This window comes from Ranitomeya imitator, chromosome 1 (genome assembly GCF_032444005.1).
Source record: "Ranitomeya imitator isolate aRanImi1 chromosome 1, aRanImi1.pri, whole genome shotgun sequence".
In the NCBI taxonomy this organism is placed as follows: domain Eukaryota; kingdom Metazoa; phylum Chordata; class Amphibia; order Anura; family Dendrobatidae; genus Ranitomeya; species Ranitomeya imitator.
In genome coordinates, this window is record NC_091282.1 from 181,659,109 (window position 1) to 181,731,197 (window position 72,089).

Here is a 72,089-nt window from a genome sequence, read left to right on the forward strand (position 1 = left end):
ATGTTGTGGTCTGAGTCAAAGGACCAGCATAGTAGTCTGGCTGTGGCTGTGCGTCAGTGCACTCCATGTCAGATTCAATTTGTAATGGGCATGGACTGTTAACTGCTTCACTTTCTAAGCCAGGGACGGTATGTGTAAAGAGCTCCATGGAGTAACCCGTTGTGTCGCCTGCTGCATTCTTCTCTGTTGTTGTTTTTGCTGAAGAGGACAAGGAAGTGACTTGTCCCTGACCGTGAACATCCACTAACGACGCGCTGCTTTTACTTTTACCAGTTTCACGAGATGAGGCAAAAGAGCTAGAGGCTGAGTCAGCAAGATAAGCCAAAACTTGCTCTTGCTGCTCCGGCTTTAAAAGCGGTTTTCCTAATCCCAGAAAAGGGAGCGTTCGAGGCCTTGTGTAGCCGGACGACGAACCTGGCTCCACAGCTCCAGACTTAGGTGCAATATTTTTTCCCCCACGACCACCTGATGCTCCACCACTACCACTACCCTCATTACCAGCTGACAATGAACGCCCCCGGCCACGACCTCTTCCACTAGACTTCCTCATTGTTTTAAAAACGTAACCAAACTAACGTTATTTGTTGCAGTCACACAACTTACACGGTGAGCTATAACTTCAGTATGATTTAGCTACCCCTTTACAGGTTGGTGAGACCACAGCGAAAATCAGGCCCAATGTTACACACTCTTTTTTTGGTGGCTGCAAATTAGAGAGATGCCCCACACGCAGGACTGTCACTGAAGCACAAATGTTAATATTAATGTCACACTATTATTTTTTTTTTATTTTTATTTTTTTCAGGAACACTTTAGAAACCCCCCAAAAAAAAAAAAATAGATTTTTGCAGGGAGAATTTAGAAAACAAATGTAACAAACTATATGCTTTCTATGGGCCACTGAGTGAGAGATGACGCACACAGGAATCAGGAGTGGCACACAAGCCCAGAGGCCAATATTTTTCTACCAATGATTGATGGAGTTATTTTCTCTGGTAGATTTTGGAACCCAAATCAAGGAAAAAAAATGTAGGCTTTCTATGGACCACAATTGGAGAGAGAGAGAGAGAGAGATGGCACACCCAGGAGTCAAGACTGGCACACAAGCAGAAAGGCCAATATTAATCTCCCACTGTTTTTTTTTTTTTTTTTTTTTTTTTTTTTTTTTTCAGGGAGACTTTAGAAAAAAAAATAATAAAAAAAATATGATTTTATCAGGAAGAATTTAGAAACCAAATAAAATAAAATGATTTTTTCAGGGAGAATTTATAAAACAAATAAAAACAAAAATAGGCGTTCTATGGCCCACTGACTGAGAGATGACGCACACAGGAGTCAGGAGTGGCACACAAACCCAGAGGCCAATATTTTTCTACCAATGATTGATGTAGTTATTTTCTCTGGTAGATTTTAGAACCCAAATCAAGGAAAAAAAATATAGGCTTTCTATGGACCACAATTGGAGAGAGAGAGAGAGAGAGAGAGAGAGAGAGAGAGAGAGAGAGAGAGATGGCACACCCAGGAGTCAAGACTGGCACACAAGCAGAAAGGCCAATATTAATCTCCCACTGTTTTTTTTGGTTGTTTTTTTTTTTTTTTTTTTCAGGGAGACTTTAGAAAAAAAAATAATAAAAAAAATATGATTTTATCAGGAAGAATTTAGAAACCAAATAAAATAAAATGATTTTTTCAGGGAGAATTTATAAAACAAATAAAACCAAAAATAGGCGTTCTATGGCCCACTGACTGAGAGATGACGCACCCAGGAGTCAAGACTGGCACACAAGCAGAAAGGCCAATATTAATCTCCCACTGTTTTTTTTGGTTGTTTTTTTTTTTTTTTTTTCAGGGAGACTTTAGAAATAAAAATAATAAAAAAAATATGATTTTATCAGGAAGAATTTAGAAACCAAATAAAATAAAATGATTTTTTCAGGGAGAATTTATAAAACAAATAAAACCAAAAATAGGCGTTCTATGGCCCACTGACTGAGAGATGACGCACCCAGGAGTCAAGACTGGCACACAAGCAGAAAGGCCAATATTAATCTCCCACTGTTTTTTTTTTTTTTTTTCAGGGAGACTTTAGAAAAAAAAATAATAAAAAAAATATGATTTTATCAGGAAGAATTTAGAAACCAAATAAAATAAAATGATTTTTTCAGGGAGAATTTAGAAAACAAATAAAACCAAAAATAGGCGTTCTATGGCCCACTGACTGAGAGATGACGCACACAGGAGTCAGGAGTGGCACACAAACCCAGAGGCCAATATTTTTCTACCAATGATTGATGTAGTTATTTTCTCTGGTAGATTTTAGAACCCAAATCAAGGAAAAAAAATATAGGCTTTCTATGGACCACAATTGGAGAGAGAGAGAGAGAGAGAGAGAGAGAGATGGCACACCCAGGAGTCAAGACTGGCACACAAGCAGAAAGGCCAATATTAATCTCCCACTGTTTTTTTGGTTGTTTTTTTTTTTTTTTTTTCAGGGAGACTTTAGAAATAAAAATAATAAAAAAAATATGATTTTATCAGGAAGAATTTAGAAACCAAATAAAATAAAATGATTTTTTCAGGGAGAATTTAGAAAACAAATAAAACCAAAAATATGCGTTCTATGGCCCACTGACTGAGAGAGAGAGAGAGATGGAACGCTTAGTACTGGCACACAAGCCCAAAGGGCAATATTAATCTCCCTTTTTTTTTCCAGGGAGAATTTCTGAAACCCAAAAAAAAAATAAAATAGGCTTTCTATGGCCCACTATTTGTGAGAGAGATGGGACGCTCAGGACTGGCACAGATGGCACGCTCAGGACTGGCACAGAAGCCCAGAGGCCAATATTAATCTCCCTTTTTTTCTGGGAGAATTTATAAAACCAAAAAAATATTTAAATAGGCTTTCTATGGCCCACTATTTGTGAGAGAGATGGCACGCTCAGGACTGGCACAGATGGCACGCTCACAACTGGCACACAAGCCCAGAGGCCAATATTAATCTCCCTTTTTTCAGGGAGAATTTCTAAAACCCAAAAAAAAAATAAAATAGGCTTTCTATGGCCCACTATTTGTGAGAGAGATGGGACGCTCAGGACTGGCACAGATGGCACGCTCAGGACTGGCACAGAAGCCCAGAGGCCAATATTAATCTCCCTTTTTTTCTGGGAGAATTTATAAAACCAAAAAAATATTTAAATAGGCTTTCTATGGCCCACTATTTGTGAGAGAGATGGCACGCTCAGGACTGGCACAGATGGCACGCTCACAACTGGCACACAAGCCCAGAGGCCAATATTAATCTCCCTTTTTTCAGGGAAAATTGATAAAACAAAAAAAAAAATTAAATAGGCTTTCTATGGCCCACTATTTGTGAGAGAGATGGCACGCTCAGGGCTGGCTGGCACAGATGGCACGCTCAGGACTGGCACACAAGCCCAGAGGCCAATATTAATCTCCCTTTTTTTCTGGGAGAATTTATAAAACCAAAAAAATATTTAAATAGGCTTTCTATGGCCCACTATTTGTGAGAGAGATGGCACGCTCAGGACTGGCACAGATGGCACGCTCACAACTGGCACACAAGCCCAGAGGCCAATATTAATCTCCCTTTTTTCAGGGAAAATTTATAAAACAAAAAAAAAAATTAAATAGGCTTTCTATGGCCCACTATTTGTGAGAGAGATGGCACGCTCAGGGCTGGCACAGATGGCACGCTCAGGACTGGCACACAAGCCCAGAGGCCAATATTAATCTCCCTTTTTTTCAGGGAGAATTTATAAAACCAAAAAAAAAAATAAATAGGCTTTCTATGGCCCACTATTTGTGAGAGAGATGGCACACTCAGGACTGGCACACAAGCCCAAAGGCCAATATTAATCTCCCACTGTATTTTTATCAGGGAGAATTTATACACCCCACAAAAAAAAATACAGAAAAATGAAAAGGCTTTCTATGGCCCACTATGTGAGAGAGATGGCACACACAGGGATGGCACTCTAGCAGAAATGCCAAATTGCCAATCTTAATCTCCCACCAAAAAAAAAAAAAAAAAAAAAACAGGGAATGTCCTACAATTACTATCTCCCTGCCTGCAGTAATCTCAGCCAGGTATGGCAGGCAGCTACTATCTCCCTGCCTGCAGTAATCTCAGCCAGGTATGGCAGGCAGCAATAAGGAGTGGACTGATGCACAAATGAAATAAAAAGTGTGGACAAACAAAAAAGATAGCTGTGCAGAAAGGAAGGAACAAGAGGATTTGTGCTTTGAAAAAAGCAGTTGGTTTGCACAGCGGCGTACACACAGCAATGCAGCTATCAGGGAGCCTTCTAGGGCAGCCCAATGAGCTACAGCGCTGAGGGGAAAAAAAAACAAAAACAAACTTCCACTGTCCCTGCACACCGAGGGTGGTGTTGGACAGTGCAAATCGCTGCAGCACAAGCGGTTTTGTGGTTAATGGACCCTGCCTAACGCTATCCCTGCTTCTGACAAAGCGGCAGCAACCTCTCCCTAAGCTCAGATCAGCAGCAGTAAGATGGCGGTCGGCGGGAACGCCTCTTTATAGCCCCTGTGACGTCGCAGACAGCAAGCCAATCACTGCAATGCCCTTCTCTAAGATGGTGGGGACCAGGACCTATGTCATCACGCTGCCCACACTCTGCGTTTACCTTCATTGGCTGAGAAATGGCGCTTTTCGCGTCATTGAAACGCGACTTTGGCGCGAAAGTCGCGTACCGCATGGCCGACCCCGCACAGGGGTCGGATCGGGTTTCATGAAACCCCGACTTAGCCAAAAGTCGGCGACTTTTGAAAATGTTCGACCCGTTTCGCTCAACCCTACTAACGACTTAACCTCGTCACCTGAGGAAGGAAACTCAGAAGCCGCAGCCCCACTCACATCTACCAGAGGAAGCTCATAGACAGAATCAGCCGAAGTACCACTCATGACCACAGGAGGGAGCTTGACCACAGAATTCACAACAGTACCCCCCCCTTGAGGAGGGGTCACCGAACCCTCACCAGAGCCCCCAGGCCGACCAGGATGAGCCAAATGAAAGGCACGAACCAGATCGGCAGCATGAACATCAGATGCAAAAACCCAGGAATTATCTTCCTGACCATAACCCTTCCACTTAACCAGGTACTGGAGTTTCTGTCTCGAAATACGAGAATCCAAAATCTTCTCCACTATATACTCCAACTCCCCCTCAACCAAAACCGGGGCAGGAGGATCAACGGATGGAACCACAGGTGCCACGTATCTCCGCAACAATGACCTATGGAATACGTCATGGATGGAAAAAGAAGCTGGAAGGGTCAAACGAAAAGACACAGGATTAAGAACCTCAGAAATCCTATACAGACCAATGAAACGGGGCTTAAACTTAGGAGAGGAAACTTTCATAGGAATATAACGAGATGACAATCAAACCAAATCCCCAACACGAAGTCGGGGACCCACATAGCGCCTGCGGTTAGCGAAACGTTGAGCCTTCTCCTGAGACAACATCAAATTGTCCACCACATGAGTCCAAATCTGCTGCAACCTATCCACCACAGCATCCACACCAGGACAGTCAGAAGACTCAACCTGCCCCGAAGAGAAACGAGGATGGAAACCAGAATTGCAGAAAAACGGCGAAACCAAAGTAGCCGAGCTGGCCCGATTATTAAGGGCGAACTCAGCCAAAGGCAAAAAGGACACCCAATCATCCTGATCAGCAGAAACAAAACATCTCAGATATGTTTCCAAGGTCTGATTGGTTCATTCAGTCTGGCCATTTGTCTGAGGATGGAAAGCCAAGAAAAAAGACAAATCAATGCCCATCCTAGCACAAAAGGCTCACCAAAACCTCGAAACAAACTGGGAACCTCTGTCAGAAACGATGTTCTCCGGAATGCCATGTAAACGAACCACATGCTGGAAGAACAATGGCACCAAATCAGAGGAGGAAGGCAATTTAGACAAGGGTACCAAATGGACCATCTTAGAGAAGCGATCACAAACCACCCAAATGACCGACATTTTCTGAGAGACGGGGAGATCCGAAATAAAATCCATAGAGATATGTGTCCAGGGCCTCTTCGGGACTGGCAAGGGCAAAAGCAACCCACTGGCACGAGAACAGCAGGGCTTAGCCCGAGCACAAATTCCACAGGACTGCACAAACGAACGCACATCCTGTGACAGAGACGGCCACCAAAAGGATCTAGCCACCAAATCTCTGGTGCCAAAGATTCCAGGATGACCAGCCAACACCGAACAATGAACCTCAGAGATAACTCTACTCGTCCATTTATCAGGAACAAACAGTTTCTCTGCTGGGCAACGGTCAGGTCTATTAGCCTGAAATTTTTGCAGCACCCGCCGCAAATCAGGGGAGATGGCAGACAAAATTACCCCCTCTTTGAGAATACCCGCCGGCTCAGTCAAACCCGGAGAGTCGGGCACAAAACTCCTAGACAGGGCATCCGCCTTCACATTTTTAGAGCCCGGAAGGTACGAAACCACAAAGTCAAAACGGGAGAAAAACAGCGACCAACGAGCCTGTCTAGGATTCAACCGTTTGGCAGACTCGAGATAAGTCAAGTTCTTGTGATCAGTCAAGACCACCACGCGATGCTTAGCTCCTTCAAGCCAATGACGCCACTCCTCGAATGCCCACTTCATGGCCAGCAACTCTCGATTGCCAACATCATAATTACGCTCAGCAGGCGAAAACTTCCTGGAAAAGAAGGCGCATGGTTTCATCACCGAGCCATCAGAACTTCTTTGCGACAAAACAGCCCCTGCTCCAATCTCAGAAGCATCAACCTTGACCTGGAACGGGAGCGAAACATCTGGTTGGCACAACACAGGGGCAGAAGAAAAATGACGCTTTAACTCTTGAAAAGCTTCCACAGCAGCAGAAGACCAATTGACCACATCAGCACCCTTCTTGGTTAAATCAGTCAACGGTTTAGCAATACTAGAAAAATTATTGATGAAGCGACGATAAAAATTAGCAAAGTCCAGGAACTTTTGCAGACTCTTCAGAGATGTCGGCTGAGTCCAATCATAAATGGCCTGAACTTTAACAGGGTCCATCTCGATAGTAGAAGGGGAAAAAATGAAACCCAAAAATGAAACCTTCTGAACACCGAAGAGACACTTTGACCCCTTCACAAACAAAGAATTCGCACACAGGACCTGGAACACCATTCTGACCTGCTTCACGTGAGACTCCCAATCATCCGAGAAGACCAAAATATCATCCAAGTATACAATCAGGAATTTATCCAGGTACTCTCGGAAGATGTCATGCATAAAGGACTGAAACACTGATGGAGCATTAGAAAGCCCGAATGGCATAACCAGGTACTCAAAATGGCCCTCAGGCGTATTAAATGCTGTTTTCCATTCATCGCCCTATTTAATACGCACAAGATTATACGCACCACGAAGATCTATCTTGGTGAACCAACTAGCCCCCTTAATCCGAGCAAACAAATCAGACAGCAGCGGCAAGGGGTACTGAAATTTGACTGTGATTTTATTTAGAAGGCGGTAATCAATACAAGGTCTCAACGAACCATCCTTCTTGGCCACAAAAAAGAACCCTGCCCCCAATGGCGACGACGAGGGGAGAATATGACCCTTCTCCAAGGATTCCTTTACGTAACTCCGAATAGCGGCGTGCTCAGGTACAGACAAATTAAACAGTCGACCTTTAGAAAACTTACTACCAGGAATCAAATCGATAGCACAATCGCAATCCCTATGCGGAGGTAGGGCACTGGACTTGGGCTCATCAAATACATCCCGGTAATCTGACAAGAACTCTGGGACCTCAGAAGGGGTGGATGATGAAATAGACAGAAATGGAACATTACCATGTACCCCCTGACAACCCCAGCTGGACACAGACATTGATTTCCAATCCAATACTGGGTTATGGACTTGTAGCCACGGCAACCCCAACACGACCACATCATGCAGATTCTGCAACACCAAAAAGCGAATATCCTCCTGATGCGCAGGAGCCATGCACATGGTCAGTTGGGTCCAATATTGAGGCTTATTCTTGGCCAAAGGCGTAGCATCAATTCCTCTCAATGGAATAGGATGCTACAAGGGCTCCAAGAAAAACCCACAGCGCCTAGCAAACTCCAAGTCCATCAAATTCAGGGCAGCGCCTGAATCCACAAATGCCATGACTGAAAAGGATGACAAAGAGCAGATCAAAGTAACGGACAAAAGAAATTTCGACTATACCGTACCAATTGTGGCAGACCTAGCGAAACGCTTAATACGCTTAGGACAATCAGAGATAGCATGAGTGGAATCACCACAGTAAAAACACAGCCCATTCCGTCGTCTGTGTTCTTGCCGTTCAGCTCTGGTCAAAGTCCTATTACATTGCATAGGCTCAGGTTTATGCTCAGGTAATACCGCCAAATGGTGCACAGTTTTACGCTCACGCAAGCGTCGATCGATCTGAATGGCCAAAGACATAGACTCATTCAGACCAGCAGGCATAGGAAATCCCACCATGACATCCTTAAGGGCTTCAGAGAGACCCTTTCTGAAAATTGCTGCCAGAGCACATTCATTCCATTGAGTGAGCACAGACCACTTCCTAAATTTCTGACAATATATCTCTACCTCATCCTGACCCTGACACAGAGCCAGCAAGATTTTCTCTGCCTGATCCACTGAATTAGGTTCATCATAAAGCAACCCGAGCGCCAGAAAAAACGCATCAATATCACATAATGCAGGATCTCCTGGCGCAAGGGAAAATGCCCAGTCTTGAGGGTCACCACGTAATAAAGAAATAATGATCTTTACTTGTTGAACTGGGTCACCAGAGGAGCGGGGTTTCAAAGCCAGAAATAGTTTACAATTATTTTTGAAATTCAGAAACTTAGCTCTATCTCCAGAAAATAACTCAGGAATAGGAATTTTAGGTTCTAACATAGGATTCTGAACCACTAAATCTTGAATGTTCTGTACACTTATAGCGAGATTATCCATCAAAGAGGACAGACCTTGAATGTCCATGTCTACACCTGTGCTCTGAACCACCCTGATGTAAAGGGGAAAAAAAAGACAAAACACAGTGCAAAGAAAAAAAAATGGTCTCTATTGAGAAGCATTAGTACTTTGGGCCTCCAGTACTGTTATGAACAGGTGATTCAGAACCACAATGGACCTAGTGGTTAAGAGCACACAAAGTGACCTGATAGTTACCAACATAGGACGAGCTCTGAGACGTGGGAACTCTGCTGACCGCAATCCCTAATCCTATCATACCACACTAGAGGTAGCCGTGGATTGCTCCTAACGCTCCCTATGCAACTCGGCACAGCCTGAGAAACTAGCTAGCCCTGAAGATAGAAAAATAAGCCTACCTTGCCTCAGAGAAATTCCCCAAAGGAAAAGGAACCCCCCCATATATAATGAATGTGAGATAAGATGAAAATACAAACACAGAGATGAAATAGATTTTAGCAAAGTGAGGCCCGACTTACTGAATAGACCGAGGATAGGAAAGATAGCTTTGCGGTCAGCACAAAAACCTACAAACAACCACGCAGAGGGGGCAAAAAGACCCTCTGCACCGACTAACTGTACGGAGGTGCTCCCTCTGCGTCTCAGAGCTTCCAGCAAGCAAGAAAAACCAATATAGCAAGCTGGACAGAAAATATAGCAAACAAAAGTAACACAAGCAAAACTTAGCTTATGCAGGGCAGACAGGCCACAAGAACGATCCAGGAGAGAGCTAGACCAATACTGGAACATTGACTGGAGGCCAGGAACAAAGAACTAGGTGGAGTTAAATAGAGCAGCACCTAACGACTTAACCTCGTCACCTGAGGAAGGAAACTCAGAAGCCGCAGCCCCACTCACATCTACCAGAGGAAGCTCATAGACAGAATCAGCCGAAGTACCACTCATGACCACAGGAGGGAGCTTGACCACAGAATTCACAACACTACACCGCCTGTGAATCTCAATTTTCACTGCATCTAATCCAGTTATTAGTTTTGGGCCTAGTACCACAGTTTGGCCACTCAGTTCTGCTTGGTTTTCATCCATCGGTTGTTGTGCCAACAACTACAGATACAGAGTTGCCAATTAGTTAAGCACTAAAATGAGTGGCAAAAGGCCTGCTGCTGGTGGAAAGGGGAATAGGCATGTTGGAAAGGGAAAACAAGGTTTTGTCCATGGGGTAGGTGGTAAAGCAACAGTAACATCTGCAGAAGAAAGACCATCTTTCAGCCAAAGTAAGATGTCTACTTCTTTTCGTGGACAATCTGATATGATCTCTTTCTTACGACCATCGCTACAAGCATCGTCAAAAATTCCAGATGAGGCACACAAACAGCAGGTGCTTGAACGGATATCAAGTGCTCATTCAAGTGAGCTCTCCTCCATGTCAACTTCAACATCACAACTACTCCAGTCCTCAGAGTTGTCACCCCAATCGCACTTGCTTCCTCACAGCACCCAAGTCTCCAGCTGCCTGTTTGAGCATGGAGTAACACACATGGCTGAGTCTGTAGAGCTGTTTACGCATACTATAGCCTGGGAATCAGAGGTCTGCTCCAGAGCTTCTGTGAATCCAGACGAAGAAATGATCTGCACTGATGCCCAGAATCTTTGTGAGTCGGATCCAGGCCCAGATGAAGAAGGCTCTGAGCATAATGTGGCCATCATATACCGACCTCCAGGCCCGGCCACTGCCTTTATTGACCAATTCTCCACCTGGCTTCTTCACTTTCTCTCTGCTGACATTCCCACCATCATCATGGGTGACTTCAACATCCCCATCGATACTCTTCAGTCAACAGCCTCCAAACTTCTGTCCCTTACCTCATCCTTTGGACTTACTCAGTGGTCCTCCGCAGCCACCCACATAGATGAACATACATTAGACCTGGTATTCACCCATCTCTGCTCTCTATCTAACTTCACCACCTCCCCTCTCCCTCTATCCGACCACCATCTGCTCGTCTTCTCATCCCTGTCCTCTCCACCGGTCATCCATGTCCAGCAAAATGCGCACCCCCACAGAAACCATGCACACCTAGACACCCACACACTCTCTGACTCTATCCTACCACTAGCATCCATATCCTCACTCCACGACACTGACAGTGCCACTGCTTTCTACAATGCCACTCTCGCATCAGCTATTGACACAGTTGCCCCTCTCGTCCATGGCAGAGTGCGACGTATCAATAGACAACCTTGGCACAATAACACCACTAAAAAGCTCCGGCAAGTGTCCAGGGTTGCGGAGCGGCTTTGGAAGAAAACACACCTGCAAGACGACTTCACTGCATTCAAACAGGCAACACTCACTTTTAAATCTGCTCTCACCTCTGCTAAACAGGTCTACTTCACAACCCTCACATCTTCCCTATCCTACAACCCCAAACAGTTATTCAAAACCTTTAACTCCCTCCTCCGCCCCCCACTGCCCCCTCCAACCTCCCTCATCTCTGCTGAGGATTTTGCCACAAACTTTAAAAATAAGATCGACCAGGCAAGGCAAGTCTTCATTGTTCAACCAACACAACTCCTTTGTATACCAGACCAATGCCCAAACCCCATAACCTCCCTATCCAACATCACTGAAGGGGTGCTTAATTGTCTCCTCTCCAAATCGCACCTCACCACCTGTGCGCTCGACCCCATCCCATCCCACTTCCTACCCAACCTCACCACCACACTTATCCCATCCCTAACCCACCTCTTCAACCTATCACTATCTTCTGGCACCTTCCCTTCTGCTTTCAAACATGCCACAATCACGCCTATCCTCAAAAAGCCAACCCTCGATCCAACTGCTATGTCCAGCTATCGCCCAATATCACTGCTCCCATTTGCTTCCAAACTCCTGGAGCAGCTCGTCCACTCTGAACTTTCCTTCCAACTCTCATCTAACTTGCTCTTTGACAATCTACAATCTGGTTTCCGCCCCCATCACTCAACTGAGACAGCCCTGACCAAAATCACTAATGACCTACTTACCGCGAAAGCTAATGGACAATACTCTGTACTCCTCCTTCTAGACCTGTCCTCTGCTTTCAACACGGTTGACCACTGCTTCTTACTACACATCCTCTCCTCCTTTGGCATCAAAGACCTCGCCCTATCCTGGATCTCCTCGTACCTTTCCAACCGCACATTCAGCATCTCCCACTCCCACACTACCTCCTCATCCCACCCTCTCTCTGTTGGAGTCCCCCAAGGCTCTATTCCAGGACCCCTACTCTTCTCAATCTATACACTTGGCCTGGGATAACTCATAAAGTCCCATGGATTCCTGTACCACCTCTATGCTGATGACACTCAGATCTACCTCTCTGGCCCAGACGTCACCGCTCTGCTGTCCAGAATCCCAGAGTGCCTATCAGCCATATCCTCCTTCTTCTCCTCTCGCTTCCTCAAACTCAATGTGGACAAATCTGAACTCATCATTAGGGTTGAGCGACTTTTAGTTTTTCAGGGTCGAGTCGGGTTTCACGAAACCCGACTTTCTCAAAAGTTGGGTCGAGTGAAATCGGCCAATCCTATTGAAAAGTCGGGGTCGGGGATCGGCCGAAACTCGAAACCCAATGTAAGTCTATGGGGTTTTTTTTTTTACATTTCCTTCAGGAAGTCACAGTATTTAAGGGTTAAATCGCTGAAAAAATTGGCATGGGCTCCCACGCAATTTTCTCCTCCAGAGTAGTAAAGCCAGTGACTGAGGGCAGATATTAATAGCCTGGAGAGGGTCCACGGTTATTGGCCCCCCCCCCGGCTAAAAACACCTGCCCCCAGCCACCCCAGAAAAGGCACATCTGTAAGATGCGCCTATTCTGGCACTTGGCCCCTCTCTTCCCATTCCCGTGTAGCGGTGGGATATGGGGTAATGAAGGGTTAATGTCCCCTTGCTATTGTAAGGTGACATTATGCCAGATTAATAATGGAGAGGCGTCAGTTATGACACCTATCCATTATTAATCCAAGTCCATGAGGTCAGCAGAGGAGATGGAGGAGGATGCTAGTGACGAGTCTGACAATGAGGTAACGGTGCACCTTCCTGGACAGAGACGGAGTACTGGGAGCACATCTGCATCCTCAACTCCAACTGTGCCTCAGACCAGAAGTCGTGGTGGCTCTTCAGGTCACACGGGCTCTAAGCCTTGCATAGCCTGGGCATTTTTTGACATCGCAAAGGATGACCCAACTCATGTTGTCTGTAAGATTTGTCAACAAAATCTCAGTAGAGGTCAAAAAATCACTAGCTTGAGTACTTCTTGCATGAACCGTCACATGGATATGAAGCATAAGTTGCAGTGGGAAGCTCACTGTGCTACAATGCGGCCAAGTGGGTCGGGTCAACCACAGTCTGCCCCATCAAGTGCATCCGTGTACTCTTCATCCTCTGTGACTGTGGGGACAGCAGTCGCACATGATTTTCGATGTAGACCTTCCACCTCTTTACCCGCAGCAGCCTGTGTGATTGGCAGGTCATCAGGACATTTGCAAGTGGAAACACCTGCTGGTGCTGAGCGCTATCTGACATAGACACCACATTTTGATCAATGCAACATAACATCTCCGCCTGCACCTTCCTCACAGACCAGCAGTTTGCCAGGGACACCCTACTCAACTCCATCTAAGCAAGGCAGCCAGCCCTCAGTCCCTCAGATGTGGACAAGTAAAAGACCATTTCCTCCTAGCCATGACAAAGCTAAGAGGTTGAATTTCTCCATCAACAAGCTGTTGGCTACAGAAATGCGGCCTTTCCGCCTGGTGGACACAGAGGATTTTTGAGACCTTATGTCCGTCGCAGTGCGCCAGTACCAGATGCCCAGTCGACACTACTTCTCAAAGAAAGCTGTGCCTGCGCTACTCCAGCATGTCGCACACAACATCACTGCTTCCTTGAGAAACTCTGTGTGTGACAGGGTGCATTTCACCATAGACACTTGGACGAGCAGACATGGACAGGGGCATTACATGTCGGTGACTGGGCACTGGGTAACTACGGCGACATCAGGAGAAGGGGCTGCTGTCCAAGTCTTGCCGTCCCTACGAGTTGCTCGTTGATCCTCTGTATCTAGAAGTTCCTCCACTGCTTCTGCCTCCTCATCCTCCTCTCGGTCCTCCACCTGCACCCAAACCCTGTCTGGTAATGCCACCCACGTTGTAACTGCGCAGAATGAATCTTGCACACCTCCTCACTATGCTGTCACCAGGGCTCAACGGCATCAGGCAGTGTTTAGATTGAAATGTCTGGGAAATGTGAGTTACACAGCTGAGGAGTTGTGGTCAACTCAGGAGACCGAGTTCCATCAATGGTTGCCTCCACTCAACCTGCAACCAGGGAAGGCTGTGTGCGACAATGCTGCCAACCTGGGTGCGGCCCTTTGCCGGGGCAATGTCACACACGTGCCTTGTATGGCTCACATTTGGAACCTGGTTGTCCAGCAATTTTTATCCCACTATCCCGGACTAGATGGGCTTCTGCAGAGGGCACGGTCGCTGTGTGCTCACTTCCGCTGTTCGCATCCCGCAGCTCGACTACCTGCATCTCTACAGAAGTCGTTGGGCCTGCCAGTTCACCGGCTGAAATGCGATGTGCCCACACGGTGGAATTCAACTCTGCACATGTTGCAGTGACTGTGGCAGCAACGACAAGCCCTAGTGCAATACGTTATGACGTATAGCCTGGGCCAACAAGATCAAGTGGTCGGGCAAATCACGCTGCAGGAGTGGTCTCAGATCAGGGATCTATGCACCCTTCTACACAGTTTTGAAATAGCAATGAAGATGTTTAGTGCTGACGATGCCATTATCAGCATGACCATTCCGGTGATTTACATGCTGGAGCACACCTTACACAGTGTTCGGAGACAGGTGGTGGAACAAAAGAAGGAGGAGGAGGAATAGGAGGAGTCATATGAGGAAGGGATCATATCTCCAACGTCAAGAAGGTTGGCAGCACCACGGCGGCTGGCATTGGAGGCTGGGGGAGAGGGATTACCGAGGGCGCATGGTAGCAGCCAAACTGTTGAGGAATGTGCAGGAGGCGAGGAAGAAGTGGAAGACGAACTGGCGCTGGGCATGGAAGACTCATCAGATGAGGGAGACCCTGATCAAATTTCTGTTGTGCGAGGTTGGGGGGAGAGGGCAGACAATGGTAGCATGATTATCACCTCACCACCACCAAGACAACAAGGACTTGGTCCTCCTGAAAGCGCAAGACATATGAGTGCCTTCTTGCTGCACTACCTGCAACATGACCCTCGGATTGTCAGAATCCGAAGTAATGCCGACTACTGGGTTGCCACACTCTTAGATCCCCGGTACAAAAGCAAATTTGGCGAAATAATTCCTGCCACAAAAGGGATTCATGCATGCAGGAGTATCAGCAGAGACTGTTACAGAATCTAACATCTGCTTTTCCACAAAACACCAGTGGTGCACGTTGTGAATCTCGGAGTTCTAGTTTGCCAACCGTGGGACTATCGAGTCATCACTCAAATCGTAACAGTAACATCGTATCTGGTGGTAACAGCAATTATTTCCAATCGTTTCAAGATTTTTTTTTAGACCATCCTTTGCAAGGCCACAGGAGACAAGAAGTCTGACGCTCAGCCAATGCCTAGAGAGGATGGTACAAGAGTATCTCCAAGTTAACATTGATGCCATGACTGTGGAACTGGACCCTTGCTCATTTTGGGCTTCCAATCTTGAAAAATGGCCTCAGCTCGCCCCTCACGCCTTGGAGATCTTGTCGTGCCCCGCAGCCAGCGTTCTCTCTGAACGTGTGTTCAGTGGTGCTGGTGGTGTGCTGACAAATAAGCACACGCGGGTGTCAACTAACAATGTAGACAGACTAACATTCATCAAGATGAACAAATCCTGGATCCGCGAGGACTTTTCTACCCCTGTGTCATCTTGGGGAGACTAAAAGCTTGATGAGTTTTGAAAATCACCTCACCAACTGTTTTAAAAAACTCTGGCGAAATTGATGCCACTTAAGTGGTGTCTGTGGCCGAATTTTTAAAAAAATGGAGACTCTTTTATTTAGTCCCCTTGCTGAGTTTTACATGACATTGCCATCGTCAATTCCAGGTGGGTGGGGTTGTCTGCAGAGTTGTTTACTCATACTATGGCCGGGGATTCAGAGGTCTGCTCCAAAGTTTCAGTGTCTGCTAGTCAGCAGAGTAGCCCAGCCACCCACCGCCTGTTTACCTAAGTACTATTTTTAACGGCATCTGGCCCAGGAAATCCTTTTGGGCCTAGTAGAATTTGGTACAACTCAGCAGCATACCCCACCCATGAAGCAAGCTACACCGCCTGTTTACCTAACTACTATTTTGTAACGGCATCTAGCCTAGGAAATCCTTTTGGGCCTAGTAGAATTTGGTGCTACTCAGCAGCGTACTTTACCCATGAAGCAAGCTACACCACCTGTTTACCTAACTACTATTTTGTAACGGCATCTAGCCCAGGAAATCCTTTTGGGCCTAGTAGAATTTAGTGCTACTTAGCACAGTACCCAACCCATGAAGCAAGCTACACCACCTGTTGATCTAATTTCTAATTTTTAACTGCATCTAGCCCAGGAAATTGTTTTGTACCTAATAGCATTTTGTGCTACTCAGCACAGTACCCAACCCATGAAGCAAGCTACACCGCCTGTTTACCTAAGTACTAATTTTTAATGGCATCTTGCCCAGGAAATCCTTTTGGGCCTAGTAGAATTTAGTGTTACTCAGCAACGTACCCCACCCATGAAGCAAGCTACACCGCCTGTTTACCTAAGTACTATTTTTTAACGGCATTTGGCCCAGGAAATCCTTTTGGGCCTAGTAGAAATTTCTGCTACTCAGCAGAGTACCCCACCCATGAAGCAAGCTACACCTCCTTCTTTCTTTCTCAATCTAACCCCTCGGCTCTGGGGTGTCCACTCTCCCTCCAGCTCTCTCCTTCTCACAGGTGGACTACCGCGAGTTTTCACAATGTGGTGAATCTTTTGGGCCCAGGCATAAGAAGTCGTCGAGTTAATGGATAATGTGTGCCGCCTTACAAACGTCCATGACAACACATTCGAGGAAGCAACTAAACGCCTCAAATAGTGAGCAGGATATGGAGCACCCCATGGGCAAACAGCGATCTATGTAGTATGCTCCTTCACAGAAGCAGCCCAATGGGAGGACACTATTCGGAGGCACAGGTAGTAACCGGAACGCCCCCTCAATGTCTGTTTTGGCAATTAGGGTGCCCCTTACCAACTTCTTGACCTGATTGCCTCGTCAAAGGAGGTACAGTACATAGTACTGTACTTGGTTCCGCGTTGATGTTGTCGTTTTCTGACCTGCCCCTTGGATATGACAAATGGTGGATTAGTCTGAATGTATTGGGTTCATTTTTTGACACAACTCCCAACGGGGGTACCACTTCGTCTTCTAAGGAAAGTGTTCTGAATGGACCCGCCGCCATTCTACCTAAAGAGATTTCTTTTTTATTTTTTTTTGTCAAGACATCTGGGTGTTGGTAGAGTGAGTTTAGATTTTTGCTCCAGCCTTTCTTGATTTTAGAAGGGCATGACATGCCTATATATGTGTCTCCTCCTCCTTTTACTCCTCCACCTCTTTTCTTTTCGCATGACTATATGTAGTTGTGACTTTTCCATGTGTTTGTTGTGTCTTCTGAGCAGTTTGTCAGCTTTTGGACACCTTTTGAGGTGTTTTCTATGTGTTTTCCATGTGTTTGTTTGTGTTTGCCTGCCATTGGTTTCAATGGGGTTCAACGGTGTTCGTCGAACGTTCGACGAAAATTTCGTCTAACACGTCCCTGTTCGACGAACCGAACCGAACCCGAACACTAGGGAGGTGACTCAACACTACTGCTGAGTCCTATACGCTGTTAAACTTCACAGGGATGGAAGCATGTGGATTGCGCTCACTCTGCAACTAAACTGTGTCAATCGCACACAACAATGAAGCAGATGCTGAGCCAAAGGAAGAGCACATATGACTCTAGGTGCAAAGCCCTAGTGCTTTCCCTGAACGGTGTAGCCTGATGGTTGGACTTGCTCTGAGACTCAACTGTGGTAACTATAAACATAAGGATGAATGACCTTGGGAAGATCAAAACATCCAACACACGGAGACACCATCACGTGTTTCTCAACGCAGTGATCCAGAACACTGCTACCATCCCTTATGGGAAATATGCAATTGCACATAGAAAAGCCACGTAGACACCATCACGTGTTTCTCAACACAATCAATAAATAGCCAGGTCTTTCACTGGGAAGGAACAACCACGGGAAGGGCAGCATCCAAAAAGGAAAACCACCTATGCCAAAATATGGTATCCATCCACAGACAGCTGTTTAGGGGTATTTGTCCCTCATCAGTGTGGAGTAGGAAACTGGCTATTAGGAGCAGTGCCTAGTAAAAGGACTATAAACATAAGGATGAATGACCTCGGGGAGAACAAAACATCCAACACCGCGGAGACACCATCATGTGTTTCTCAACGCAGTGATCCAGAACACTGCTCCCATAGGTGGTTTTCCTTTTTGAATGCTGCCCTTCCCGTGGTTGTTCCTTCCCAGTGAAAGACCTGGCTATTTATTGCTCACATTGAGAAACACGAGATGGTGTCTCCGCGACTTTTCTACATGCATTTGCATATTTCCCATAAGGGATGGGAGCAGTGTTCTGGATCACTGCGTTGAGAAACACGTGATGGTGTTTTAAAGTGATGCATACGTATTATTGGCTGAGTACTATTGTTACTGAATTGACTATTTTATAGCTCCTTGAATTTGATTAGCAGCACTTTACATTTGGATATTACCTTTTTGTGATAGACTATTTCAGAAGCTGCACTTATTTAACCATATTTAGTACTCTGGTATGTCTTTTTAGTGGTATTGCTATCGAATGAGATAGTGTTTTTTGATTGTGGGTTTGTTATCTTATATCTGCCCATCCACTTTAATTTATGCTGCTCCTGGGTTTTATACCTGTCTAGTCATCTATTCCATTTTGTCTATTTTTGACTTTCTATTGGCTATTTTGTAAATGTCTACCTGTATTTCTTGAATAAATTATTACTGGGATTTTATTTAGGACTTTTTGTGCTCTTTCTTTCGTATTATATGCTAAGCCAAGGGGCAGCTACCCAGTCCAAACCCTACCTACCAAAGTAAGAACTCTCAGAGTATATGGCGACATGAGCAAACAGAGTGGTAGCGTATCCATTCACATACACCACACATAAGTGATATTAGTGTGCCCACATGCGCACATGGGGGTCTTTTATTTACAAGGCTCCACGCCAAACACTCATGCCCAATTGGCCGAGACGTCGCCCGAGGGCCAATCCAGAACTGCCACCTCGTTGGTGCAGCAACCGTCCAACCACCAATGAGCAGATGCTACATCACAGACATGCTCAGTAGGGTGATCTCTGGACTTAGACTCCCGAGCCTCAGGTTGCGTGTGCCTATCGCTGGTTACCATAAGATTGACTTTGCAGCCAGTAGTAACCAAATGAATACCATGAGCATGAGCAAGACACTGGGGCCACCGTCTATGCTGAGCAGCACCCGCCTTGGCCAGAACTGAATGGGAGACCGCACAAGCAGATAATGCTTGGGATCTATCCCGTGTAGCGGGAAAATCCCGACGCTTAACACAGTTCTAGGATGTACTAAGAGAAGCATAGAGTCTAGATCTTGTGAAGAAACTATCCCCCTCTACTTCTCCTTGGTCAGGCATCATCTGAAATACTGTGTCCAGTTCTGGGCACCAGATTTTAGAATAGAGATTGAAAAACAGGAGCAAGTTCATAGAAGAGCTACCAGGATGGCAGGAGGACTGCACAGTATGCCATATGATGAACAGTTAAAGGATCTGTAAATGTTTAGCTTGCCAAAAAAAAGGCTAAGAGGAGACTTAACACCTGTCTACAAATATCCGACAAGCTCTCACATTGTAGAAGGATCATCACTATTCTCATTTGCACAAGGAAACAAGAGAAGCAATAGAATGAAACTGAAAGGCAGAATATACAGATTAAATGTTAGAAAAAACTTTTTGACAGTGAGGGTGATCATTGAGTGGAACAGGCTGCCACGAGAGGTGGCAAGTTCTCCTTTAATGAAAGTCTTCAAATAGAGGCTGAACAGACATCTGTCTGAGATGGTTAATGACTCCTGCATTGAACAGGGGGTTGGACACGATGACCCTGGAGGTACCTTCAAACTCTAACATTTTATGATTCTATCAATATCGCAACATTAGAATTTGTGTCAGCCAAAGCCTAGCCTTGGATATTGCTGAGGTAGAGTGAAGTAAGACCTGGAACAAAGTCATAGGGAAGTTGTGGTGGATTGGGAGATTAGCTGCGGCAATGAGGTGAGTATGCCATTTTATTTTTTAATCCCTATATTCATCATGTTCTAGTGTTTGGAGTGACCCCAGTGCATGATAAGGTACATTTGATTCAAAACAAATAGAATTGATTCAAATCATCTGGACAAATTTGAATTAACTGCCAAAATCACTGAACTGTAGTTCCTTGTCAAAGCTATGGCAGGTTACGATTTATATAACTTTTGAAGCTAGCAATTTTATAGATACTGTAATCCCTCTTTTATTTTGTTACTTATTATTATCAATAGAATAAAGATGTTCAGCGATTTTTTCGGTGCAGCTACCCTATGAAACTCAAGCACGACACACTGAACATTCTTATTATAAAACTAATTATATTGCTCTTTAGAATGGACCAGCAATTTTATTTACAGTTTTGAGAAATATGGTTGTTTTATTGCTATGGTCTAATTACTTGCCCTTTTCATTGTTCCTGCATCACTCTCATGATTTATTACAAACACCTCTATTTATCTGTTTTCTCCTGTTATGTGCGGAGCGTGATGTAATTCCTTTTATCTATTTGGGGAGATTATTGAATATACCACAGAATGCTTTGCCCAGAAGTACCCATTACAAAAATAACTTCTGACAATCACTTTTAGTAAAGCATAAGTCATGAATACTAAAAGGTCCATGTCGTTTGAAATGTCTTCTAAAGCAAATGTCTTTGTGCATGGATGAACTGTGACTTATTTATTAAAATCTTCATTATCATCAGAAGCTAAGACTTAGGTAAAGACATTTATGTTATTTTGAATGTGTCATGTATCTCTAAAACTAGATCACTCAAATGCAATAAATGACATTCAATGTGTAGTAGCTTGGCTGCATAGCAGAAGGCAAAATGGGTCACATGCAGTCAGAGAAAGTGACACGGGAGTTCTGTTCCAATATGGCATCTTTTTTTCCTTATTGATATTGTATAAAATGAATGCAAAGCCTTTGCATTCAGAAACCAAACCAAGCACAAATTAACCCTTGCCGTCTAAGGAAAGGATACAAAAGTATCCAAAACACCAATCAAAAGAGGTAAGCATGAAAATAAATACCTTTTATTCAAAATAGATATATATTACAAGAAAATGTGAATCAGGGGTTAAACATGGTGCACGTAAGAGGGATCAAAAAAGGAGGAAACATGCTCAAGTAAGAATTGATAGTAGAGAGGAATAATATCAGGCTGTGGGTAATGAAGTAACAGAGTAAGGCTACGTTCACACTAGCGTTGTGCGCCGCTGCGTTGGCGACGCAACGCACAACGCACGCACAAACGCAGCAAAACGCACGCAAAAACGCTGCGTTTTGCGACGCATGCGTCGGTTTTTGCCGAAATTTGGACGGAAGAAAAATGCAACTTGTTGCGTTTTCTTGGTCCGACGCTAGCGGCAAAAAAGACGCATGCGTCGCACAACGCAACAAAAAAAAACGCATGCGTCCCCCATGTTAAATATAGGGGCGTATGACGCATGCGTCGCCGCTGCGTTGCCCGACGCAAACTAGCATAACGCTAGTGTGAACGTTACCTAAGTGAGCCCTAAGTACCAGGGATGACAAAATGCATAAAAAAACAGCTCAGAAACAGGGAGGACTTTTTCTCTTGTAGCTTTTAATGTTTTGTAGCCAATGTGAACATGCGTTTAACTTCTACATGTGTACCAACTCAAGTTAAGCTCAATTTTTGTGTTTTTTTCTTTGTATTGTTGCATTCTGTGCAAGCCGGGGTGTGGCCTCCCTGTTTCTGAGCTAGAGATTGTATATAAGTCTTCCCCAGTCTGGTGTTCCCTGGTTGGGGCCAGTCCTTTTGTCTGCCCTTATTCACACTGAGGTGAACATTGACACATGGTAAGTAGGGTTGAGCGAAACGGGTCGGTCATTTTCATAAGTCGCCGACTTTTGGCAAAGTCGGGTTTCATGAAACCCGACCCGATCCCTGTGTGGGGTCGGCCATGCGGTATGCGACTTTTGCGCCAAAGTCGCGTTTCAATGATGCGAAAAGTGCCATTTCTCAGCCAATGAAGGTGGACGCAGAGTGTGGGCAGCGTGATGACATAGGTCTCAGTCCCCACCATCTTAGAGAAGGGCATTACAGTGATTGGCTTGCTTTCTTCGGCGTCACAGGGGCTATAAAGGGGTGTTCCCGCAGACCATCATCTTACTGCTGCTGATCTGAGCATAGGGAGAGGTTGCTGCTGCTTCGTCAGAAGCAGGGATAGCGTTAGGCAGGGTACATTAACCCCCAAACCGCTTGTGCTGTAGCGATTTCCACTGTCCAACACCACCTTTTGTTTGCAGGGACAGTGGAGGCTACATTTTTTTTTTCCTCAGCGCTGTAGCTCATTGGGCTGCCCTAGAAGGCTCCCTGATAGCGGCATTGCTGTTTGTACACCGCAGTGCAAACCAACTACTTTTTTCAAAGCACAAATCCTGTTGCTCCTTCCTTTCTGCACAGCTATCTAGTTTGTTTGTCCACACTTTTGACTTTTTTGTGCAGCAGTCCACTCCTTGTTATTGCTGCCTGCCATACTTTGCTGAGATTACTGCAGGGAGATAGTAATTGTAGGACAGTCCCTTTTTTTCCGTTATATCTCTTCAAGCCACTTTCTGCCACAGAAAATATACTCTAATACAGTGGCCCAGATTTATTCACTAGTCTCCCTGAAGATAAAAAAAAAAGGGTGCAGATTAAAATTGGCAGATCTGCATCAGTGGCAGTCCTGTGTGTGGCATCTGTGTCTCATTTTCTGGCACAGAAAACATACAGTCTAACAGTGGGCCTGATTTCTTGCCAATTCTCCCATAAATAAAAAAAAATAGTGGGAGATTAAGATAGGCATTTCTGCTTCAGTGCCAGTGCTGTGTGTGGCATCTGTCTCTAATTTTGTGCCACATTAAACCTAGTGTGTAATACTGGGCCAGATTTCTTTTAAATTCTCCCTGGAAAAAAAAATAGTGGGAGATTAAGATTGGCATTTCTGCTTCAGTGCCAGTCCTGTGTGTGCCACCTGTCTCAAATTGTGTGCTACATTAAACCTAGTGTGTAATACTGGGCCAGATTTCTTTTCAATTCTCCCTGAAAAAAAAATAGTGGGAGATTAACATTGGCATTTCTGCTTCAGTGCTTGTCCTGTGTGTGCCACTTGTCTCAAATTGTGTGCCACATTAAACCTAGTGTGTAATACTGGGCCAGATTTCTTTTAAATTCTCCCTGAAAAAAAATTGTGGGAGATTAAGATTGGCATTTCTGCTTCAGTGCCACTCCTGTATGTGCCACCTGTCTCAAATTTTGTGCCACATTAAACCTAGTGTATAAAACTGGGCCAGCTTTTTTTTAAATTCTCCCTGAAAAAAAAATAGTGGGAGATTAAGATTGGCAATTCTGCCTCATTGCCAGTGCTGTGTGTGCCACCTGTCTCAAATTTTGTGCCACATTAAACCTTGTGTGTAATACTGGGCCAGATTTCTTTTAAATTCTCCCTGAAAAAAAAAATTGTGGGAAATTAAGATTGGCATTTCTGCTTCAGTGCCACTCCTGTGTGTGCCTCCTGTCTCAAATTGTGTGCCACATTAAACCTAGTGTGTAATACTGGGCCAGATTTCTTTTCAATTCTCCCTAAAAAAATAGTGGGAGATTAAGATTGGCATTTCTGCTTCAGTGCCAGTCCTGTGTGTGCCACCTGTCTCAAATTTTGTGCCACATTAAGCCTAGTGTGTAATACTGGGCCAGATTTCTTTTAAATTCTCCCTGAAAAAAAATAGTGGGAGATTAAGATTGGCATTTCTGCTTCAGTGCCAGTCCTGTGTGTGCCACCTGTCTCAAATTGTGTGCCACATTAAACCTAGTGTGTAATACTGGGCCAGATTTCTTTTAAATTCACCCTGAAAAAAAAACAAACAGTGGGAGATTAAGATTGACATTTCTGCTTCAGTGCCAGTCCTGTGTGTGCCACCTGTCTCTAATTTTGTCCCACATTAAACCTAGTGTGTAATACTGGGCCAGTTTTTTTTTAAATTATCCCAGAAAAAATAAAATAGTGGGAGATTAACCCCTTAATGACAGCCAATACGTCTTTTAACTGACCTTACATATAAGAGAATATCCTCCCCATACAGGTGACAATCCCGCAGCTGTCAGCTGTACACTATAGCTGACAACTTTCTGCATCAGCCACGATCAGTGTTTGAACCGTCCAAATCTGTTTAACCTCTTAGATGCTGCTGTAAATAGTGACTACATCATTATATATGGCTAACAGAGTGTGGGGGTTTCCTCTTTATCCCAATTGGTGCCCTCAGATCATGATTTTGTGGTCCTGATGTTTGCCATGGCAATTCATGACCAAATAGCGGCCTTAGAGTCTGACGGCTGTTGTAACCTGTTCAGAATTTAACGGCATTTAGGTGGTAAAAACACACATTTTCATTTCTGTCTTACCACTTTGCATTAATTCCTGTAAAGCACCTGAAGGGTTAATAAACTACCTGACAACAGTTTTCCATATGTCAGGGGGTGCTGTTTTTAAAATGGTATCACTTTGGAGGGTTTCCCAATATATGAGACCCCTAAAGTCAATTCTAACATGGATAAGTCCATAAAAAAAATACATTTAGTAAATTTCCTTGAAAAAATGAAAAATTGCCGCTACATTCTTAAACCTCCTAAAATGCTAACAAAATAAAATAACATTTTGCAAATGATGCTGATGTAAAGCCGACGTGTGGGAAATGTTATTTATTAATGGTTTGCTGTGGTATGACTATCTGGATTAAAGGGATAATCATTCAAATTTTGAAAATTGTTAATTTTTTAACATTTTTCTCAAATTTGTGATATTTTTTATAAATAAACACAAAACATATTGACCTAAATTTACCATTATCATAAAGTATAATGAAAAAACAGTCTCAAAATCACTGGGCTTTGTTGAAGCGTTGCAGAGTTATTACCACATAAAGTGACACTGGTCAGATTTCAAAAATTTGGCTCCGTCACTAAGGGGTTAAGATTGGCAATTCTGCCTCATTGCCAGTGCTGTGTGTGGCATCTGTCTCTAATTTTGTGCCACAGAACATATACTGTATAAGACTGGGCCACATTTCTTCAATATTCTCTCAGGAAAAATAAAAACAGGGAGATTTTTATTGGTAGTGTCTGCATCAGCGTCAGTCCTGTTAGTGGCATATCTGTCTGCCACTTAAGCTGTGTACTGTTATACAGTGGGCCTGATTTTCCCTGCAGTCTCACCCACCTATAAAGGGATATATAAATCCAACAGAAGTTTGAGTTCACCTTGTAACTGGTTTTACAGTAACAAATACCATTAGTTTGGTTACGTTTTTCAAACAATGAGGAAGTCTGGTGGAAGAGGTCGTGGCCGTGGGCGGTCATTGCCAGCTGGTAATGATGTAGTGGTGGTGGAGCATCAGGTGGTTGTGGGAAAAGCAATATAGCACCTAAGTCTCGAGTTGTTGAGCCTGGTTCGTCGTCTGGCTACACAAGGCCTCGAACGCTCCCTTTTCTGGGAGTAGGAAAACCGCTTTTAAAGCCGGAGCAGCAAGAACAAGTTTTGGCTTTCCTTGCTGACTCAGCCTCTAGCTCTTTCGCCTCCTCTTCTGAAACTGCTAAATGTAAAAGCAGCACGTCGTTAGTGGATGTTCACGGTCAGGGACAAGTCGCTTCCTTGTCTTCTTCACCAAGAACAACAGAGAAGGATGCGTCAGGCGACACAATGAGTTACTCCATGGAGCTCTTTACACATACCGTTCCTGGGTTAGAAAGTGAAACAGTTTACAGGCCATGCCCATTACAAGTTGAATCGGACATGGAGTGCACAGATGCACAGCCACAGCCAGATTACTATGCTGTTCCTTTGACTCAGAGCAGAACATTGCCCTCGCAGTGTACTGATCCAGAATCAGACCCTGATGAGACTATGGTGCCCCGTCACGAACGCTATACCACAGGCTTACACGGTGACACAGACGAAGTTGCACACGAGATAGAAGAGGAGGTCATAGATGACCCAGTTGTTGACCCCGATTGGCAGTCTGTTGTGAATTCTGTTGTCGGGCTCCCTCCTGTGGTCATGAATGGTACTTCGGCTGGTTCTGTCCATGGACTTCCTCTGGTGGGTGTTTCTGAGTTTCCTTCCACAGGTGACGAGGTTAATTCGTTAGCTGGCTGCTCTATTTAACTCCACTTAGATCTTTGCTCCATGCCACCTGTCAATGTTCCAGTATTGGTCTAGTTCACTCCTGGATCGTTCTTGTGACCTGTCTTCCCAGCAGAAGCTAAGTTCTAGCTTTGTATTTCTTTGGTTTGCTATTTTTCTGTCCAGCTTGCTATTTTTATTGTTGTCTTGCTTGCTGGAAGCTCTGGGACGCAGAGGGAGCGCCTCCGCACCATGAGTCGGTGCGGAGGGTCTTTTTTGCGCTCTCTGCGTGGTCTTTTTGTAGGTTTTTGTGCTGACCGCAAAGTAACCTTTCCTATCCTCGGTCTGTTCAGTAAGTCGGGCCTCACTTTGCTAAATCTATTTCATCTCTGTGTTTGTATTTTCATCTTTACTCACAGTCATTATATGTGGGGGGCTGCCTTTTCCTTTGGGGAATTTCTCTGAGGCAAGGTAGGCTTTATTTTTCTATCTTCAGGGCTAGCTAGTTCCTTAGGCTGTGCCGAGTTGCATAGGGAGCGTTAGGCGCAATCCACAGCTATTTCTAGTGTGTTTGATAGGATTAGGGATTGCGGTCAGCAGAGTTCCCACGTCCCAGAGCTCGTCCTTTATTATCAGTAACTATCAGGTCATTCCGTGTGCTCTTAACCACCAGGTCCATTATTGTCCTGACCACCAGGTTATAACAGTACAGGTGGCCCAAAGTACTAATGCATCTCAATAGAGGGATAAGAGAAGTTCTGAGACCATTTTTTTCTTTGCAGTGTGTTTTGTCTCTCTTTTCCCCTTTACCTCTGGGTGGTTCAGGACACTGGTGTAAACATGGACATTCAAGGTCTGTCCTCTTGGATGGATAATCTCACTACAAGGATACAAAACATTCAAGATTTTGTGGTTCAGAATCCGATGTCAGAGCCTAGGATTCCAATTCCTGATTTGTTTTTTGGTGATAGATCTAAGTTCTTGAATTTCAAAAATAATTGTAAATTGTTTCTTGCCTTGAAACCTCGCTCCTCAGGTGACCCTGTTCAACAAGTAAAGATCATTTTTTCTTTGTTACGTGGTGACCCTCAAGACTGGGCATTTTCCCTTGCGCCAGGAGATCCGGCATTGCGTGATGTTGATGCGTTTTTCCTGGCGCTTGGATTGCTTTATGACGAACCTAATTCAGTGAATCAGGCAGAGAAAATCTTGCTGGCTCTGTGTCAGGGTCAGGATGAAGCGGAGATATATTGTCAGAAGTTTAGAAAGTGGTCTGTGCTCACTCAGTGGAATGAATGTGCCCTGGCAGCAATCTTCAGAAAGGGTCTCTCTGAAGCCCTTAAGGATGTCATGGTGGGTTTGCCATGCCTGCTGGTCTGAATGAGTCTATGTCCTTGGCCATTCAGATCGATCGACGCTTGCGTGAGCGTAAAGCTGTGCACCATTTGGCGGTACTATCTGAGCATGGGCCTGAGCCTATGCAATGTGATAGGACTTTGACCAGAGCTGAATGGCAAGAACACAGACGTCTGAATGGGCTATGTTTTTACTGTGGTGATTCCACTCATGCTATCTCCGATTGTCCTAAGCGCACTAAGCGGTTCGCTAGGTCTGCCACCATTGGTACTGTACAGTCTAAATTTCTATTGTCTGTTACTCTGATTTGCTCTTTGTCATCCTATTCTGTTATGGCATTTGTGGATTCAGGCGCTGCCCTGAATTTGATGGACTTGGAGTATGCTAGGCGCTGTGGTTTTTTCTTGGAGCCCTTGCAGTATCCTATTCCATTGAGAGGAATTGATGCTACGCCTTTGGCCAAGAATAAGCATCAGTACTGGACACAATTGACCATGTGCATGGCTCCTGCACATCAGGAGGATATCCGCTTTCTGGTGTTGCATAATCTGCATGATGTGGTCGTTTTGGGGTTGCCATGGCTACAGGTTCATAATCCAGTATTGGACTGGAAATCTATGTCTGTGTCCAGCTGGGGTTGCCAGGGGGTACATGGTGATGTTCCATTTTTGTCTATTTCGTCTTCCACTCCTTCTGAAGTTCCAGAGTTTTTGTTGGATTATCGGGATGTATTTGATGAGCCCAAAGCCATTGCCCTACTGTTAGGGCTGGCGGAACGCACCGAGTAAATATAGAGATGTTATTTGGTGCGTTCGCAGCCCGGGGTCCACCGTGCAGGAATAGAACCTGCTGCTGGCAAACAGCGGCACGATATGGCGGTAGAAGCGAACTCTGTTGCTTCACAGAGTCGCTATAAGGAAAGGACTGTGTCCTGTTAAACTCCACAGGAATACACAGTAACTGCTGAGCAGATAGCAGCTTGTGGTCACGCAGTCCACGAGGCAAACATACAATCTCCTCACCGGTGGAGCCGGTATTCTAGTGGCTTATTTCAGCCGGGGCCCTGTAACCAAACACACAATCTCCTCACCGGAGGTGCCGGTATTCTAGTGGCTTATTTCAGCCGGGTCCCTGAATACACACAAGCGTGACCACAGTGGCGCAAAACTCATGTCATGCATTGATACTAGCGCATGGCCGTGCGGCCATGCGAGCCTTATATAGCTGCAGCAAGAAAAAGACCTCCCTAGAAGGACCAATGAGAGACTGCCATAACTGAGCATGTGACCCTAGATCTCCACTGAGAGATCTTACCCTGGGCATGCTCAGTGTGTGAAAAGCAGGAGTTAGTCCTAGCAGCAATAGGACCTACCTACCATGTGACCCTCGATCTCCACTGAGAGATCTTACTCAGGGCATGCTCAGAATGAGAAAAGCAGGACTTAGTCGCAGAAGCGTCTGCTCGCCGCTGCCCAGCACTGACTTCAATGGCAGAAGCAGGAAAGGCAGCAGTAACTCTTTGTACAGAGTGGGACTGAGCAAGACGCTTGGACTGATGTCTCCGCTGAGCAGGCAGAACTGCGGCAGGAGAGGAATGGGAGACCGCAGCGGAGATGGCCCGAGATTCCCCCTGTGCAGAGGCGGGAACTCGACCCCTAACATTACCCCCTTTCCTAGGGCCCCCCCCTCCTTGGACCTCGCTACGCTCAAAGGCAGCAATGAGCTGCGGAGCCTGAATGTGCTCAGCAGGCTCCCAGGACCTGTCCTCAGGACCATAACCCTTCCAGTCCACCAAATAAAACTTTTTACCACGTACCACCTTGCACCCCAAAATAGCATTCACCTCGTAATCGTCCGTAGACGAACCCAATGTCCCAGCAGATAACTCGGAAAACCGGGACATGTATACGGGTTTCAAGAGGGACACATGAAAGGTGTCGGTGATACCCAGGCGTGGCGGAAGGGCTAAATGATAGACCACAGGATTAACCTGTTCGAGGACCTTAAAAGGACCCAAGTAGCGAGGTGCAAACTTAGTGGACTCCACTCGCAGCCTGATGTTACAGGCGGAGATCCTCACCAAGTCGCCAGGGGCAAAGGTCGGAGCGGGGCGCTGATGTGCATCGGCGGAGGACCTCATTCTCTCCTTGGAGGCCCGAATGGCATCCTGAGTGCGGTCCCAAATATCCCGTGCTTCCACAGCCCAGTCTGCCACCCTGGAGTCGGCGGAAGACACGGGCATAGGCACAGGTACCCGCGGATGCTGACCATAGTTAAGGAGAAATGGGGTTTGTCCAGTGGAGTCGTCCACGGCGTTGTTCAGCGCAAACTCTGCCCATGATAGCAAGGATGCCCAGTCATCCTGCCTGGCTGAGACAAAATGTCGCAGATATGTGACCAAGGTCTGGTTGGCCCTCTCTACCAACCCGTTCGTCTCGGGATGATATGCGGAAGAGAGATTTAACTCAATGCTGAGAAGACGACAAAGCTCTCTCCAGAACCGAGACGCAAACTGGGGACCCTGGTCACTGACAATTTTGTCCGGCATACCGTGTAGGCGGAAGATGTGTTTTATGAACAACGCTGCCAAGGCCCATGCAGAAGGTAACCGTGGAAGCGGGACCAAATGCACCATTTTAGAAAAATGATCGGTGACAACCCAAATGATGGTACAGCCACGAGACTTGGGCAAACCCACCACAAAGTCCATCCCGACCATCTCCCAGGGCCTGTCTGCCACCGGCAAGGGATAGAGTAACCCTGCTGGCCGTTGTCGAGGAGATTTATTTTTGGCACAGGAGACACATGCCTGAATGTAATCTCTGACATCACGAACCATATGTGGCCACCAGTACGACCTCGCCAGCAGCTCAGATGTCCTTTTTGTCCCAAAGTGTCCACCCACCCTGGACGAATGAGCCCAAGAGAGAACCTCCGGTCGCAAATTAATGGGTACAAAAGTCTTGCCCGGAGGCACAGACTCTAGCGAAACCGGAGCTACGGTTCTCAGGCTCTCAGAAGGGACAATAAGCCGAGGCTCCCCTTCCTCCTCCTCAGATGACACAACAGAGCGAGAGAGGGCGTCAGCACGAATGTTCTTCTCCCCAGTGAGATAATGGAGGGTGAAGTGGAACCGGGAGAAGAACAAGGACCATCTGGCCTGGCGAGAATTTAGCCGCTGGGCTGTTTGCAAATATAACAAATTTTTGTCGTCCGTGAAGACTTGAAAGGGAAAGCGAGCCCCTCCAAGAGATGTCTCCACTCCGAGAAAGCCAACTTCATCGCTAGCAACTCCCTGTCCCCGATGGAATAATTCCTCTCCGCTGGTGTAAAGGTCTTGGAGTAGAGGAAGCAAGGATGCTTCCAACCTTGAGCATCCTTTTGGAAGAGGACTGCTCCTGCACCAACGGATGAGGCATCCACCTCCATTATAAACGCCTTATCCACATTGGGACGATGTAGGATGGGAGCGCTAGCAAAATGAGACTTAATAGAAGAGAAGGCCTTGGAGACCTCTTCAGACCACAATTTGGGATTTGCTCCCTTCTTGGTGAGGGCTACCAAGGGAGCTACCAAAGTTGAGAAGTGTGGAATGAACTGGCGGTAATAATTAATGAACCCCATAAAGCGCTGCACCACTTTAAGAGAATGGGGTTCTTGCCAGTCCATCACAGCCTGTAGTTTGGCAGGATCCATAGCCAATCCCTGGGCGGAAATGATATAGCCCAGGAAAGGTAAAGACTCCTGCTCAAACATACACTTCTCCAACTTTGCATAGAGGGAATTTGACCGTAAGAGGTCGAAGACTCTGCCAACATCTCTCCGGTGGGAGTCAATATCTGGAGAGAAGATGAGAATATCATCCAGATAGACTACGACCGAGGTGGAGAGCATATCCCGGAAGATGTCATTGACAAAGTCTTGGAAGACGGCTGGGGCATTACAGAGCCCGAAGGGCATCACCAGATACTCATAGTGCCCATCCCTGGTATTAAACGCCGTCTTCCATTCATCCCCCTCACGGATGCGAATCAGGTTATAAGCACCCCGCAAATCTAATTTGGTAAATACCCTTGCTCCCCGTAGCCTATCAAAGAGCTCAGAAATCAGGGGCAATGGGTACTTATTCTTAACGGTGATGGCGTTAAGACCCCTGTAATCTATGCAAGGACGTAATTCTCCATTCTTCTTCTGCACGAAGAAGAACCCTGCCCCTGCAGGTGACACTGGCTTCCTAATGAACCCTCTTGCCAAATTTTCCTGGATGTATTGGGACATAGCCTCTGTCTCCGGGAGGGAGAGGGGATAGACCCGTCCCCGAGGAGGTTCTGCTCCAGGCAAGAGATCAATAGGACAGTCATAGGGGCGGTGAGGTGGAAGTGTCCCCGCAGCCTTTTTGGAGAAGACGTCTGCATAGGACCAATAGCATTTGGGAAGGGAAGAAAGATCTGCAGGTATCTCGGTGGTAGAAACCTGAACGCACTCTCTCAAACATCTGCCCTTACATGAATCACTCCAACCCAATATCCTCCCAGAGGACCACTCAATATGTGGGGAGTGGAAACGGAGCCAGGGTATTCCCAGCAGAATCTCATCCATTCCCTCGGGAAGGACAAGAAGGGAAATTATCTCCTGGTGGGATGGGGACATAGCTAACGTGAAAGGGACAGTCTGGTGTGTTATCTGAGATGGAAGTGTTGACCCATTCACTACTCTAACAGTCACCGGTTTGGCGAGCATCACCAGAGGTATTGCATGGCGCAGAGCAAAAGCTGAGGAGATGAAATTCCCCTCAGCTCCAGAATCCACACAAAGCTCGACTGTTAGAGAGTAAGAGCCTAATATGATTGTCCCTTTGAAGGACAGCTTGGAGGAAAATGCCGCTGTGTCTAGTGAACCTCCTCCAAGGGTTACTAGACGCGATCGTTTACTCGACCGCCGTGGACATTTATTGGCATAATGTCCTTCTTGTTGGCAATTTCTGCAAACCACGGGTACTCGAGCGGTCCGAGACTTAGGTCCCGCTCGAGAAACCTCCATGGCCTCATGGGAGTCGGACGCCTGAACGGAAGATTCCAGAGGTCTGGCGAAGGTGGGAGCCAGCCGAAACCTCTGCCTACACTGGGCCCGCTCCAACTTCCGCTCGTTAAAACGGAGGTCGATGCGGGTAGATATAGAAATAAGCTCCTCCAGTGTGGCGGGAATCTCCCTGGTGGCCAAGGCGTCCTTCACATGGTCTGCCAGTCCTCTCCAGAACACTGGAATAAGGACTTTATCCGGCCATTCCAGCTCAGAGACCAGAGTCCGGAATTGGACGGCGAACTGGCTGACCATGGACGAACCCTGTGTTGTTGCCAACAATTGGAGCGCGGTATCGTGGGTGACACGAGGTCCCAAAAAGACCTGTTTAAGAGCGTCCAGGAAGAGAGGAGCACTCTGCGCCACACGATCATTGCGCTCCCATAGCGGCGTTGCCCACTCCAACGCCCTGCCCGACAAAAGGGATAAAATAAATCCCACTTTCGCCCGTTCCGTAGGAAAACGTGCAGCCAGAAGCTCAAGATGTATGGAGCACTGACTCACGAATCCCCGACATAGCTTACTGTCACCAGCAAACTTGTCTGGAAGCGGGAGACGGGATAAAGTCGGAGCAGGGGTGGCAGAGGACAAACTGGCTGCAGCTACACTTGCAGCCTGAACAGCGACTGCGGTAACATCCACAGCTGAGGTTGTGCGCTCGAGAGCTGTCAACCTACCCTCCAGCTGCTGGATGTACCGCTGTAAACGCTGATCGTCCGCCATTTACCAGCCAGACCCTGGCGCTAGTATACTGTTAGGGCTGGCGGAACACACCGAGTAAATATAGAGATGTTATTTGGTGCGTTCGCAGCCCGGGGTCCACCGTGCAGGAATAGAACCTGCTGCTGGCAAACAGCGGCACGATATGGCGGTAGAAGCGAACTCTGTTGCTTCACAGAGTCGCTATAAGGAAAGGACTGTGTCCTGTTAAACTCCACAGGAATACACAGTAACTGCTGAGCAGATAGCAGCTTGTAGTCACGCAGTCCAGGAGGCAAACATACAATCTCCTCACCGGTGGAGCCGGTATTCTAGTGGCTTATTTCAGTCGGGGCCCTGTAACCAAACACACAATCTCCTCACCGGAGGTGCCGGTATTCTAGTGGCTTATTTCAGCCGGGTCCCTGAATACACACAAGCGTGACCACAGTGTCGCAAAGCTCATGTCATGCATTGATACTAGCGCATGGCCGTGCGGCCATGCGAGCCTTATATAGCTGCAGCAAGAAAAAGACCTCCCTAGAAGGACCAATGAGAGACTGCCATAACTGAGCATGTGACCCTAGATCTCCACTGAGAGATTTTACCCTGGGCATGCTCAGTGTGTGAAAAGCAGGAGTTAGTCCTAGCAGCAATAGGACCTTCCTACCATGTGACCCTCGATCTCCACTGAGAGATCTTACTCAGGGCAGGCTCAGAATGAGAAAAGCAGGACTTAGTCGCAGAAGCGTCTGCTCGCCGCTGCCCAGCACTGACTTCAATGGCAGAAGCAGGAAAGGCAGCAGTAACTCTTTGTACAGAGTGGGACTGAGCAAGACGCTTGGACTGACGTCTCCGCTGAGCAGGCAGAACTGCAGCAGGAGAGGAATGGGAGACCGCAGCGGAGATGGCCCGAGATTCCCCCTGTGCAGAGGCGGGAACTCGACCCCTAACACCTACCTCCTCATAGGGATTGCGATTGTGCAATTAATTTGATTCCTGGTAGTAAGTTTCCTAAGGGCCGATTGTTCAATTTATCTGTGCCAGAACACGCCGCTATGCAGAGTTATATAAAGGAATCCTTGGAGAAAGGCCATATTCGCCCGTCGTCATCACCGTTAGGAGCAGGGTTCTTTTTTGTGGCCAAGAAGGATGGTTCTTTGAGACCTTGTATTGATTACCGCCTTCTTAATAAAATTACAGTCAAATTTCAGTATCCTTTACCGTTGCTGTCTGATTTGTTTGCTCATATTAAAGGGGCTAGTTGGTTCACCAAGATAGATCTTCGAGGGGCGTATAATCTTGTGCGTATTAAACAAGGCGATGAATGGAAAACAGCATTTAATACGCCCGAGGGCCATTTTGAGTACCTCGTTATGCCATTCGGGCTTTCCAATGCTCCATTAGTATTTCAGTCCTTTATGCATGACATCTTCCGAGAGTACCTGGATAAATTCCTGATTGTGTATTTGGATGATATTTTGGTCTTTTCAGATGATTGGGAGTCTCATGTGAAGCAGGTCAGAATGGTGTTCCAGGTCCTTCGTGCGAATTCCTTGTTTGTGAAGGGCTCAAAGTGTCTCTTTGGAGTTCAGAAGGTTTCATTTTTGGGGTTCATTTTTTTCCCTTCTACTATCGAGATGGACCCTGTTAAAGTCCAGGCCATTTACACCTGATTGCCCTTAACTGGGGATATATTCACATGCAGGAGTCTGCTATAGACTCAGTCTGCTGCATTTCATCTTTTAACTTCCATCTTTTAAATTACATCTTTTTAATTATGATTTTAAATTAGACTGAATTCTAGAATGCATTTGGCTACTTATCACAACTACAATATTATCATCATCTCCACCATCTAATCGAGCTGTTCTCCTCTTCCCACAGGTATGCAGTAACTTTTCCCCAGCTCTCCCTGGCTTCTGAATGTCTCTATATATTGCATTGATTATCCATGATACGCAGTAACTTTTCCCCAGCTCTCCCTGGCTTCTGAATGTCTCTATATATTGCATTGAATTTCCATGGAATGCAGTAACTTTTCCCCCGCTCTCCCTGGCTTCTGAATGTCCCTGTATATTGCACTGACTTTTCTATGCTTCCCCTGGATCTGAGTGTCTTGGCGCAGCACATATAATCCTTTTAGTATGCTTTCTTACCTATCAGCTTGTTTTCCATGACCTGTTTTCATGTATCTCATTGTGTGATCCTGGCATCTCTTTGAGTGGTCAGTCTTACCCCTCCCTCACTTTATGACCTTTGCTTAACTCTCTACATCTGGTCTCCCATACCCAGCCACCTCCTCATTCACACCTGATTGCCCTTAACTGGGGATATATTCACATGCAGGAGTCTGCTATAGACTCAGTCTGCTGCATTTCATCTTTTAACTTCCATCTTTTAAATTACATCTTTTTAATTATGATTTTGAATTAGACTGAATTGGACTGGAATTGACTGGAAGGTAACACAATACCAACCACTACAATGTTTCGGTTTCTTTTCTCTTTCACCCCCATACTACTTTCCTTCTTACAATCTCCTGCAATCCCTCCACCTAGTAAGGAACTAGTCATTTCTCCCTCCATCCTCGCCAGCCATCTCACCTTCTCCTCAGAACTGTTCCTCCACATACAATCCTTTTTCTCTAGACACACACGGCCACATCATGTCCTATCCTGCTCCCACCTTCTAATATTCTGTCTGCTACTCCTCATCGCTGGTGACATATCCCCAAATCCCGGCCCTCCCCAATTCATCCCCACACTCGTTTCTAACCCCCTGCCACGATCCTCCCCACGTTTTCCCAACCACGACAACCTCATACCCATTCAACCAGCCCCCACTCCCCCGCTCCCCCTACTTGGAGCTCTATGGAACGCACGCTCCATCTGCAACAAACTGACATTTATCCACGGCCTCTTCATCACCAACAAACTCTCCTTCCTCGGCCTCACTGAAACCTGGCTCACCCCATCTGACTCTGCCTCTCCAGCTGCGCTCTCCTATGGCGGATTCCACCTCTCTCACACCCCTCGCCCCAGCAACAAACGTGGTGGAGGAGTTGGATTGCTCCTGTCCGACACCTGCTCCTTTACTCCAATCCCGCTACCACCCTCCGCTAATCTTCCTTCGTTTGAGGTGCACTCTGTTCGCATCTACTCCCCCTCCAACCTCCAGCTGGCTGTCATCTACCGCCCCCCAGAACTAGCCATCTCCACCTTTCTCGACCACTTCACCACCTGGTTACTTAATTTCCTCTCTGTCGACATCCCCACTATCATCATGGGTGACTTCAATATCCCCATTGACACTTCCACCTCAGCTGCCTCTAAACTTCTATCACTGACTGCCTCCTTCGGCCTCACTCAATGGTCCTCTGAGGCCACTCACAAAGATGGCCACACGCTGGACCTCATTTTCACCCGCCTCTGCTCCCTTACTAATCTCATTAACACACCCCTCCCCCTGTCTGACCACAACCTACTGACATTCTCTTCCCTCTCCTCTCCGAATGTGCAACCCCCACTCCACAAACTCCCTCGCAGAAATCTCAAACATCTCAACTTACAATCACTCTCGGGGTTCCTTCTCCCTCTCACAGACATAGCCTCCCTTCATGACACAGATGCTGCTGCCACTTTTTATAACACCACAATAACAGCAACACTCGATTCGGCCGCCCCGCTCATGCATAGTAAAATTCGTACAATTAACAGGCAGCCCTGGCTGACCAGCCTGACCAAAGAATTAAGACGGGCTTCCAGGATTGCTCAGCGGAGATGGAAGCGATCCGCATCTGCCGACCACTTCACTGCATACAAGCTCGCCAGCTTCAAGTCTGTGCTCACTGCCGCAAAACAAACTTACTTCTCATCTCTCATATCCTCCCTGTCTCACAACCCTAAACAGCTTTTCAACACTTTCAATTCTCTACTCCGTCCCCCAGCACCTCCTCCCTCCCCCCTCATTTCTGCTGAAGACTTCGCCTCTTTCTTTAAACAGAAGATCGATACGATCAGAGAAAGCTTTGGCCCACAGCGCCCACTGCCCCTCTTAGCTGCTCAACCCTGCTCCTCCGAAACCAGCTTCTCCACCATGACAGAAGATCAGCTCTCCACCCTCCTGTCAAGATCACACCTCACCACCTGCACGCTTGACCCGCTCCCATCCCACCTCATCCCTAACCTTTCCATGGTCTTCATCCCAACCCTAACGCACCTCTTCAACCTCTCACTCACAACAGGTGTCTTCCCCTCATCCTTCAAGCATGCCAAGATCACACCCATCCTCAAAAAGCCCTCCCTCGACCCATCCTCTGTGTCTAGCTATCGCCCGATATATCTTCTCCCTTATGCCTCCAAATTGCTGGAGCAACACGTCCATCTTGAACTGTCCTCCCACCTCTCCTCCTGCTCCCTCTTTGATCGGTTACAATCAGGCTTCCGTCCCCATCACTCAACTGAAACTGCCCTAACTAAAGTCACCAATGACCTACTAACTGCCAGGAGCAAGCGACATTACTCTGTCCTCCTTCTCCTGGACCTGTCTTCTGCCTTTGACACTGTGGACCACTCCCTTTTGCTACAAATTCTCTCATCTCTTGGCATCACAGACTTGGCCCTTTCCTGGATCTCGTCATATCTGACAGACCGAACATTCAGTGTCTCCCTCCCTCACACCACCTCCTCACTTCGCCCCTTGTCAGTCGGTGTTCCTCAAGGCTCTGTTCTAGGACCCTACTCTTCTCCATCTACACTTTCGGCTTGGGACAGCTCATAGAATCCCACGGTATGTAGTACCATCTCTACGCTGATGACACACAGATCTACCTATCCGGACCTGACCTCACCTCCTTACTTACCAAAATCCCGCACTGTCTGTCTGCTATTTCAGCCTTCTTTTCTGCTCACTTTCTACAACTGAACATGGACAAAACAGAATTCATCATCTTTCCCCCATCTCACTCTACCCTTCCACCAGACCTATCCATCAATGTCAATGGCTGCTCACTTTCCCCAGTCCCACACGCCCGGTGCCTCGGGGTGATCCTCGACTCTGCCCTCTCTTTCAAGCCACATATCCAAGCCCTTGCCTCCTCCTGCCGTCTCAAACTCAAAAATATTTCCCGGATCCGTGCTTTCCTTGACCGCGACACCGCAAAAACGCTAGTGCATGCCCTTATCATCTCCCGCCTCGACTATTGCAACCTCCTACTCTCTGGACTCCCCTCTAGCACTCTGGCACCGCTCCAATCCATCCTACAGTCTCCCGGAACCTACCTACACGCAACCTCCGATCCTCTCAAGACCTCCTTCTCTACTCCCCTCTCATCTCTTCTTCCCACAACCGCATCCAAGACTTCTCCCGTGCTTGCCCCATACTCTGGAACTCTCTACCCCAATACATCAGACTCTCGCCTACCATAGAAACCTTCAAAAAGAACCTGAAGACCCACCTCTTCCGACAAGCCTACAGCCTGCAGTGATCCTGAAGTTACTGAACCGCCACGCAACCTGCCCTACCCTCTCCTAGTGTCTCATCACCCATCCCCTGCAGACTGTGAGCCCTCGCGGGCAGGGTCCTCCCTCCTTATGTATCCGTGTGCCTGTTATCTGCTCATGTTTAATGTACTTGTCTATATTTGCCTCGTATTCACATGTAAAGCGCCATGGAATAAATGGCGCTATAAAAATGTATAATAATAATAATAATAATTTACGATTGGACTCAGCCGACATCTGTGAAGAGCCTGCAAAAGTTCCTGGGCTTTGCTAATTTTTATCGGCGCTTCATGGCTAATTTTTCTACTGTTGCTAAACCGTTGACTGATTTGACCAAGAAGGGTGCTGATGTGGTCAATTGGTCTTCTGGGGCTGTAGAGGCTTTTCAGGAATTGAAGCGTCGTTTATCTTCTGCCCCTGTGTTGTGCCAGCCAGATGTTTCGCTCCCGTTTCAGGTTGAGGTTGATGCTTCTGAGATTGGAGCAGGGGCTGTTTTGTCGCAAAGAAGTTCTGATGGCTCGGTGATGAAGCCATGTGCTTTCTTTTCTAGAAAGTTTTCGCCTGCTGAGCGTAACTATGATGTTGGTAATCATGAGTTGTTGGCCATGAAGTGGGCATTCGAGGAGTGGCGTCATTGGCTGGAAGGAGCCAAGCATCGCGTGGTGGTCTTGACAGATCACAAGAATTTGACTTATCTTGAGTCTGCCAAACGGTTGAATCCGAGACAGGCTCGATGGTCGTTATTTTTCTCCCGTTTTGATTTTGGGGTTTCGTACCTTCCGGGCTCTAAGAATGTGAAGGCCGATGCCCTGTCAAGGAGTTTTGTGCCTGACTCTCCGGGTGTTCCTGAGCCGGTGGGTATTCTCAAAGAGGGGGTAATTTTGTCTGCCATCTCCCCTGATTTGCGGCGGGTGCTGCAAAAATTTCAGGCTGATAGGCCTGACCGTTGCCCAGCGGAGAAACTGTTTGTCCCTGATAGATGGACTAGTAGAGTCATCTCTGAGATTCATTGTTCAGTGTTGGCTGGGCATCCTGGAATCTTTGGTACCAGAGATTTGGTGGCTAGATCCTTCTGGTGGCCGTCTTTGACACGGGATGTGCGTTCTTTTGTGCAGCCCTGCTGTTCTCGTGCCAGTGGGTTGCTTTTGCCCTTGCCGGTCCCGAAGAGGCCCTGGACGCATATTTCTATGGATTTTATTTCGGATCTCCCCGTCTCTCAAAAGATGTCGGTCATTTGGGTGGTTTGTGATCGCTTTTCTAAGATGGTCCATTTGGTACCTTTGTCTAAATTGCCTTCCTCCTCTGATTTGGTGCCATTATTTTTCAGCATGTGGTTCGTTTACATGGTATCCCGGAAAACATCGTTTCTGACAGAGGTTCCCAGTTTGTTTCGAGGTTTTGGCGATCCTTTTGTGCTAGGATGGGCATTGATTTGTCTTTTTCCTCGGCTTTCCATCCTCAGACAAATGGCCAAGCCGAACGAACTAATCAAACTTTGGAAACATATCTGAGATGCTTTGTTTCTGCTGATCAGGATGATTGGGTGTCCTTTTTGCCGTTGGCTGAGTTCGCCCTTAATAATCGGGCCAGCTCGGCTACTTTGGTTTCGCCGTTTTTCTGCAATTCTGGTTTCCATCCTCGTTTCTCTTCAAGGCAGGTTGAGTCTTCGGACTGTCCTGGTGTAGATACTGTGGTGGATAGGTTGCAGCAGATTTGGACTCATGTGGTGGACAATTTGACATTGTCCCAGGAGAAGGCTCAACGTTTCGCTAACCGCCGGCGCTGTGTGGGTCCCCGACTTCGTGTTGGGGATTTGGTTTGGTTGTCATCTCGTTATGTTCCTATGAAGGTTTCCTCTCCTAAGTTTAAGCCTGGTTTAATTGGTCCGTATAAGATTTCTGAAGTTATCAATCCTGTGTCATTTCGTTTGGCCCTTCCTGCTTCTTTTGCCATCCATATTGTGTTCCATAGGTCGTTATTGCGGAGATACGTGGCGCCTGTGGTTCCATCCGTTGATCCTCCTGCCTCGGTGTTGGTTGAGGGGGAGTTGGAGTATGTGGTGGAGAAGATTTTGGATTCTCGTATTTCGAGACGGAAACTCCAGTACCTGGTCAAGTGGAAGGGTTATGGTCAGGAAGATAATTCCTGGGTTTTTGCCTCTGATGTTCATGCTGCCGATCTGGTTCGTGCCTTTCATTTGGCTCATCCTGGTCGGCCTGGGGGCTCTGGTGAGGGTTCGGTGACCCCTCCTCAAGGGGGGGTACTATTGTGAATTCTGTTGTCTGGCTCCCTCCTGTGGTCATGAATGATACTTTGGCTGGTTCTGTCCATGGACTTCCTCTGGTGGGTGTTTCTGAGTTTCCTTCCACAGGTGACGAGGTTAATTCGTTAGCTGGCTGCTCTATTTAACTCCACTTAGATCTTTGCTCCATGCCACCTGTCAATGTTCCAGTATTGGTCTAGTTCACTCCTGGATCGTTCTTGTGACCTGTCTTCCCAGCAGAAGCTAAGTTCCAGCTTGTATTTCTTTGGTTTGCTATTTTTCTGTCCAGCTTGCTATTTTTATTGTTGTCTTGCTTGCTGGAAGCTCTGGGACGCAGAGGGAGCGCCTCCGCACCGTGAGTCGGTGCGGAGGGTCTTTTTTGCGCTCTCTGCGTGGTCTTTTTGTAGGTTTTTGTGCTGACCACAAAGTAACCTTTCCTATCCTCGGTCTGTTCAGTAAGTCGGGCCTCGCTTTGCTAAATCTATTTCATCTCTGTGTTTGTATTTTCATCTTTACTCACAGTCATTATATGTGGGGGGCTGCCTTTTCCTTTGGGGAATTTCTCTGAGGCAAGGTAGGCTTTATTTTTCTATCTTCAGGGCTAGCTAGTTCCTTAGGCTGTGCCGAGTTGCATAGGGAGCGTTAGGCGCAATACACGGCTATTTCTAGTGTGTTTGATAGGATTAGGGATTGCGGTCAGCAGAGTTCCCATGTCCCAGAGCTCGTCCTTTATTATCAGTAACTATCAGGTCATTCCGTGTGCTCTTAACCACCAGGTCCATTATTGTCCTGACCACCAGGTTATAACAGCAGTCATTGGGGGAACAGGGTGCAGGCGGCAGTAGCTCTGAAGCGGAGGAGGAGGAGCTGCAGCAGGCATCAACATCGCAACAGGTTCCATCAGCCGGGCCTGTATCTGGCCAAAAACCCGTGGCAAAACCAAGACCAGTTGTAGGACAGCATGGCCATCCGGTTAAAGAAGCTCAGTCTGCAATGCCTGAAAAGGTATCCGATAGTAAAAAGAGTGCAGTCTGGCATTTTTTTAAACAACATCCAAATGATCAGCGCAAAGTCATCTGTCAAAAATGTTCAACTACCTTAAGCAGAGGTCAGAATCTTAAAAGTCTAAATACAAGTTGCATGCGTAGACATTTAACCACCATGCATTTGCAAGCCTGGACTAACTACCAAACGTCCCTTAAGGTTGTAGCACCCTCGGCCAATGAAGCTAGTCAGCAACGCTACATCCCTTCCCTCACTGTAAGCCCTCCATTTCCCTCACCACCTGCAGTAAATGTGCAGGTTTTGTCGCCAGGCCAAAGCAGTCAGGGAATCACCAGATTCGTAGTAGGAAATACTGCATGTAAGGCACCAGCAAGAATACCATCTCCAAGCCTCTCTCAGTCTGCCATGTCCACCGGCACCCCCGCTAGTTCCACGATCTGCAGCTCTCCAGTCCAGCTCACCCTACATGAGACTCTCGTTAGGAAAAGGAAGTACTCATCTTCGCATCCGCGTACACAGGGTTTGAACGCCCACATTGCTAGACTAATCTCATTTGAGATGATGCCCTACCGGTTAGTTGAAAGCGAAGCTTTCAAAGCCCTGATGGACTACGCTGTACCACGCTACGAGCTACCCAGTCGACACTTCTTTTCTAGAAAAGCCATCCCAGCCCTCCACCAGCATGTAAAAGACCGCATCGTCCATGCACTCAGGCAACCTGTGAGTACAAAGGTGCACCTGACAACAGATGCGTGGACCAGTAGGCATGGCCAGGGACGTTACGTGTCCATCATGGCACACTGAGTTAATGTGGTGGATGCAGGGTCCACAGGGGACAGCAATATTGGGACAGTTCTGCCTAGCCCACGGTCTAGGAAACAGTTGGCTGTAGGCGTTTGCTCCCCCTCCTCCTCCTCCTCGTCCTCCTGCAGAAGCGAGAGCTCATCCACAGACCGCAGTCGCACAACCACTCCATCCGCAGCTGCCACTGTTGCACACAAGGTATCCCATTATGGGACAGCTAGTGGCAAGCGTCAGCAGGCTGTATTGGCAATGAAGTGTTTGGGTGGCAACAGACACACCATGGAAGTTCTGTCCGAGTTCTTGCAGCAAGAAACTCAGTCATGGCTGGGCACTGTACATCTTGAGGCAGGCAAGGTAGTGAGTGATAACGGAAGGAATTTTATGGCTGCCATAGCCCTTTCACAACTGAAACACATTCCTTGCCTGGCTCACACCTTAAACCTGGTGGTGCAGTGCTTCTTGAAAAGTTATCCGGGGTTACCTGACCTGCTCCTCAAAGTGCGCAGACTTTGATCGCATATCCGCCATTCGCCCCTACACTCCAGCCATATACAGAACCATCAGCAGTCTTTGAACCTTCCCCAGCATCGCCTAATCATCGACGTTGCAACAAGGTGGAACTCCACACTGCACATGCTTCAGAGACTGTGCGAACAGAGGCGTGCTGTTATGTATTTGTGGGAGGATACACATACACGGGCAGGCAATTGAATGGCAGTAATGGAGTTGTCAGGTGTGCAGTGGTCGAAGGTACAAGACCTGTGTCAAGTCCTTCAGTGTTTTGAGGAATGCACACGGCTGGTTAGTGCAGACAACGCCATAATAAGCATGAGCATCCCCTTAATGCGTCTGCTGATGCAAAGTTTGATGCACATAAAGGAGCAGGCGTCTGCAGCCGAGGAAGAGGAAAGCCTTGATGACAGTCAGCCATTGTCTGGTCAGGGCAGTCTACAGGACAAGATAGCGGGCGAAGAGGCGGAGGATGAGGAGGATGATGGGGATGAGTATTTTTTGAATGAGGAAGCTTCTCCGGGGCCAGTAGAAATTGGTGGCGTTGCAAGGCCGGGTTCAGGTTTTTTGAGGGAGACAAGTGACGTAGATTTGCCTGAAACTGCCCCTCAACCCAGCACAACCGCAGATTTGACAACTGGAAGTTTGGCCCACATGGCGGATTATGCCTTATGTATCCTCAAAAGGGACCCACGCATTATTAAAATGATGACCGATGATGATTACTGGTTGGCCTGCCTCCTTGATCCTCGCTATAAAGGCAAATTGCAAAATATCATGCCACATGAGAACCTCGAACAAATATTAGCAACCAAACAAGCAAGTCTTGTAGACCGTTTGATTCAGGCATTCCCAGCACACAGCGCCGGTGATGGTTCTCACACGAGGTGCAGCGGGCAACAGGGCAGAGGTGTTAGAGGTGCACAAATCAGAAGTGGCGTTGGACAGAGGGGTTTTCTGACCAGGTTGTGGAGTGATTTCGCAATGACCGCAGACAGGACAGCATCAATTCAAAGTGACAGGAGACAACATTTGCCCAGTATGGTTACTAACTGTTTTTCATCCCTTATCGATGTTCTCCCTCAACCGTCATTCCCATTTGATTACTGGGCATCCAAAATAGACACCTGGCCTGAATTGGCAGAATATGCATTGCAGGAGCTTGCTTGCCCAGCAGCTAGTGTGCTATCAGAAAGAGTATTCAGTGCTGCTGGTTCAATATTGACCGAAAAAAGGACTCGTCTGGCTACCCAAAATGTTGATGATCTAACCTTCATTAAAATGAACCACTCATGGATTTAGAATTATTTTGCCCCACCTTTCCCGGCTGACACCTAGCTTTCCTATAAAAAGGTCTTGCTTGACTGGTCTTACTGACAGTTCCAATCTCTTAATTTGCAGCAGCTGTTTGTCCAGCATACGACATGTTTACACCTCCCTAAATGGGCAAACTCCCCCCACGTGGCCGTGGTCTCGCCACTTGGCGCAAGCACCCGTGAGAGTGCCATTTGTCTGAAGAGGTGGGTGTGCCCGCTTTTGGTCGATGGCAATGCCACTGGGTCCCTCATAGTACAATAATGTGTCTCTGGCGGTGGTGTCGCGCACCCAACGTCAGACACACCGTTGCAACATGAGGGGCTCTGGGCCTGTACCGCCGGCCACAAGAGTTTCCTCCCCCAGTTCAAACAGTGCTCTACCACTTGCAAAATTATCTCTCACAGCTCCACCAATGTTTAGTCTATGCACTGACATCCTTCAATGCCTGGCACTGACAATACCAATTTGTTGACATGTATGATGCTAATTAAAATGGTCAGGTTCAGTGTCCTATATTGACACCAGTAAATACTTAGCGCCAAATTACTATGTCTGAAACTCAGCAGAGGAGCCCACCCCTGTACCTAAGTATGCCACCCTTTTGTTTTTGGGTTTTGTTGTTTTGCGAGACATTAACATCTATTTATTTTTTGGGAGTACTAACTGTGTCAGACACTCCTTCCAATCGTCCTCTGCTGACCACACCAATGCTGCCTGTGTACCCCTACCACATAATCGAAGCTGCATTGAGCCTAATTTATTTAGTTTTGGCCTACTAAGTCTGTCTGCGGTCCCTCCTTCAAATTGTCCTCCGCTGACAGCACCAATGCTGCCTGTGTACCCCTGCAAGATAATTCAAACTGCATCGAGCCTAATTTTTTTTTCTTTTAGGCCTACTAAGTCTGTCTGCGGTCCATCCTTCCATTTGTCCTCCGCTGAGCACATCAATGCCGACCGTGTACCCATGTAACTTTTTTTCAACCTACAGTGAGCCAACTTTGTGGTGTAAGGCCTACTAGCAGTGTCTGTCTGCGCCACTTAATACAGCTGTTGTCCTCTAAAAAAACTAAAACAAAAAAAAAAGGCTGGTTTTGTGGTCTACAAACTGATTCTTCCACTCCAAGGTGTTCTCTATGTTGCCTCTCTCTCGCTTCTATCTTGAAGCTTTTGTTAAGTAGTTGTTGAAACAACACAGCATTAGCCCTACAAGTTGGGTCTGGGTTGTAGAGACGGTGTCTGCTGCTCCAAGGTGTTCTCCAGGTTGCCTCTCCCTAGCTTCTATTTTGAAGCTCTCGTTAAGTAGTTGTTGAAACAACACTGCATAAGGCCTACAAGTTGGGTCTGGGTTCTAGAGACGGTGTCTGCCGCTCCAAGGTGTTCTCCAGGGTGCCTCTCCCTAGCTTCAATTTTCAAGCTCTTGTTAAGTAGTTGCTGAAACAACATTGCATTAGCAGAGGACTCCATATGCGCACGCGCGGCCTCAGGAAGATGGCCGCCCCCACAGTTCACCAGGGAAATAGCGCAGATCGCGCGTTTTTTCTTCTCCTGCCCAGTGGATTCAGAAGATGGGCATGCGCAAACCACTATGCCACCAACGGAAAGATATGCAAGATCTGGGGGAAGAAACAGCGATGTCGCCAAGCCCATATGACCTGACCAGCCTGATTGACAGGCGAAAACGGCGACTTTGGTAAGTTATTTCGGCAGCATAGGTGGGGAATCAGGGTACACAAAAAACACTATAGTAACGCACAGCTCAGGCCCCATTTGACAGTATTTTTATCTCGTACTGAAAAAACAGGGTGACAGGTTCCCTTTAAGTAGTTGTTGAAACAACACTGCATTAGGCCTACAAGTTGGGTCTGGGTTCTACAAACGGTGTCTTCCGCTCCAAGGTGTTCTCCAGGTTGCCTTTCCCTAGCTTCTATCTTCAGGCTCTCGTTAAATTGTTTTTAATATAACACTGAATTTGGCCTACTTGCTTTGTTGGCCCTACTAACGGTGTCTGCCGCTCCTTGATGTTCTCCTACACTGAACAAACCAGTGCCGTCTGTTTACTTCTATTACCAATTTTGAACTGCATTTAGCCTACTTACTGATTTGGGCCTACTCACTCTGTCAGCCTCTCATTACAGTTGTACTCCACTGAACAAAGCAATGCCCCCTGGTTAGTCCTGTTACCAATTTTGAACTGCATTTAGCCCACTTTATTATTTGGGCCTATATCTGTGTTTCCTCCTCATCCTGCCCATTGCCCAGCCAGTGATAGATGAGTCTGCTGGTACATTGACCCAGAACGCTACATTCCCCGTGCACGCTACACAGCCAGAATCTGACCCTGCTGAAAGTCAGGTTCCCCTTCCCGCACACCATACCACCTTACACGGGGACAAAGAGGAAGGTGCAGATGAAAGTGCAGGTTCCTTCATCAGGAGGGGGGGGAATACTCGTTGGTGACGTCACTGGCACAGGGCCCCTCATAGTACGCAAAAGTGTCGCTGCCGGTGGGAGGCGCCCCCGCCGTGCAAACACCGCCGTACTTTGAGGGGCTCTGTGCCAGTGCCAATGCCAACGAGTGTGCCCCCCTGCTTGCTCAGGATCACAGCACTTGCAAAGTTTAAATACTTATCTCTCCCTGCTCCACTGCCATGACGTGGTCCAGATTTCCTGGGCCCACTAAATACATGAACCAGCCCTACCCCCCACAACTTTAGCCAAATGACTCCCAATTTCCAATGCCTTACAATTATTATAAGGTAAATTAAGATTGACAAGCTTCAGTAACAAGAATGGATGTTTTTGCCATTAAAATGGGCACTGTAGGTGTTTTCCTGGCCTCCACTCACTGCCGACTATGCTCCCCCATTGACTTGCATTGGGTTTCGTGTTTCGGTCGATCCCCGACTTTTCGCGATAATCGGCCGATTTCACTCGACTTTTTAGATAGTCGGGTTTCGCGACACCCGACTCGACCCTAAAAAACTAAAAGTCGCTCAACCCTAATGGTAAGGTTTTAATATTAGACAGCGTATGACTGTCCCGATCAGAGTTACCTTGACACGGTGGGATGGTTTTTGTGCTATTTTTTGATCAAAAACGGTATTACTAAAAACTCTGTGTTATTTAAATGCACTTTTGCTTTTTTACTTAGTTACATCAGGGTTTTTGCTTACTTTTTCTCTTGTAGGTTTAACTTCTGCTTGTGTACCAACTCAAGTTAAGCTAAATTTTTGTGTTTTTTTTAATTGAAAAAAACATGCATATGTGTCTTTTTATATAGTGTGTGTAAACTTCTAGCTTCAACTGTATATGCACCATATCTGTGGCTGCTAGAGTTGAGCGACCTTGACCTTTTTAGAGTCGAGCCGGGTTTTGCGAAACCCGACTATGTCCAAAGTCGGGTCGAGTGAAATCGGCCGATTATGACGTAAAGTCGGGATCGACCGAAACACGAAACCCAATGCAAGTCAATGGGGCAGCATAGTCGGCAGTGAGTGGGGGCCAGGAAAACACCTAGAGTGCCCATTTTAATGTCAAAACCATCCATTCTTCTTAATGAAGCTTGTCAAGCGTAATTTACCTTATAATAATTGGAAGGCATTTGAAATTGGGGGTCATTTGGCTAAAGTTGTGGGGGGTAGGGCTGGTTCAAGTAATTAGTGGGCCCAGGAAATCTGGACCACGTCACGGCAGTGGAGCAGGGAGAGGTAAGTATTTCAACTTTGCAAGTGCTGTGAACCTGAGCAAGCAGGGGGGCCCACTCGTTGGCATTGGCACTGGCACAGGGCCCCTCAAAGTACAGCGGTGTGTTTGCACGGCGGGGGCGCCTCCCACCGGCAGCAACACTTTTGCGTACTATGAGAGGCCCTGTGCCAGTGACGTCGCCAACTAGTATTCCTCCCCCCACCTGATGAAGGAACCTGCACTTTCATCTGCACCTTCCTCTTTGTCCCCGTGTAAGGTGGTATGGTATGCGGGAAGAGCAACCTGACTTTCAGCAGGGTCACAATGTTGTTGTGTAGCGTGCACGGGGAATGTTGCGTTATGGGTCAATGTACCAGCAGACTCATCTATCACTGGCTGGGCAATGGGCACGATGAAGTGGAAACACAGATATAGGCCCAAAGAAGAAAGTGGGCTAAATGCAGTTCAAAATTGGTAACACAGGAATAACCAGGGGGCATTGCAGTGGAGGACAACTGGAATGAGAGGCTGACACAGAGAGTAGGGCCAAATCAGTAAGTAGTCGAAATGCAGTTCAAAATTGGCAACCGTAGTAAACAGGCGGCACAGCTTTGTTCAGTGGAGGAGAACAGCAAGGAGTGGCAGACACCGATAGTAGGCCCCAAACCAACTAGTACGCCAAATGCAGTTGTTCCATTTAACCACAATTTAATGAGAGCCTGAAGATAGAAGCTCAGGAAAGGCAACCTGGGGAACACCTTGGAGTGTAACACACCATCTCTCTCCACCCCATACCCATTTTGTATGGCCTAATGCAGTGTACTTTTCTACAACTACTAAACGAGAGTCGGAAGACCGAAGCAATGGCAAGGAAACCTGGGGAACACCTTAGAGTGTAACACACCCTCTCTCTACACCCCATACCCAATTTGAAGGTCTAATGCAGTGTAGTTTCCAAGAACTACTAAACGAGAGCCGGAAGATCGAAGCTCAGGAAAGGCAACCTGGGGAACACCTTGGAGTGTAACACACCCTCTCGCTACACCCCATACCCAATTTGAAGGCCTAATGCAGCGTAGTTTCCAACAACTACTAAACGAGAGCCGGAAGATCGAAGCTCAGGAAAGGCAACCTGGGGAACACCTTGGAGTGTAACAAACCCTCTCTCTACACCCCATACCCAATTTGTAGGCCTAATGCAGCGTAGTTTCCGACAACTACTAAACGAGAGCCGGAATATCGAAGCTCAGGAAAGGCAACCTGGGGAACACCTTGGAGTGTAACACACCCTCTCTCTACACCCCATACCCAATTTGTAGGCCTAATGCAGCGTAGTTTCCGATAACTACTAAACGAGAGCCGGAATATCGAAGCTCAGGAAAGGCAACCTGGGGAACACCTTGGAGTGTAACACACCCTCTCTCTACACCCCATACCCAATTTGAAGGCCTAATGCAGTGTAGTTTCCAAGAACTACTAAACGAGAGCCGGAAGATCGAAGCTCAGGAAAGGCAACCTGGGGAACACCTTGGAGTGGAACACACCATCTCTCTACACCCCATACCCAATTTGAAGGCCTAATGCAGCGTAGTATCCAACAACTACTAAACGAGAGCCGGTAGATCGAAGCTCAGGAAAGGCAACCTGGGGAACACCTTGGAGTGTAACACAACGTCTCTCTACACCACGGAAGGGATGATTCTTAGGAAGGAAGGCTGTTGGAAATAAGCATTGCGCGTCCGAGGGTGATTAGATTCTTATTAGGTATATACTCACCCTCGGACGCGCCCTGCTTCTTTATTTGGAATGAATGTTTATTTGCAATGTGGTGTTGACTTTCTCTATTATTTTGGTAATTAATGATTTTATTATTTTCATTATTTGGCATCTTCTCGGCAATAATATAAAGAAGACGCGACAGGACAACACTCGGTGGATGCCATATGTGTGTTTTCAATTTAAAAAACCTTTCAGTTAACTACTTGCAGGAGAAAGTAATTGTAGCTGGTGGCCATTTTTAGTACTGTACCAGATTTTAGCTGTTTGTTTGTTTTTAATGTCAAAATGTCTGCATTTGATATCTCACCAGTATTTTCTTTTTTATAAGCAAAATCCTTTTTTTTTTATTTTATGATGTTGGTTCAAGGGGTACACGGGCAGCAGTAGACAGGTCAGTGGAGGCCTAGTGGAAGGAGGGACCGCAGACAGGCTTCGAAGCCCTAACATAATAAATTGGGCTGCCTGTAGGCAATTTAAAATTGGTTCCAGGGGAACACGGGCAGCAGTAGACAGGTCAGTGGAGGCCTAGAGGAAGGAGGGACCGCAGATGCGCCAATGTTTCCCCCATACCAAATTTGTAGGCCTAATGCAGTGTAGTTTCCAACAACTACTAAACGAGAGCCGGAATTTCGAAGCTCAGGAAAGGCAACCTGGGGAACACCTTGGAGTGTAACACACCCTCTCTCTACACCCCATACCCAATTTGAAGGCCTAATGCAGTGTAGTTTCCAACAACTACTAAACGAGAGCCGGAATATCGAAGCTCAGGAAAGGCAACCTGGGGAACACCTTGGAGTGTAACACACCCTCTCTCTACACCCCATACCCAATTTGAAGGCCTAATGCAGTGTAGTTTCCAAGAACTACTAAACGAGAGCCGGAAGATCGAAGCTCAGGAAAGGCAACCTGGGGAACACCTTGGAGTGTAACACAACGTCTCTCTACACGACGGAAGGGCTGATTCTTAGGAAGGAAGGCTGTTGGAAATAAGCATTGCGCGTCCGAGGGTGATTAGATTCTTATTAGGTATATACTCACCCTCGGACGCGCCCTGCTTCTTTATTTGGAATGAATGTTTATTTGCAATGTGGTGTTGACTTTCTCTATTATTTTGGTAATTAATGATTTTATTATTTTCATTATTTTGCATCTTCTCGGCAATAATATAAAGAAGACGCGACAGGACAACACTCGGTGGATGCCATATGTGTGTTTTCAATTTAAAAAAACTTTCAGTTAACTACTTGCAGGAGAAAGTAATTGTAGCTGGTGGCCATTTTTAGTACTGTACCAGATTTTAGTTGTGTGTTTGTTTTTAATGTTAAAATGTCTGCATTTGATATCTCACCAGTATTTTCTTTTTTATAAGCAAAATACTTATTTTTATATTTTCTGATGTTGGTTCCAGGGGTACACGGCCAGCAGTGCCCTGGTCAGTGTAGTAGTAGTTGAAAGAATGGACCGCAGACAGGCATCGAAGGCCTAAAATAAAAACACATGGCTGTAGGCAATTTTAAATTGGTTCCAGGTGTACACGGACAGCAGTGGTGTGGTCAGTGGAGGCCTAGTGGAAGGAGTGACCGCAGACAGGCATCGAAGGCCTAAAATAATAACACATGGCTGTAGGCAATTTTAAATTGGTTCCAGGGGTACACGGGCAGCAGTGACCTGGTCAGTGTAGTAGTAGTTGAAAGAATGGACCGCAGACAGGCATCGAAGGCCTAAAATAAAAAAATTGGGCTGGCTGTAGGCAATTTTAAATTGGTTCCAGGGGTACACGGGCAGCAGTGGTGTGGTCAGTGGAGGCCTAGTGGAAGGAGTGACCGCAGACAGGCATCGAAGGCCTAAAATAATAACACATGGCTGTAGGCAATTTTAAATTGGTTCCAGGGGTACACGGACAGCAGTGGTGTGGTCAGTGGAGGCCTAGTGGAAGGAGTGACCGCAGACAGGCATCGAAGGCCTAAAATAATAACACATGGCTGTAGGCAATTTTAAATTGGTTCCAGGGGTACACGGGCAGCAGTGACCTGGTCAGTGTAGTAGTAGTTGAAAGAATGGACCGCAGACAGGCATCGAAGGCCTAAAATAAAAAAATTGGGCTGGCTGTAGGCAATTTTAAATTGGTTCCAGGGGTACACGGACAGCAGTGGTGTGCTCAGTGGAGGCCTAGTGGAAGGAGTGACCGCAGACAGGCATCGAAGGCCTAAAATAATAACACATGGCTGTAGGCAATTTTAAATTGGTTCCAGGGGTACACGGACAGCAGTGGTGTGGTCAGTGGAGGCCTAGTGGAAGGAGTGACCGCAGACAGGCTTCCAAGGCCTAACATAACAAAATTGGGCTGACTGTAGGCACTTTTAAATTGGTTCCAGGGTAACACGGCCAGCAGTGCCCTGGTCAGTGTAGTAGTAGTTGAAAGAATGGACCGCAGACAGGCATCGAAGGCCTAAAATAATAACACATGGCTGTAGGCAATTTTAAATTGGTTCCAGGGGTACACGGACAGCAGTGGTGTGGTCAGTGGAGGCCTAGTGGAAGGAGTGACCGCAGACAGGCTTCCAAGGCCTAACATAACAAAATTGGGCTGACTGTAGGCACTTTTAAATTGGTTCCAGGGTAACACGGCCAGCAGTGCCCTGGTCAGTGTAGTAGTAGTTGAAAGAATGGACCGCAGACAGGCATCGAAGGCCTAAAATAAAAACACATGGCTGTAGGCAATTTTAAATTGGTTCCAGGGGTACACGGACAGCAGTGGTGTGGTCAGTGGAGGCCTAGTGGAAGGAGTGACCGCAGACAGGCATCGAAGGCCTAAAATAATAACACATGGCTGTAGGCAATTTTAAATTGGTTCCAGGGGTACACGGGCAGCAGTGACCTGGTCAGTGTAGTAGTAGTTGAAAGAATGGACCGCAGACAGGCATCGAAGGCCTAAAATAAAAAAATTGGGCTGGCTGTAGGCAATTTTAAATTGGTTCCAGGGGTACACGGGCAGCAGTGGTGTGGTCAGTGGAGGCCTAGTGGAAGGAGTGACCGCAGACAGGCATCGAAGGCCTAAAATAATAACACATGGCTGTAGGCAATTTTAAATTGGTTCCAGGGGTACACGGGCAGCAGTGACCTGGTCAGTGTAGTAGTAGTTGAAAGAATGGACCGCAGACAGGCATCGAAGGCCTAAAATAAAAAAATTGGGCTGGCTGTAGGCAATTTTAAATTGGTTCCAGGGGTACACGGACAGCAGTGGTGTGGTCAGTGGAGGCCTAGTGGAAGGAGTGACCGCAGACAGGCATCGAAGGCCTAAAATAATAACACATGGCTGTAGGCAATTTTAAATTGGTTCCAGGGGTACACGGACAGCAGTGGTGTGGTCAGTGGAGGCCTAGTGGAAGGAGTGACCGCAGACAGGCTTCCAAGGCCTAACATAACAAACTTGGGCTGGCTGTAGGCACTTTTAAATTGGTTCCAGGGGTACACGGGCAGCAGTGGTCTGGTCAGTGGAAGTCTAGTGGAAGGAGTGACCGCAGACAGGCTTCCAAGGCCTAACATAACAAAATTGGGCTGGCTGTAGGCACTTTAAATTGGTTCCAGGGGTACATGGGCAGCAGTGTATGGTCAGTGGAAGTCTAGTGGAAGGAGTGACGGCAGACAGTCTTCGAAGGCCTAACATAACAAAATTGGGCTGACTGTAGGCACTTTTAAATTTGTTCCAGGGTAACACGGCCAGCAGTGGCCTGGTCAGTGTAGTAGTTGTAGAAAGAAGGGACCGCAGACAGGCTTCGAAGGCCTAACATAACAAAAATGTCAAAACAATGGTATTGTCAGTGCCAGGCATTGAAGGATGTCAGCGCCTAGACTACACATTGGTGAAGCTGTGAGAGATAATTTTGCTAGTGGTAGAGCACTGTTTGAGCTGGGGGGGGGAACTGTCTTGTGGCCGGCGTTACAGGCACAGGGCCCCTCATATTACAACGGTGTGTCTGACGTTGGGTGCGCACCACCACCGCCAGAGACACTTTATTGTACTATGAGGGACCCAGTGGCAGTGCCGTCGACCAAAAGCGGCCACACCCACCTCTTCAGACAAACAGCACTCTCAAGGGTCCAAGCGCAAAGTGGCGATAGCACGGCCCCGTGTGGGGAGTTTGGCCATTTCGTGAGGTGGAAACATGTCGTATGCTGGACAATCAGGTGAAGAAAATTTCGAGATTGGAAAAGTCATTCAGAATAGTCCACAGGCAAGACCTTTTCATAGGAAAGCTAGGTGTCAGCCGGGCAGGGTGGGGCAAAAGATTTTGAAATCCAGTTGTGGTTCATTTTAATGAAGGTTAGATCATCTACATTTTGGGTAGCCAGACGAGTCCTTTTTTCTGTTAGTATTGAACCTGCAGCACTGAATACTCTTTCTGATAGGACACTAGCTGCCGGGCAAGCAAGCTCCTGCAATGCATATTCTGCCAATTCTGGCCAGGTGTCTAATTTGGATGCCCAGTAATCAAATGGGAATGACGGTTGAGGGAGAACGTCGATAAGGGATGAAAAATAGTTTGTAACCATACTGGACAAATGTTGTCTCCTGTCACTTTGAATTGATGCTGCAGTACCTGTCCTGTCTGCGGTCATAGAAAAATCACTCCACAACCTGGTCAGAAAACCCCTCTGGCCAACGCCACTTCTGATTTCTGCCCCTCTAACACCTCTGGTCTGCTGGCCCCTGGAGCTCGTGTGAGAACGATCACGGGCGCTGTGTGCAGGGAATGCCAGAAGCAAACGGTCAACAAGAGTTGATTGTTTTGTTGCTAATATTAGTTCCAAGTTCTCATGTGGCATAATATTTTGCAATTTGCCTTTATAGCGAGGATCAAGGAGGCAGGCCAACCAGTAATCGTCATCGTTCATCATTTTTGTAATGCGTGTGTCCCTTTTGAGGATACGCAAGGCATAATCCGCCATGTGGGCCAAAGTTCCCGTTGTCAAATCTGCGGTTGTGCTTGGTTGAGGGGCAGTTGCAGGCAAATCTACGTCACTTGTGTCCCTCAAAAAACCAGAACCCGGCCTTGCCACGCCACCAATTTCCCGTGCCCCCGGGAAAGCTTCCTCATTAAAAATATACTCATCCCCATCATCCTCCTCATCCTCCACCTCCTCTTCGCCCGGTACCTCGTCATGTACACTGCCCTGACCAGACAATCGCTGACTGTCATCAAGGCTTTCCTCTTCCTCTGGTGCAGACGCCTGATCCTTTATGTGCGTCAAACTTTGCATCAGCAGACGCATTAGGGGGATGCTCATGCTTATTATGGCGTTGTCTGCACTAACCAGCCGTGTGCATTCCTCAAAACACTGAAGGACTTGACACATGTCTTGAATCTTCGACCAGTGCACACCTGACAACTCCATGTCTGCCATCCTACTGCCTGCCCGTGTATGTGTATCCTCCCACAAAAACATAACAGCCCGCCTCTGTTCGCACAGTCTCTGAAGCATGTGCAGTGTTGAGTTCCACCTTGTTGCAACGTCTATGATTAGGCGATGCTGGGGAAGGTTCAAAGAACGCTGATAGGTCTGCATACGGCTGGAGTGTACAGGCGAACGGCGGATATGTGCGCAAAGTCCACGCACTTTGAGGAGCAGGTCGGATAACCCCGGATAACTTTTCAGGAAGCACTGCACCACCAGGTTTAAGGTGTGAGCCAGGCAAGGAATGTGTTTCAGTTGGGAAAGGGAGATGGCAGCCATGAAATTCCTTCCGTTATCACTCACTACCTTGCCTGCCTCAAGATCTACAGTGCCCAGCCACGACTGCGTTTCTTGCTGCAAGAACTCGGACAGAACTTCCGCGGTGTGTCTATTGTCGCCCAAACACTTCATAGCCAATACAGCCTGCTGACGTATGCCAGTAGCTGCCCCATAATGGGAGACCTGGTGTGCAACAGTGGCAGGTGCGGATGGAGTGTTTGTGCGACTGCGGTCTGTGGACGAGCTCTTGCTTCTGCAGGAGGACGAGGAGGAGGAGGAGGAGGGGGTGCGAACGGCTACAGACAACTGTTTACTAGACCGTGGGCTAGGCAGAACTGTCCCAAACTTGCTGTCCCCTGTGGACCCTGAATCCACCACATTTACCCAGTGTGCCGTGATGGACACGTAACGTCCCTGGCCATGCCTACTGGTCCATGCATCTGTTGTCAGGTGCACCTTTGTGCTCACAGATTGCCTGAGTGCATGGACGATGCGCTCTTTAACATGCTGGTGGAGGGCTGGGATGGCTTTTCTGGAAAAAAAGTGTCGACTGGGTAGCTCGTAGCGTGGTACAGCGTAGTCCATCAGGTCTTTGAAAGCTTCGCTTTCAACTAACCGGTAGGGCATCATCTCTAACGAGATTAGTCTAGCTATGTGGGCGTTCAAACCCTGTGTACGCGGATGCGAGGCTAAGTATTTCCTTTTTCTAACCATAGTCTCATGTAGGGTGAGCTGGACTGGAGAGCTGGAGATCGTGGAACTAGCGGGGGTGCCGGTGGACATGGCAGACTGAGAGACGGTGGGAGATGGTATTGTTGCCGCCGGTGCCCTAGATGCAGTGTTTCCTACTACGAAACTGGTGATTCCCTGACCCTGACTGCTTTGGCCTGGCAAAGATACCTGCACAGATACAGCAGGTGGTGCGCTAAATGGTGGTCCTACACTGCCGGAAGGGATGTTGCGTTGATGACTAGCTTCATTGGCCGAGGGTGCAACAACCTTAAGGGACGTTTGGTAGTTAGTCCAAGCTTTCAAATGCATGGTGGTTAAATGTCTATGCATGCAACTAGTATTGAGACTTTTCAGATTCTGACCTCTGCTTAAGGAAGTAGAACATTTTTGACAGATGACTTTGCGCTGATCAATTGGATGTTGTTTAAAAAAATGCCAGACTGCACTCTTTCTAGCATCGGATACCTTTTCAGGCATTGCAGACTGAGCTTTAACCGGATGGCCACGCTGTCCTCCACCAGGTTTTGGCTTTGCCACGCGTTTTGGGCAAGATACGGGCCCGGCAGATGGAACCTGTGGCGATGTTGATGCCTGCTGCGGCCCCTCCTCCTCCTCTGCTTCAGAACTGCTGCCGCCTGCACCCTGTTCCCCCAATGGCTGCCAATCGGGGTCAAGAACTGGGTCATCTAATAACTCTTCTTGTACCTCCTGCGCAACTTCGTCTGTGTCACCGTGTCGTTCGGTGGTATAGCGTTCGTGATGGGGCAACATAGTCTCATCAGGGTCTGATTCTTGATCAGCACCCTGCGAGGGCAATGTTGTGGTCTGAGTCAAAGGACCAGCATAGTAGTCTGGCTGTGGCTGTGCGTCAGTGCACTCCATGTCAGATTCAATTTGTAATGGGCATGGACTGTTAACTGCTTCACTTTCTAAGCCAGGGACGGTATGTGTAAAGAGCTCCATGGAGTAACCCGTTGTGTCGCCTGCTGCATTCTTCTCTGTTGTTGTTTTTGCTGAAGAGGACAAGGAAGTGACTTGTCCCTGACCGTGAACATCCACTAACGACGCGCTGCTTTTACTTTTACCAGTTTCACGAGATGAGGCAAAAGAGCTAGAGGCTGAGTCAGCAAGATAAGCCAAAACTTGCTCTTGCTGCTCCGGCTTTAAAAGCGGTTTTCCTAATCCCAGAAAAGGGAGCGTTCGAGGCCTTGTGTAGCCGGACGACGAACCTGGCTCCACAGCTCCAGACTTAGGTGCAATATTTTTTCCCCCACGACCACCTGATGCTCCACCACTACCACTACCCTCATTACCAGCTGACAATGAACGCCCCCGGCCACGACCTCTTCCACTAGACTTCCTCATTGTTTTAAAAACGTAACCAAACTAACGTTATTTGTTGCAGTCACACAACTTACACGGTGAGCTATAACTTCAGTATGATTTAGCTACCCCTTTACAGGTTGGTGAGACCACAGCGAAAATCAGGCCCAATGTTACACACTCTTTTTTTGGTGGCTGCAAATTAGAGAGATGCCCCACACGCAGGACTGTCACTGAAGCACAAATGTTAATATTAATGTCACACTATTATTTTTTTTTTATTTTTATTTTTTTCAGGAACACTTTAGAAACCCCCCCCCAAAAAAAAAAAAGATTTTTGCAGGGAGAATTTAGAAAACAAATGTAACAAACTATATGCTTTCTATGGGCCACTGAGTGAGAGATGACGCACACAGGAATCAGGAGTGGCACACAAGCCCAGAGGCCAATATTTTTCTACCAATGATTGATGGAGTTATTTTCTCTGGTAGATTTTGGAACCCAAATCAAGGAAAAAAAATGTAGGCTTTCTATGGACCACAATTGGAGAGAGAGAGAGAGAGAGAGAGAGATGGCACACCCAGGAGTCAAGACTGGCACACAAGCAGAAAGGCCAATATTAATCTCCCACTGTTTTTTTTTTTTTTTTTTTTTTTTTTTTTTTTCAGGGAGACTTTAGAAAAAAAAATAATAAAAAAAATATGATTTTATCAGGAAGAATTTAGAAACCAAATAAAATAAAATGATTTTTTCAGGGAGAATTTATAAAACAAATAAAAACAAAAATAGGCGTTCTATGGCCCACTGACTGAGAGATGACGCACACAGGAGTCAGGAGTGGCACACAAACCCAGAGGCCAATATTTTTCTACCAATGATTGATGTAGTTATTTTCTCTGGTAGATTTTAGAACCCAAATCAAGGAAAAAAAATATAGGCTTTCTATGGACCACAATTGGAGAGAGAGAGAGAGAGAGAGAGAGAGAGAGAGAGAGAGAGAGAGAGAGATGGCACACCCAGGAGTCAAGACTGGCACACAAGCAGAAAGGCCAATATTAATCTCCCACTGTTTTTTTTGGTTGTTTTTTTTTTTTTTTTTTCAGGGAGACTTTAGAAAAAAAAATAATAAAAAAAATATGATTTTATCAGGAAGAATTTAGAAACCAAATAAAATAAAATGATTTTTTCTGGGAGAATTTATAAAACAAATAAAACCAAAAATAGGCGTTCTATGGCCCACTGACTGAGAGATGACGCACCCAGGAGTCAAGACTGGCACACAAGCAGAAAGGCCAATATTAATCTCCCACTGTTTTTTTTTTTTTTTTTCAGGGAGACTTTAGAAAAAAAAATAATAAAAAAAATGTGATTTTATCAGGAAGAATTTAGAAACCAAATAAAATAAAATGATTTTTTCAGGGAGAATTTAGAAAACAAATAAAACCAAAAATAGGCGTTCTATGGCCCACTGACTGAGAGATGACGCACCCAGGAGTCAAGACTGGCACACAAGCAGAAAGGCCAATATTAATCTCCCACTGTTTTTTTTTTTTTTTTTCAGGGAGACTTTAGAAAAAAAAATAATAAAAAAAATGTGATTTTATCAGGAAGAATTTAGAAACCAAATAAAATAAAATGATTTTTTCAGGGAGAATTTAGAAAACAAATAAAACCAAAAATAGGCGTTCTATGGCCCACTGACTGAGAGAGAGAGAGAGAGAGATGGAACGCTTAGTACTGGCACACAAGCCCAAAGGGCAATATTAATCTCCCTTTTTTTTTCCAGGGAGAATTTCTAAAACCCAAAAAAAAAAAAAATAGGCTTTCTATGGCCCACTATTTGTGAGAGAGATGGGACGCTCAGGACTGGCACAGATGGCACGCTCAGGACTGGCACAGAAGCCCAGAGGCCAATATTAATCTCCCTTTTTTTCTGGTAGAATTTATAAAACCAAAAAAAAATTTAAATAGGCTTTCTATGGCCCACTATTTGTGAGAGAGATGGCACGCTCAGGACTGGCACAGATGGCACGCTCACAACTGGCACACAAGCCCAGAGGCCAATATTAATCTCCCTTTTTTCAGGGAAAATTTATAAAACAAAAAAAAAAAATAAATAGGCTTTCTATGGCCCACTATTTGTGAGAGAGATGGCACGCTCAGGGCTGGCACAGATGGCACGCTCAGGACTGGCACACAAGCCCAGAGGCCAATATTAATCTCCCTTTTTTTCAGGGAGAATTTATAAAACCCCCAAAAAAAATAAAATAGGCTTTCTATGGCCCACTATTTGTGAGAGAGATGGGACGCTCAGGACTGGCACAGATGGCACGCTCAGGACTGGCACAGAAGCCCAGAGGCCAATATTAATCTCCCTTTTTTTCTGGGAGAATTTATAAAACCAAAAAAAAATTTAAATAGGCTTTCTATGGCCCACTATTTGTGAGAGAGATGGCACGCTCAGGACTGGCACAGATGGCACGCTCACAACTGGCACACAAGCCCAGAGGCCAATATTAATCTCCCTTTTTTCAGGGAAAATTTATAAAACAAAAAAAAAAAATAAATAGGCTTTCTATGGCCCACTATTTGTGAGAGAGATGGCACGCTCAGGGCTGGCACAGATGGCACGCTCAGGACTGGCACACAAGCCCAGAGGCCAATATTAATCTCCCTTTTTTTCAGGGAGAATTTATAAAACCCCCAAAAAAAATAAAATAGGCTTTCTATGGCCCACTATTTGTGAGAGAGATGGGACGCTCAGGACTGGCACAGATGGCACGCTCAGGACTGGCACAGAAGCCCAGAGGCCAATATTAATCTCCCTTTTTTTCTGGGAGAATTTATAAAACCAAAAAAAAATTTAAATAGGCTTTCTATGGCCCACTATTTGTGAGAGAGATGGCACGCTCAGGACTGGCACAGATGGCACGCTCACAACTGGCACACAAGCCCAGAGGCCAATATTAATCTCCCTTTTTTCAGGGAAAATTTATAAAACAAAAAAAAAAATTAAATAGGCTTTCTATGGCCCACTATTTGTGAGAGAGATGGCACGCTCAGGGCTGGCACAGATGGCACGCTCAGGACTGGCACACAAGCCCAGAGGCCAATATTAATCTCCCTTTTTTCAGGGAAAATTTATAAAACAAAAAAAAAAATTAAATAGGCTTTCTATGGCCCACTATTTGTGAGAGAGATGGCACGCTCAGGGCTGGCACAGATGGCACGCTCAGGACTGGCACACAAGCCCAGAGGCCAATATTAATCTCCCTTTTTTTCAGGGAGAATTTATAAAACCAAAAAAAAAAATAAATAGGCTTTCTATGGCCCACTATTTGTGAGAGAGATGGCACGCTCAGGGCTGGCACAGATGGCACGCTCAGGACTGGCACACAAGCCCAGAGGCCAATATTAATCTCCCTTTTTTTCAGGGAGAATTTATAAAACCCCAAAAAAAATAAAATAGGCTTTCTATGGCCCACTATTTGTGAGAGAGATGGCACACTCAGGACTGGCACACAAGCCCAAAGGCCAATATTAATCTCCCACTGTATTTTTATCAGGGAGAATTTATACACCCCACAAAAAAAAATACAGAAAAATGAAAAGGCTTTCTATGGCCCACTATGTGAGAGAGATGGCACACACAGGGATGGCACTCTAGCAGAAATGCCAAATTGCCAATCTTAATCTCCCACCAAAAAAAAAACAAAAAAAAAAACAGGGAATGTCCTACAATTACTATCTCCCTGCCTGCAGTAATCTCAGCCAGGTATGGCAGGCAGCTACTATCTCCCTGCCTGCAGTAATCTCAGCCAGGTATGGCAGGCAGCAATAAGGAGTGGACTGATGCACAAATGAAATAAAAAGTGTGGACAAACAAAAAAGATAGCTGTGCAGAAAGGAAGGAACAAGAGGATTTGTGCTTTGAAAAAAGCAGTTGGTTTGCACAGCGGCGTACACACAGCAATGCAGCTATCAGGGAGCCTTCTAGGGCAGCCCAATGAGCTACAGCGCTGAGGGGAAAAAAAAAAAAAAAAAAACTTCCACTGTCCCTGCACACCGAGGGTGGTGTTGGACAGTGCAAATCGCTGCAGCACAAGCGGTTTTGTGGTTAATGGACCCTGCCTAACGCTATCCCTGCTTCTGACAAAGCGGCAGCAACCTCTCCCTAAGCTCAGATCAGCAGCAGTAAGATGGCGGTCGGCGGGAACGCCTCTTTATAGCCCCTGTGACGTCGCAGACAGCAAGCCAATCACTGCAATGCCCTTCTCTAAGATGGTGGGGACCAGGACCTATGTCATCACGCTGCCCACACTCTGCGTTTACCTTCATTGGCTGAGAAATGGCGCTTTTCGCGTCATTGAAACGCGACTTTGGCGCGAAAGTCGCGTACCGCATGGCCGACCCCGCACAGGGGTCGGATCGGGTTTCATGAAACCCCGACTTAGCCAAAAGTCGGCGACTTTTGAAAATGTTCGACCCGTTTCGCTCAACCCTAGTGGCTGCTTCTAGCTCCTCCCTTCCATAGAATTTTTCAAGCATTACTGTGATCTCCTATCTCAGTAATGTGAAGATCTGTCTTTGAGTGAAACCTCAATCCACCAGGGAAAAGGAGTAGATTTCTCTGATAATATGTGAAAGTTTTATTTTCATCTGTAATATTGATTCATGAAATAAAAATTAAAACAACAGTTACTATTTAAAGCTTTGCTCATTTCCAGTGCTGATGATTGCCAAGTATTACATTTTACTTTAAAAACTAAATTAAAAATTTAAAACACACAAAGTCCAAATAAATACTAGATGTTGCCAACTACTGCGCATTTTAATGATTAATAATAGATTAACAAACGTCATGTACAGTGAAAATTATAAATCCGAAAAAGTTAAAATGAGCGGGAGCATACAGTTAGCAAAAATATAACCATCTTATCTGCTTCTTTTCACACTATTCCCTTTAGCAGTCACACTAATAATAGAGGGTAAGATTTGCAAAGGGTCACAGTCATTTCCTTAGGGCGCTTTATGATGCTAGAATGTGAAGTGTGAACTTAGAAATGTTCTGGACAATGACAGGGGCAGAATGTCCTAAGCAAAAACTTTATGTTTTGCAGCATCGTATTCACACATGACCTTTCATCGCTTTAATTCAACCGTACCTTTATTTTGTACCATTTGTATTCCTATTCACAGTAGGAAGAGAATTCACAATTTGCAGAATATATAAACCCATCTGTCAAATGTTTGTATAAAAGCCAGTCCTTAAGGCTGTTTACTTGAACCTCGGTCCTTTATTGTGTATAATTGGAAGGTGGAATAATAACTATGAGGCATTTGGGCTAAGCTAGTGTAGGAATAAAGTAGTACAAGGTGCAGGTGCTCTGCCTGATACATTGTACAAGGGAAGGCAATGATTTGATAAATAGGGCAAGAGTATATGTCATTGCCGCTGTACCTGCCGCTTCCGTCTCTGCTCGGTGGTATACTCACTGGCCCATCGCGCACTCCCTGCAGCCTCGCATCTAGGGTTGAGCGAAACGGGTCGGCCATTTTCAGAAGTCACCGACTTTTGGCAACCCGACCCGACCCCTGTGTGGGGTCGGCCATGAAGTCGGCGATCTTCTGATCTGGAATCGGAATTCCGATACCGAGTTCCGATATGTTTGCGATATCGGGAATCGGTATCGGAATTCATATTTAAGTGTAAAATAAAGAATTAAAATAAAAAATATCGCTACACTCACCCTCTGACGTGCCCTGGTACTAACCGGCAGCCTTTCTTCCTTCGAATCAGCGCTTACAGGACCTTGCAGTGACGTCGCGGCTTGTGATTGGTCGCGCGACCGCCCATGTGACCGCTCGCACGACCAATCACAATAGGATCCTAATAGGAATATACTCACCCTCGGACGTGCCATGCTTCTTTCCGGCAGCCTTCCTTCCTAAGAATCAGCGCTTGCAGGACCTTGCGGTGACGTCGCGGCTTGTGATTGGTCGCGCGAGCGGTCACATGGGCGGTCGCGCGACCAATCACAAGCCGCGACGTCACCGCAAGGTCCTGCAAGCGCTGATTCGAAGGAAGGAATAATAATAAATAATAATAATTTTTATTTATATAGCGCCAACATATTCCGCAGCGCTTTACAAATTATAGAGGGGACTTGTACAGACAATAGACATTACAGCTAGTGTTGAGCGATACCGTCCGATACTTGAAAGTATCGGTATCGAATAGTATCGGCCGATACCCGAAAATTATCGGATATCGCCGATACCGATATCCGATACCAATACAAGTCAATGGGACATCAAGTATCGGAAGGTATTCTCATGGTTCCCAGGGTCTGAAGGAGAGGAAACTCTCCTTCAGGCCCTGGGATCCATAGGGATGTGTAAAATATAGAATTAAAATAAAAAATATTGATATATTTACCTCTCCGGCGGCCCCTAAACTCAGCGCGGGTAACCGGCAGGCTTCTTTGTTCAAAATCAGCGCTTTTAGGACCTGAGAATCACGTCCCGGCTTCTGATTGGTTGCGGGCCGCCCATGTGACCGCCACGCGACCAATCACAAGCCGCGACGTCACCGCAAGCTATTAGCGCGCTCATTTTTGAAAAATGAGCGCGTTAATGACTTTCAAAGACGTAGCGGCTTGTGATTGGTCGCGGCCACGCGACCAATCACAAGCCGCGACGTCACCGCAAGCTATTAACGCGCTCATTTTTAAAAATGAGCGCGTTAATGGCTTTCAAAGACGTAGCGGCTTGTGATTGGTCGCAAAAATGAGCGCGTTAATAGCTTGCGGTGACGTCGCGGCTTGTGATTGGTCGCGTGGCGGTCACATGGGCGGCCCGCGACCAATCAGAAGCCGGGACGTGATTCTCAGGTCCTAAAAGCGCTGATTTTGAACAACGAAGCCTGCCGGTTACCCGCGCTGAGTCCAGGGGCCGCCGGAGAGGTAAATATATCAATATTTTTTATTTTAATTCTTTATTTTACACATCTCTATGTATCCGATACCGATACCCGATACCACAAAAGTATCGGATCTCGGTATCGGAATTCCGATACCGCAAGTATCGGCCGATACCCGATACTTGCGGTATCGGAATGCTCAACACTAATTACAGCATAACAGAAATACAGTTCAAAACAGATACCAGGAGGAATGAGGGCACGGCTCGCAAGCTTACAAACTATGAGGAAAAGGGGAGACACGAGAGGTGGATGGTAACAATTGCTTTAGTTATTCGGACCGGCCATAGTGTAAGGCTCGGGTGTTCATGTAAAGCTGCATGAACCAGTTAACTGCCTAAGTATGTAGCAGTACAGACACAGAGGGCTATTAACTGCATAAAGTGAATGAGAACATGATGCGAGGAACCTGATTGTTTTTTTTTTTTTTTTTTTTAAATAGGCCACACAGGGATCGTTAGGTTAATGCATTGAGGCAGTAGGCCAGTCTGAACTAATGAGTTTTTAGGGTACGCTTAAAACTGTGGGGATTGGGGATTAATCGTATTAACCTAGGTAGTGCATTCCAAAGAATCGGCGCAGCACGTGTAAAGTCTTGGAGACAGGAGTGGGAGGTTCTGATTATTGAGGATGCTAACCTGAGGTCATTAGCGGAGCGGAGGGCACGGGTAGGGTGGTAGACTGAGACCAAAGAGGAGATGTAGGGTGGTGCTGAGCCATGGAGTGCTTTGTGGATGAGGGTAGTAGTTTTGTACTGGATTCTGGAGTGGATGGGTAGCCAGTGTAATGACTGGCACAAGGTAGAGGCATCGGTGTAACAGTTGGTGAGGAATATGATCCTGGCAGCAGCATTCAGGACAGATTGGAGCAGGGAAAGTTTGGTAAGAGGGAGGCCAATTAGTAGAGAGTTACAATAGTCCAGACGAGAATGAATAAGTGAAACAGTAAGAGTTTTTGCAGAGTCGAAAGTAAGAAAAGGGCGAATTCTAGAAATGTTTTTGAGATGCAGGTAAGAAGAGCGAGCCAGTGATTGGATGTGGGGGGTGAATGAAAGCTCTGAATCAAGTATGACCCCAAGGCAGCGGGCATGTTGCTTTGGAGTAATGGTGGAACCACACACGGAGATGGCAATGTCAGGCAAAGGTAGGTTAGCAGAGGGAGAGAACACGAGGAGTTCAGTTTTTGACAGGTTTAGTTTCAGATAGAGGGAGGACATGATGTTAGAGACAGCGGTAAGACAATCACTGGTGTTTTCTAAAAAGGTCGGCGTGACAACAGGAGAAGAGGTGTATAATTGGGTGTCGTCAGCATAGAGATGGTACTGGAAACCAAATCTACTGATTGTTTGTCCAATAGGGGCAGTATACAAAGAGAAGAGGAGGGGGCCTAGGACTGATCCTTGAGGAACCCCAACAGTAAGGGGAAGGTGAGAGGAGGAGGAACCAGCAAAACATACAGTGAAGGATCGGTCAGAGAGATAGGAGGAGAACCAGGAGAGAATGGTGTCCTTGAGGCCGATGGAGCGGAGCATAATGAGGAGGAGCTGATGATCCACAGTATCGAATGCTGCAGAGAGATCCAAGAGAATTAGCATGGAGTAGTGACCATTAGATTTAGCTGTTAGTAGGTCATTAGAGACTTTAGTGAGGGCAGTTTCAGTAGAGTGTAAAGAGCGGAAGCCAGATTGAAGAGGGTCGAGAAGAGAGTTATCTGAGAGATAGCGGGTAAGACGGGAGTGGACCAGGCGGTCGAGGAGTTTAGAGATGAAGGGAAGATTAGAGACAGGTCTATAATTAGCGGCACAGTTTTGATCGAGGGATGGTTTTTTAAGTAATGGATGTATGATGGCATGCTTAAATGAGGAAGGAAAAATACCGGAAGTGAGGGAAAGGTTGAATACTTTTGTTAGGTGAGAGGTGACAGCCAGGGAAAGGGACTGGAGGAGATGTGACGGAATGGGGTCACTGGTGCAAGTGGTCGGGCGAGAAGATGCAAGGAGCCTGCTTACTTCTTCTGTAACTGCTTCAAAGTCGGAGAGTGAACTAGATGCAGTGGGGGAGGGAGGACAGTGCATGGTATGAAGAGATTGGGAGATGATTTCCTGTCGAATGTGGTCAATTTTTTCTTTGAAGTAATTGGCCAGATCGTCAGCACGGAGATCCGTGGTTGGGGCCTGCTCTCTTGGGTTGAGTAGGGACTGGAATGTGTCAAAGAGACGTTTAGGGTTATTGGACAGGGAGGTGATGAGGGTGTTAAAGTAGGTTTGTTTGGAGAGGTGAAGGGCAGAATTGTATGTCTTTAGCATGAACTTATAATGGATGAAATCTTCGGGTAGATTAGATTTTCTCCACAGACGTTCTGCGCACCTGGAGCACCGCTGCAGGAAACGTGTTTGCAGCGTGTGCCACGGTTGTTGCCGTCTGTGCCGAGTTGTTTTATGTATAGGAGGAGCAGCTTCATCCAGAGCACTTTGCAGGGTTTCATTGTAATGCTTCAGAGCAGAATCAGGACATGAGACGGAGAAGATTGGGGCCAATGAGGACTGCAAGTTCTTCATAAGTTTCTGGGTGTTAATGGCCTGTATGTTTCTATAAGTGTGGAAAGTGGGGGTGACCTGAGCGGGATGGCAGTTCTTGATAGAGAATGAAAGAAGGTTGTGGTCAGAGAGTGGGAGAGGGGAGTTTGTGAAATCATCCACTGAGCAAAGCCGGGAGAAGACCAAGTCAAGGGAGTTTTCATCTTCATGTGTTGGAGAGTTAGTATGCTGCGAGAGGCTGGAAGAGGAGGATAGAGATAAAAGGTGAGAAGCAGATGGGGAGAGGGGAGAGGCAATGGGGATGTTGAAATCACCCATGATAAGGGTGGGGGTGTCACAGGAGAGAAAGTGTGGAAGCCAGGTGGCAAAGTGATCCAGGAACTGATGAGAGGGGCCGGGAGGACGATACACCACCGCCACTCGCATGGAGAAGGGGACGTAGAGTCTGACCACATGGACCTCAAAGGAAGGGAAGACAAGTGAGGGTACTTGGGGGATAACTTGAAAGTACATTTGGGGGAAAGGAGCAGACCAACGCCTCCACCTGCTCTGTTGTCCGATCTTCGGGTATGAGAAAAATGTAGTCCACCATATGAAAGAGCAGCAGCAGCGGTGGTGTCTGACTGCTGGATCCAGGTTTCAGTAAGAGCCAGGATATTAACAGAATTAGAAAGGAAGAAGTCATGAATGAAGGAGAGTTTATTACACACAGAGCGAGAATTCCAAAGGGCACAATTCAAAGAGACAGAAGGCATGCAGGGAATACCTCTACCTTGTGCCAGTCATTACACTGGTTACCCATCCACTCAAGAATCCAGTACAAAACTACTTCCCTCATCCACAAAGCACTCCATGGCTCAGCACCACCCTACATCTCCTCCCTGGTCTCAGTCTACCACCTTAGCCGTGCCCTCCGCTCCGCTAATGACCTCAGGTTAGCATCCTCAATAATCAGAACCTCCCACTCCCGTCTCCAAGACTTTACACGTGCTGCACCGATTCTTTGGAATGCACTACCTAGGTTAATACGACTAATCCCCAATCCCCACAGTTTTAAGCGTACCCTAAAAACTCATTTGTTCAGACTGGCCTACCGCCTCAACGTATTAACCTAACGATCCCTGTGTGGCCTATTTATATGTAAAAAAAAAAAAAAAACAGGTTCCTCGCATCATGTTCTCATTCACTTTATGCAGTTAATAGCCTCTGTGTCTGTACTGCTACATACTTAGGCAGTTAACTGGTTCATGCAGCTTTACATGAACACCCGAGCCTTACACTATGGCCGGTCCGAATAACTAAAGCAATTGTTACCATCCACCTCTCGTGTCTCCCCTTTTCCTCATAGTTTGTAAGCTTGCGAGCAGGGCCCTCATTCCTCCTGGTATCTGTTTTGAACTGTATTTCTGTTATGCTGTAATGTCTATTGTCTGTACAAGTCACCTCTATAATTTGTAAAGCGCTGCGGAATATGTTGGCGCTATATAAATAAAAATTATTATTATTATTATTATAATATTAATAAGGTTAGAGGGGTTTCTGGGTGTAGCAATTGGGAGGTTTGACTGGCTATAACATGGGGGGTCGGGGTTTGGAGAGATGTCTCCAGCGACTAGGAGAAGGAGGATCGAAAGAGTGAGCAGATGGTTAAGTGATTTGTGAGAGCGTCTCTTGTGTTGGATGGTGGGACTAAATGGATCTGCGCTGTTAAGCAATGTGAACAGAGCATGAGTGCTATACATAGGAGAGGCAAGGACAGAGGGGCCGATATGGATGGAGTATAGAGAGTTAATGCAAGGGTGGTGAATGTGAGTAAATGCAGCAGCCAGGATATAGATTATACAAATAAATATGGTGAGTATTTGTGCTGTTTCAAGTGAATATGGATTAGATTTAGATTGTCTTACCTGTCTCCTGCCCTGTCTAACTGCCATGTTATAACTGCCGAGTACTTAGAAAAAAAGTACTTTGAATAAAAATACACGAATACTAGTGCACGAATGCGTCCCCAAGCTAAGTCTACATTTATAGAAGGCTAGCCCTTAGATCTCCCTTTTTTTTTTTTTTGTGTTAAAGCTCGTTAGCAATCAATCTAACTCAGTTGAGACAACAGGACACAATAAATGTAGTGATCAGATAAACAAATGTCCAGGTCTACATGAATCATAAACCGCTTTGAAACAGTTATGTGATCTCTCTGAGTAAGGACATGCAAAAGTCAGATTAAATATCTATAAACACAAACAAATGCATAATAGGATGACTAACATATATAGATATATGCAGGATTCAATGCCGAAAATAGAATGACTCAGATACCATCCAAGCTGCTTGCTGTCAGGGACTGGAGCAATAGACATGCAGGATATTTCAGCGCAGAGAATGAATGATATGTTTTCCTGTATGAAGAGAGAAGAGATGCTTGATTATATTCTGCCATGTTATAACTGCCGAGTACTTAGAAAAAAAGTACTTTGAATAAAAATACACGAATACTAGTGCACGAATGCACCCCTGCACGAATGCATCCCCAAGCTAAGTCTACATTTATAGAAGGCTAGCCCTTAGATCTCCCTTTTTTTTTTTTTTTTTTGTGTTAAAGCTCGTTAGCAATCAATCTAACTCAGTTGAGACAACAGGACACAATAAATGTAGTGATCAGATAAACAAATGTCCAGGTCTACATGGATCATAAACCGCTTTGAAACAGTTATGTGATCTCTCTGAGTAAGGACATGCAAAAGTCAGATTAAATATCTATAAACACAAACAAATGCATTATAGGATGACTAACATATATAGATATATGCAGGATTCAATGCCGAAAATAGAATGACTCAGATACCATCCAAGCTGCTTGCTGTCAGGGACTGGAGCAATAGACATGCAGGATATTTCAGCTCAGAGAATGAATGATATGTTTACCATCCAAGCTGCTTGCTGTCAGGGACTGGAGCAATAGACATGCAGGATATTTCAGCTCAGAGAATGAATGATATGTTTGCACTTAAAGAGAACGCCTCATATACCAAATGAAAGAAACACCAATCCAGGAGCGGAATAATCCTTCTAATCAATACATATACCAAAAAGAGAAACTGAAGGAGCAATATCCAATATAACAAAATTTTATTAATAGAATCATAATAATATACAGTAGAAAATCTCAAAAAAATCAGTCAAGAGAGTACAAATAAGATGGTACAACCATCCATATAACAGTGGTAGCAGAAAGAGAAGTGTACTACAGATAGAGCACATCAGGCACAAACATGACCCAAAAAGTACACAGGATGCCTAACATGCCATAGCAGAAGAATACATACCCACATTACCCCAAGGGTAATGGCTATGAGGTGAAGGGAAGAATACTATCACGCTAATAGGATAACCCCATACATATTGCACAATACCCAAGGAGCCTAAAGATAACATATAACAATTACAGTGGGCTGTAACTACAAAGGTCTCGCATAATACCTGCAGTCATGGTGACACCGGAGTGCAGAATCCGCAGGAAGAAACGCCTCGACGTGCGTTTCACCACGCCAGTGGCTTCTTCAGGAGGTGGCTAACTAACCTACATGTCCCCCTTAAATATCCTAAGCTGATGAGGTGACAGTCTACAGCCGTATGTGGCGTGCTCCCGCCATTATGCGGCGCGCCGAGGCGAGCGGCGCTCAGGATGGACGTCACCACGTCACGAGACCCGGTCACATGACCGGGCCCGCGACCATGGCAACGCGTCATCCACTGCAGAGCGCCGCCTGCCACAGCGCGCAGCAGCGCATGCGCGGCGCGCGTCCTGGCTGAACGCTGAAGAAGAGCCCACCAGGAACTACACCAAGTCAGCGGCAATAAAGTATACCCGGCAGGCGTAATACATCCGCGCAGGTAATGCTACATGTGCCCGGTAGAGAAATATGGTGGGATGTAAGGACCTAGAACGCTAAGGGAGAAGGGGACGGCAGAATGGCATATAAAATATACAATGATAAATATCCTATTATAACGGCCACTACTGTAATAATATACAGATAATATAAGATACGTCCAAACCCACAAAAGAAAAGAGAAAGTAGTGGTACAGGATAGAGGACATATAAAGTCCACCTATTTATCCCGCGGACCCAATGCTAACAGATATACAACCTAAATGTTAAACATATATCTTTCTCATCCAATATAA